This window comes from Phyllobates terribilis, unplaced genomic scaffold (assembly GCF_046119375.1).
Source record: "Phyllobates terribilis strain yellow unplaced genomic scaffold, ASM4611937v1 Scaffold_29__1_contigs__length_15306474, whole genome shotgun sequence".
NCBI lineage: Eukaryota > Metazoa > Chordata > Amphibia > Anura > Dendrobatidae > Phyllobates > Phyllobates terribilis.
Genome location: NW_027362789.1, coordinates 12,734,485 through 12,806,573, shown reverse-complemented (window position 1 = coordinate 12,806,573; position 72,089 = coordinate 12,734,485). Strand labels below are relative to the sequence as shown.

The following is a 72,089-nucleotide window of genomic DNA, read 5'->3' as shown; positions in this document are numbered from 1 at the left end:
GCCGTCTACACATCATAGGAGAGATCTCATGACTCCTTCTCTCCATCTACCTGATGATCCTGAGGAACATTGGGATCTTCTTGTTTACAGTCCTGTGGAAGAAGAGGACGGGGACATCTCTCTGGTGTTGTCCTCTTACTGGATAGATCTGGAGGAAACACATACAGGGACTGAATTCATTCTTTACATACAGATAATTATAGGCCGTGTGTATTTAGTCCTGTCTATTACCTGGTGATGTGAGGGGCTGGGGAACCTCCATCATGACGTTCTTGTATAGATCTTTGCGTCCTTCTAAATACTCCCACTCCTCCATGGAAAAATAGACGGCGACATCCTGACACCTTATAGGAACCTGACACACACAATGATACCGTCATCTCCCCGATCCCTTCATAATGTTACTGTATAATGTCCCATCATTCCCAGCAGTGTCACCTCTCCAGTCAGCAGCTCAATCATCTTGTAGGCGAGTTCTAGGATCTGGTCATTGATGTCCTCATGTATCAGGGGGTGAGGTGGAGGCCCCGTGATTAATCTCTGGTTATGGAGAGACACAGTAATAAATCTCACTCCAGACATTTCCAGAGTCCTCACCTCTCCAGTTCTGTCCATCTGTTATTCCCATAGATAAGAATGATGTAATGTGACGTCATCAGAATCTCATCAGAATCTCTCACCTCTCCAGTAAGCCGGAAGAGGATCTCTAGGGTGAGGTGTAATATCCTCTCCGCCATCTTGTCTCTGTCCATATCCATCTTTGATGGGTAAATCAGAAAAATTTTCTTATATAGAAGATCTTCACTGAGAGGATCCGATATTGTAGAGACCTGAAGGAGAAAAAGATAAGCTGATGGAACATTATAAAAATCCTGTGTAATAATACAACTATTGGAGATAGAGAGGAAACATATAAGGAGATTTATTATTTTACAGTATTTAGTTTTCTTCTTTATATCTAGTAATAAAACCTATATATTTTAGGACACATACAACAAGCAGTTTCTTCCTTGGAGTCTGCAGCTGAATACGTTTCTCATAGACGCACTGTCAGGGAAATATTGAGAAAATATTAACAATTTCTCCCAAACCCCTCTTAAACAGTGTATAATATTTCGTCAAACCCCATTAATGCGGATACAACATCATAGTATAGAGCAAGTATATATACAAATTGAAGAGAGGCGACACCTACTAGCCTCCTGGATGGTATTCAAAGGTAGGAATTCAAAAGTGTGGAGATATGGTGACACTGGTTACTTGGGTCTGCAGAAAAGAGCAGAGAGTGGCAGACTCAGAGTTATCAGCTGAGAGGGACTGTAGAGGCAGAGATAGACCGAATAGAGCTGGACGTAGCATACCTGTGACCCCTAGTTCCTGGTTATAAGGTGGTACTGCACGTAGTGGCTTAGAGGAACGCGGTGTCCACCGCTAGTTCCTGGTGCTGTGAGCGTTGTCAGGGGCAGGATGGTATCAGCTGACCAATTGCCACCAATCCCGCAGTGCTGTGTAGTGTGCACTTCGGAAGTGCACGTGTGACGTCACCGGAAGTGACGCGTTGCTCCCAGGAAGCTGTGCGTTCCGCAGGCTGGTGTAAATGCGTTCCAGTGAGCCGGAAGTTTGAGTGCCAGGGAGAGAGAATGTGGGTTCCACCAGTATAGAGCATAAGACCCAATGGGCATGAGGCAGAGCCTTTGTTGGAGTGGAGAAGGATCCAGGAGAGGGGACAAGAGTGTGCCAGAGAGGAATAATCTGCAATAAAGGATACAATATATGAGTAGGATATGGAGATCAAAACATGTATATTATTGACCTATTCAAATTGAACACCACATTTCCAAATGTCAAATACATTTCAACATAGGGTCACATAAGATCCCTGGGTGACAAGTTTCTCTATACCAATTGTTCAATGAGAACCAAACTCCAATTATAAAAAAACCTTATATAAAAAGCCAGTAGTTCATAGTCCCTATTAAGGCCTTTCGACTCTAAGAACTGTAATTCATGAATCCAGTAGGCTTATCTACGTTTCAGAAGGCTCACTCGGTCGCTTCCCCGACGTGGTGTCAAAACTTGTTCCAATAACTGGTATTTGAATTGAGAAATACTATGTCCTGCCGTGATAAACTGTTGGGGAATGGGTAACATTAGGTTTTTGCACCAAATTGTGGACTTGTGCTTTGAAATCCTATCCATTATGGGCTGTGCCGTCTCCCCCACATAGATTCGGCCGAATGCACATTTAATAAGATATACCACATATGAACTGTCACATGTAAAGTACCCTTTGATGTTGTATATTTTGCCAGTTTGTGGGTGATGAACAATGCTACCCCTGAGGACATTGTTGCATTGACGACATTGGAGACATGGGAATGTGCCCATTTTGGGATTCTTCAAAAAACATTGTTTAGGACCTAGGTACGCTGCGCCCAAATCGGCACATACCAGAGAGTCTCTAATATTGGTTGCTCTCTTAAAACACGGTAGGAAGGGTTGTTGGAACGCAGGGATCGTGGAATAACCGGTTTGTAAGATGTTCCTGTGTTTCCTAATGGTTTTATATAAGATGTAGGCGAAGGGGTGTAACGTGTGAACAAAGGGGATTCTGTCCTTCTGTCCTGTTTGGACGATCAGTTCTGGAATTCGACGCCTGGGGATGCAAGAAGCTAGGTGGATAGCCTCGTTCAGTGAATTTGGTCGACATTTCTTGTAACCTCTGATTGCGGATAGTTTCACTGGACACAATCCGTTTGACCCTCTGAAATCGTGATGTAGGTATAGATTTCTTCATCGACCTTGGATGATTGCTAGAAAAGTGTAATAGGCCATTGAGATCGGTGGGCTTGGAATAGTGGTCAGTTAGGTGGCCCTGTGTATCCTTGATCACCATGGTATCAAGGAAACTAACACGGCTTGAATCATATGTCATGGTGAAGCGTCTTGAAACCACAGACGTTTAATGTTGTGGGATTGATTGCATCAGATAAATGTCTTCTAATACATTTTTTTTAGCGACTCTGACGTGCATCCCACATATTATAGTTTACTCACTATACATTCTATTAAATGCACTGCTCAAAAAAATAAAGGGAACACTCAAATAACACATCCTAGATCTGAATGAATGAAATATTCTCATTGAATACTTTATTCTGTACAAAGTTGAATGTGCTGACAACAAAATCACACAAAAATCATCAATGGAAATCAAATTTATTAACCAATGGAGACCTGGATTTGGAGTCACCCCCAAAATTAAAAGTGGAAAAACACACTACAGGCTGATCCAACTTTGATGTAATGTCCTTAAAACAAGTCAAAATGAGGCTCAGTATTGTGTGTGGCCTCCACGTGCCTGTATGACCTTCCTACAACGCCTGGGAATTCTCCTGATGAGGTTCCGCAAACTCCTGGACAGTCGGTGTTGTAACGTGACGTTGGTGGATGGAGCAAGACATGACCCAGCTTTCGTCCTTCTCCATCACAGCAACATCCCTTTAAAAACATATAAAAACTCGATACTGAGACTCTTGATCACGTCTGCTAGAGCATGTATTCCCTCGCTATGGAAAAGTAACACTATCCCGACAATCTCACTATGGTTCTCCAAAATAAATGAGATTATGTTAAGGGAGGAGCTCACCTACACGATCAATAACTCCCATGATAAATTTTATAAAACATGGTCCTACTGGAGTTTAAATCTTCCGCTGATAACTTTCCCCTATGAGGTCAAGGTAAAGTCTATACTTCAGGAGCCTCTCTGACGTTACAATAACCCTCTTACCCATACATCCCTTCCCCCAATTCCCTTTGTCTTTGTGTATATTTGTGTTTTTGGTTTTAACTACTCGTTTTTTCTTTTATAACCCTTATTTGTTAACCAACATGAATATGTAATGACTTAATGTTTAAGTCAGAGTCACCACGCTGGTATATCCTAAAACACATTGAACCAATGTTCTACCAGCGATTCTACTTTGGATTGTGTTAACTTCTTTCATTTTGTTTTCAAATGTTTTGGAAATACTGGTTATTGTTATGGTTATGTGGTCATGTTTGACCTACTACTTGTTGCACAACTAGTACCCGGCGTTTGTATTTGTATTTCCTTTTCAAAACTTAATAAAGATAAATTTATAAAGGATAACCAAGTCACAATGCGTTTGATATTTGCTTCTTGAAAAAAAAACTAGGTGAAAGTTTTCCGCCTTTTTGGATACAAAACTCAAACAAAATATGTAAAAGAATTTACAAAGTCTGGAGGATGGATCTCAGACATCGAAAAAACTAAGTTTGAAAGAGATATCAAAGACGAGTCAAATTCAATTTACACATGGAAATGAAAAACCAAGAGCTACTGTTCTGAAATACAGGTCGCACAATAAATTCAAAGGAAATAGAGGAGAGCGGAGGTCAGCTTCACAAATCCTAATGTGTCCATGGGTTCCTCTAATTATAATTCTCTGAGGACTTATCTGATGTATCAGTGGGATCAACTAAAGACAGATGGAACAAAAATAAATTCTCAAGTATTCCCCACAATTCAGCACAAAACAACAGGCCGGAAGAAAGCTCAAATGTGACCGGACATGTGCGTTCCATGCTGGAGTGCATCACGGTCTCCTATCTGCGAATGCGCATGTCCGGAAGCATGCGTTCCACGCCGGATCGCATAATGGTTTTGGATTGCATTCCACCAACATAGAAAAGTCCTATCTCTGAGATCAGCGTCATGGGAGACTAAAAACAAGTATTTCACATCCTCCCATCATGCAATAGGCACGTAGATCTACTTTATCACTACATAAAATATGGGATGATGGCCCACAGTATATTCCTAAATGATCACATTAGACCCCCATTGCATAATTAGAGATACACAAGGATCATCACATTTGCTAGTTACTAAATAGTATATGTAGGATATAACTGATAAGAAATAATTCTGATATAGAAGCTCAGATATCTCGATGACGTACAATAATATGTGAACTCCAATCACTGGGAACTGAGTAGCAATGAATAGAGTATAAAATCCAAAATGTAATCTGGAATGGGGCTGTATTCACACAAAACAAGCATAGGAAATTGGCTCATTCAGTCCCTTAGGGTCTAGTCAATCCAGTCTGGAAATCCACTCATTTTCCTTTTTGAGGATATATCTATTGTGATCACCTCCTATCACATTGGGTTTAACCACATCAATGATACAAAAGGAGATGTCTCTGGTTTCACCTCGATGTACACTATTCATGTGTCTCGCTAATCGGGTGTCCTGACCATGGCATATGTCACCCAAATGCCCCCCACCCTCCTCCTAGACTCCCTCTTGGTCTTGCCTACATAATCTGTCCAAACACAAAAAATAAAACAAGAACCGGCAACTTTGTACGGGGAAGACAATTGGTCCAGGAATAGTGTACCGATGTCATACAATAAAGAAGTACGTTTTACGGACCGGTGAGTGCTACCCTTTCTTCTTATTTGCTTACATGTTACCTACATAATCTAGGGGGCAGGTGCATGTGGCCATATATACAAGTCCTGAGGTTTTACAGTTGGAATAACCCCTCTGAAAAAAGTTTTTACTCGTGGAGGAACTCGAGAAAGATTTACATGGTCTCATCCAATTACATGTACAACATTCTCCACATCTAAAGAAACCACAGATTCTTCTATCTAGCCAAGTCCCCTTGGGTGCAGTTTTTTGGTAGAAACTATGCACTAAACGGTCCCTAATTGACCAACCCTTTCTGAAAGTTATTGTGGGAGTAGATCACACAGCACCCTCCGAGCTGGGTCGGCCACAAGTATATCCCAGGTCACTCTGACTGTCATAAGTTTTTCTTACTCGTGCTACCCCATCTTTTTCTTGGTCTCTTGGTTAGGTATGGAGGAGTCTGTTTCTCCCATTTTTCTGCAAACGATGATGTGGAATCCAAAATGTACCATGAGTACCCTATAATCCCTTAATCTGGTGTTCAGGTCTATTGCCAGTATATTAAAATCTGTGACATTATGGCAGTACCTTCTCAACCATAAAAATTGACCCTTGGGTATTCCTCTTTTTATGGGGATGGGGTGGTGGCTATTCCACTTCAATAGTTTATTAGTGCTTGTAGGTTTATGGTAGATGAGTGTTCCTAGGGTCCCATCCCGTTCTATCTAGATTAGTACATCCAGGAAAGTCAACTGGTTATAATTAAACTCCGATGTAAATCTCAGGCCGACTCTATTGATGTTCAGTTCTCTGACAAATTCAAAAGATTGTTCACTCGTCCCTGACCAGATGATTAAAATGTAGTCTATATATTTGTACAATACCCCAATATATGAATGCCATCACTTATGATCATCCCTGAATATTGTGGATTCCTCCCACCAGCCAAGGAATAGGTTAGCATACAAGGGGGCACAAGGGCTCCCCATCGCAGTACCACTGAGCTGGTGGAAGTACTTCCTGTCAAAAATAAATAAGTTATGAGTAAAAGTTAATTTTAGAAGATCCTCCATGAAGTCATTATGTCTGCTACACTCTATTGATCTCGATTTCAATAAACGTCTTACTCCTCCGATACCATCATCATGCGGTATATTACTGTACAAAGCCTCGATATCTAGTGAGGCTTGCTCCCCTACATGCATGTATACATGCTCGAGGGTCTACATGTAGGGGAGCAGCCAAAGGGAAAACCAACTCCAGAGGGATTATTCCAACTGCAGGACCTCAGGCGGTACTGGGAGAACATTACACTGTGTGGGGGCATCATACATACTAAATAAGGGACATAATGGGGGCATTACACTGTGTGGGGGGCATCATACGTACTGCATAAGGGGCATAATAGGGACATTACAATGTGTGGGGCATCATACATACTGCATAAGGGGCATAATGGGGGCATTACACTGTGTGGGGGGCATCATACATACTGCACAAGGGGCATAATGGGGGCATTACACTGTGTGGGGGGCATCATACGTACTGCATAAGGGGCATAATGGGGGCATTACACTGTGTGGGGCATCATACATACTACATAAGGGGCATAATGGGGGCATTACACTGTGTGGGGGCATCATACATACTACATAAGGGGCATAATGCATTACAATGTGTGGGGCATCATACATACTGCACAGGGGGCATAATGGGGGCATTATACTGTGTGGGGGCATCATACATCCTGTATAAGGGGCATAATGGGGGCATTACACTGTGAGGGGGCATCATACATACTACATAAGGGGCATAATGCATTACAATGTGTGGGGCATCATACATACTGCACAAGGGGCATAATGGGGGCTTTACACTGTGAGGGGGCATCATGCATCATACATCCTGCATAAGGGGCATAATGGGGGCATTACACTGTGTGGGGGCATCATACATCCTGCATAAGGGGCATAATGGGGGCATTACACTGTGTGGGGGCATCATACATACTGCATAAGGGGCATAATGGGGGCATTACACTGTGTGGGGGCATCATACATACTGCATAAGGGGCATAATGGGGGCATTACACTGTGTGGGGTATCATACATCCTGCATACGGGGCATAATGGGGGCATTACACTGTGGGGGCATCATACATCCTGCATAAGGGGCATAATGGGGGCATTACACTGTGTGGGGGCATCATACATCCTGCATAAGGGGCATAATGGGGGCAGTACACTGTGTGGGGGGCATCATACATCCTGCATAAGGGGCATAATGGGGGCATTAAACTGTGTGGGGGCATCATACATCCTGTATAAGGGGCATAATGGGGGCATTACACTGTGTGGAGGCATCATACATCCTGCATAAGGGGCATAATGGGGGCATTACACTGTGGGGGGCATCATACATCCTGCATAAGGGGCATAATGGGGGCATTACACTGTGTGGGGGCATCATACATCCTGTATAAGGGGCATAATGGGGACATTACACTGCGTGGGGGCATCATACATCCTGCATAAGGGGCATAATGGGGGCATTACACTGTGTGGGGGCATCATACATCCTGCATAAGGGGAATAATGGGGGCATTACACTGTGTGGGGGCATCATACATCCTGTATAAGGGGCATAATGGGGGCATTACACTGTGTGGGGGCATCATACATTCTGTATAAGGGGCATAATGGGGGCATTACACTGTGTGGGGGCATCATACATCCTGTATAAGGGGCATAATGGGGGCATTACACTGTGTGGGGGCATCATACATCCTGCATAAGGGGCATAATGGGGGCATTACACTGTGTGGGGGCATCATACATCCTGTATAAGGGGCATAATGGGGGCATTACACTGTGTGGGGGCATCATACATCCTGTATAAGGGGCATAATGGGGGCATTACACTGTGTGGGGGCATCATACATTCTGTATAAGGGGCATAATGGGGGCATTACACTGTGTGGGGGCATCATACATCCTGTATAAGGGGCATAATGGGGGCATTACACTGTGTGGGGGCATCATACATCCTGCATAAGGGGCATAATGGGGGCATTACACTGTGTGGGGGCATCATACATCCTGTATAAGGGGCATAATGGGGGCATTACACTGTGTGGGGGCATCATACATTCTGTATAAGGGGCATAATGGGGGCATTACACTGTGTGGGGGCATCATACATACTACATAAGGGGCATAATGGGGGCATTACACTGTGTGGGGGCATCATACATCCTGCATAAGGGGCATAATGGGGGCATTACACTGTGTGGGGGCATCATACATCCTGTATAAGGGGTATAATGGGGGCATTACACTGGGGGGCAGTAAAGGGGTCCTGTACTATGAGAACAATACGTTTCCTCCCTTCCTGTCTCCATAGTTGGGTCGTATGTATCTATTACAGGAAACAGAACAAAAACCTTATGATTCTTATAAAGGGGCAACACAAGACCCCAAAAGAGTCTCCGTGCTGAAGGGGTTAATGCCCCCTGCGCCCAGTAATGGGGTCTCCACATACCTCCACCTGCAGAGCCGCCACCACATATATGGCTGCTCTGTGCGCACAGGAGCTGTGATGAGGTCACAGGAGGGGAGGAGTCAGGGGTCACATGATCAGGGGCCTCAGTGGATGCAGGACTCTGCTGTGCTGGTTGTCATGGTGCTGGATGAGCTGAAGTTTATGTGTGGGGTCAGGAGGGGTTTACAGTGTGGATGTAGCAGAGCCGCGTGTGTACGAGGTGTACGGAGCGGAGCCGCGTGTGTACGAGGTGTACGGAGCAGAGCCGCGTGTGTACGAGGTGTATGAAGCAGAGCCGCGTGTGTACGAGGTGTACGGAGCAGAGCCGCGTGTGTACGAGGCGTACGGAGCAGAGCCGCGGGTGTACGAGGTGTACGGAGCGGAGCCGCGCGTGTACGAGGGGTACGGAGCAGAGCCGCGCGTGTACGAGGCGTACGGAGCAGAGCCGCGGGTGTACGAGGCGTACGGAGCAGAGCCGCGCGTGTACGAGGCGTACGGTGCGGAGCCGCGCGTGTACGAGGCGTACGGAGCGGAGCCGCGCGTGTACGAGGCGTACGGAGCGGAGCCGCGCGTGTACGAGGCGTACGGAGCGGAGCCGCGCGTGTACGAGGCGTACGGAGCGGAGCCGCGCGTGTACGAGGCGTACGGAGCGGAGCCGCGGGTGTACGAGGCGTACGGAGCGGAGGCGCGCGTGTACGAGGCGTACGGAGCGGAGCCGCGCGTGTACGAGGCGTACGGAGCGGAGCCGCACGTGTACGAGGCGTACGGAGCGGAGCCGCACGTGTACGAGGCGTACGGAGCGGAGCCGCGCGTGTACGAGGCGTACGGAGCGGAGCCGCGCGTGTACGAGGCGTACGGAGCGGATCCGCGCGTGTACGAGGCGTACGGAGCGGAGCCGCGCGTGTACGTTGCGTACGGAGCGGAGCCGCGCGTGTACGTGGCGTACGGAGCGGAGCCGCGCGTGTACGAGGCGTACGGAGCGGAGCCGCGCGTGTACGAGGCGTACGGAGCGGAGCCGCGCGTGTACGTTGCGTACGGAGCGGAGCCGCGCGTGTACGAGGCGTACGGAGCGGAGCCGCGCGTGTACGAGGCGTACGGAGCGGAGCCGCGCGTGTACGAGGCGTACGGAGCGGAGCCGCGCGTGTACGAGGCGTACGGAGCGGAGCCGCGCGTGTACGAGGCGTACGGAGCAGAGCCGCTCGTGTACGTGGCGTACGGAGCGGAGCCGCGCGTGTACGAGGCGTACGGAGCGGAGCCGCACGTGTACGAGGCGTGCGGAGCCGCGCGTGTACGGGGCGTACGGAGCGGAGCCGCGCGTGCACGAGGCGTACGGAGCGCAGCCGCGCGTGCACGAGGCGTACGGAGCGCAGCCGCGTGTGTCCGAGGCGTGCGGAGCCGCGCGTGTACGAGGCGTACAGAGCGGAGCCGCGCGTGCACGAGGCGTACGGAGCGGAGCCGCGCGTGCACGAGGCGTACGGAGTGCAGTCGCGCGTGCACGAGGCGTACGGAGCGCAGCCGCGCGTGCACGAGGCGTACGGAGCGCAGCCGCGCGTGCACGAGGCGTACGGAGCGCAGCCGCACGTGTACGAGGTGTACGGAGCAGAGCCGCGTGTGTACGAGGCGTACGGAGCAGAGCTGCGCGTGTACGAGATGTACGGAGCCCAGCCGCGTGTGTACGAGGTGTACGGAGCGGAGCCGCGTATATGAGGTGTACGGGGCGGAGCAGCGCGTGTACGAAATGTACGGAGCAGAGCCGCGCGTGTACAAGGTTTACGGAGCGGAGCCACACGTGTATTAGGTTACGGAGCAGAGCCGCGCATGTGTACGAGGCGTATGGACTCCGGCGATGACACCGCACCTTTCCAGGGACATGACAGCTGATCAGTACAGCTGTCACGTGCCTCTAACAGCCACAGCTGCAGTTGCGATCCATCCATGGCTGTTAACATGTTACAGGGAATTTGTCACCCCTGGGACCTATCTGACCTCTAATATTGGGATCCAGGTGATAGAAGTATGAATCTATACTTACCTGTATGTCCCATATTAGAGGTCTACTTGCTGTGTAATAGCTTTTTATTAAATTAGTTTTGGCAAGCTTCACGCCTATTAGCTTCCTTTCCTTATCCCCCCTCCTCCCCTGCTCGTCACAGGGGCCTGTGACGTGCAGTTCCCGGCCGGATCCCGCGCCTGCGCAATTTGCCCTGTATGGACGGCGCTCTTCTTCCTGCCATCTGTGTAGCCAGGTGGAGCAGGAAACTTGTGCGCAGGCGCCGGTGAGTCACAATTGTGAAATTGCACTTTTTTTGCAATTTCACCACACTTTGAATTATTTTCCTGTTTTCCAGTACACAATATGGTAAAACCAATGGTGTTGCTCAAAAGTACAACTCGTCTTGCAAAAAACAAGCCCTCACATGGCCATTGACGGAACAATAAAACATTTATGGCTCTGGAGAGAAAGGGAGCAAAAAACGAAATGGAGAAGCCCAAAGTGGTAAAGGGGTTAATATCAAATAATTATAAAAAAAAAAAAATAGAAAAGCGTTAGAAAATATTTGTTTTTATTTCTTTCATATAGGAATCGAAGAAAACCAGCGTATGGATCTTTTCCAGCCTGGGTGCCGGGTTATCTGGGCCCATCCATCCAGTGTTGTTCATATGGTGCGAAATCCCTTCCCAGATCCCCTGAATTCCTACCTGGGATGTAAATTCCCTCAGGACCGACCCGCTGAATTCACGGCTTATCAATGAACATTTATATTTTGTTCATATTTATCCGGAACTTTGGAAAACCGTCTAAATGGTTAACATTTCTGATTAATTCTATCATTTATTTCAGTTAAATGTTCACACTCTGCATCTGAGGCTGAATGGTCCACAATGTACATTATATAATCATTGTCATAGATCATTTTATAGAGAAATTCATAAACATTTTGAAATATAATAAATAGATAGTGTGGAGACATGAAGGTCAGTGGGTGGTCTCATCTTTAGAAAACCATATGGACCACGGCTCACCCCACTGAACGCCCGCTCTCCTTTCCTGTGGACACTACTCAGACCAGACAGGGTGAGGGTAACACAGTGCGCCAATAACTTATTGCACCAACACCAGCCGGTCACATACAGTACAGCCCCAGCAAGTACATAAGATTGTGCAGATGACATAATCTCACCTTTCCGCTGGCTCTGAGCAGCTGTGACTTTGGAGCGTCCAGGGCCGACTATCCCAACTTCTGGCCGGCAACCAGGGAGGAGGTAGCGGCAAGCTTAGGAAGCTGAGTGAGTGCAGTGAGGTACATAGCCAGGTGACCTGATTGTCTCAACCTGGATTCTCCAGCGTCTTTGAGGGGTCAGTGATGATCAGTGGAGCAGATCTGTGTTCCTCCAGCTGGTCGGTGGCTTGCTGTAGAGTGTGTGGGAAAAGAGGCAGATCCTACTTTTCTAGGTCACACCTCATATTCAGGTATTTTCCCACTGGATTGGGAGAAAGTCCTCTCTCATTGTTCCAGTGTTCATAGTTTGTCCTTCAATATTTGCAGAACAACCTTGAACTCACTAATACAATAGGTAGACAGCAAAATTAACAATGATCAATCTGTCAGTTAGCATGTGCCTTTGTTCCACGATGACAGCAGGACAATAAGCTGTAGGGGGCGCTATAATCTGTACACAGCAGCCATTCAAGATTCCAACAATTATTTACATCTACAACTAGAGTCACCAACAATAGCTCATGTCCCTGTGCCGACTGACTAACTGCATTTGGCAGAATTAAGAAGAAATGCTGGGTCCTCACATAGATATATATATATAAATATTCAACTATATACAGTATATATAGATATGGACATAAAGTTCAAGTACAGTTGAAACCAGAAGTTTACATACACTATATAAAAAGACACATCTGCATGTTTTTCTCAATATCTGACATGAAATCAGAATAAACCTTTCCCGTTTTAGGTCAATTAGGATTACCATCATTTATAATATTTGCCAAATGCCAGAATAATGAGAGAGAATGTTTTAAGGAATTTTTATTATTTACTGCAAAGTCAAAAGATTCCATACAGTACATTTCATTAGTATTTGGTACCATTGCCCTTAAACTGAATGATTTATGTCAAGCGTTTGGAATATCCTTCCACAAGCTTCTCACAATAGTTGGTCGGAATTTGGGCCCATTCCTCCTAACAAAACTGATGTAACTGATCCTGGTTTGTAGGTCGCCTTGCTCGCACCTGCCTTTTCAGCTTTGCCCATAAATTTTAAATAGGATTGAGATCAGGGCTTTGTGATGGCCACTCCAAAACATTGACTTTGTTATTCTTAAGCCACTCTCTTACCATTTTGGCAGTATGCTTCGGGTCATTGTCCATTTGGAAGACCCATTTCCGCCCAAGCTTTAACTTCCTGGCTGATGTCTTGAGATGTTGCTTCAGTATTGCCACATAATCTTCTTTTCTCATGATACCATCTATTTTGTGAAGTGCACCAGTCCCTCCTGCAGCAAAAAAAATCTACAACATGATGCTGCCACCCCCGTTTTACAGTTGGGATGGTGTTCTTATGCTTCCAAGCTTCTCCCCTTTTCCTCCAAACGTAACGATGGTCATTAAGTCCAAAAAGTTCTATTTTAGTTTCATCAGACCACAGGACATGTCTCCAAAAATTAAATGAGTTGTCTAGTACTTTTTACTATGGCCCAAATGTATTTACCCTGTTAAGATAAGGGTTTTTGTAAATACTTTTCGTTGTCGTTCTGACCTGTGAGCGGCGCTATCGCTGGCCACTCTCAAGCATCACGTGACCCCCAACTGCAGCCGGCTCTTCCTTCTGCTGATGTCACGTCAAGTGAGGTGAGACATCAGTGACAAGGTCCCCGCAGTGGATGCCGGGCTGTGGGCAGGGTTACCCTGCGAGTCGCACCCAGCATCCACTGCACGCTTTCCCAATGAGGAGAGGGAAAGTGCGCGGTGGATGCTGGGTGTGACGCTCGGGGTAACCCCACCCACAGCCCATCACTCACTGTGGAACGCAGCACTGAGTCACGCCCGGCTGCAGCCAGAATTTGACGTGACATCAGTGGATGTCAGAGCCGGCTGCAGCCGGGGGTCACCAGAGCGGCCAAAAGGACAACGAAAGGTATTTACAAAAACCCTTATCTGAACAGGGTAAATACATTGGGGGATATTTGGGCCATAGTAAAAAGTACTGGACATCTTTAAGGTCTTTGCTACTGTGCAGATTTGCAAACATTAATCTGGCTCTTTTATGTTTCTTTTGCAGTAATGGCTTCTTCCTGGCAGAGTGGCCTTTCAGCCCATGTTGATACAGTACTCATTTCACTGTGGATATTGACACAATCTTACCAGCTTCCGTCATCATCTTCACAAGGTCTTTTGCTTTTGTCCTTGGGTTGATATGCACATGTCGGACCAAAGCAAGTTCATCTCTGGGACACAGAACCAGTCTCCTTCCTGAGCGGTATGATGGCTGGACATTCCCATCTTGTTTGTACTTGCGTATAATTGTTTGTACAGATGAACGAGGCACCTTGAGGTATCTTGAAATTGTACCCAAGGATGAGCCAGACTTGTGCAAGTCCACAATTCTCTTCCTGATATCTTGGCTTATTTCTTTAGACTTTCCCATGATGCTACACAAAGAAGCAGTGTGTTTCAGGTGTGCATTAAAATACAGCCACAGATGTGTCTCTAATTAACTTTGCAGTAAGTAATAAAAATGCCATAAAACATTCTCGCTTCCTCATTATTCTGGCATTTGACAAATATTATAAATTATGGTAATCCTAATTGACTTAAAACGGGAAAGGTTTATTCTGATTTCATATCAGATATTGAGAAAAACATGCATATGTGTCTTTTTATATAGTGTATAGAAACTTCTGGTTTCAACTGTACATAGAACTTTATTCACACAGATACAGTTGAAACCAGAAGTTGGGCCCCGCTTTATGTATAATTTGATCTCATTGTTTCCTTATTGTCTTAATTAATTCACTTAGACGGGCATTTTATAGGTAGCTTTTAGACGGGTAGCTACCTTCTGTCCTCGAATCATCATGATTTTATTATGTCTTGCTAATATCTTAGGCCTAATATATCAGGCCTTCTTGCCCCTTTTGGGGGCATGATTAATTTTTACATATTACTGACTTAGACATGTAAACATTAGTTTATCTTAGATCTCTTGCTATGAATTTTTATATATTTTTAATCATGATGTCCATTAGATACATATATACCCGCAATTATGTGCTCACTTGCCCTATATTGATTATTTTATATTGATATGCTGTTCTCCAGCACATGTCACTTTATCTTAGTATGCCTGTGCACTTGTCACTTTATCTTAGTATCCCTGTGCACTTGTCACTTTATCTTAGTATCCCTGTGCACTTGTCACTTTATTAAAATGCCTATTGATTTTCACATATGTGTTATTTGCTGTATTTTCAGCACTAGTCACTTTTTTGCCCCTATGGTAATGCCACTACATGGAGATAACTTTAAAGGGCATTATCATTTTTTCATTCTTATCCTATCCTACTCTTTCCTGGTGCCGGTCCATTCATATAACTTTAATTAGCATCTTCACTTTCACCACACTCATCATTGTATTCACTTTCCACCAGTAAGAGGCTAGGCAGCTTTATTTATTCTTTATTTTTCATATTTTCAAAGTGATTTATTACACATCATTATGTTTCTCATTAGATATAATCCCCTCAGTGTATCATTGTGCATCATTTTCCCTGCAACACGGCCCCCCTTAAATTATTCTAATATATTCATAACTCATCATTTCATAATATATAATTCATTATATACCTACAGTACAGACTAAAAGTTTGGACACACCTCATTTAAAGATTTTTCTGTATTTTCATGACTATGAAAATTGTACATTTACACTGAAGGCATCAAAACTATGAATTAACACATGTGGAATTATATACTTAACAAAAAAAGTGTGAAACAACTGAAAATATGTCTTATATTCTAGGTTCTTCTAAGTAGCCACCTTTTTGCTTTGATGACTGCTTTGCACACTCTTGGCATTCTCTTGATGAGCTTCCAGAGGTAGTCACCAGAAATGGTCTTCCAACAATCTTGAAGGAGTTCCCAGAGATGCTTAGCACTTATTGGCCCTTTTACCTTCACTCTGCGGTCCAGCTCACCCCAAACGATCTCGCTTGGGTTCAGGTCTGGTGACTGTGGAGGCCAGGTCATCTGGCGTAGCACCCCATCACTCTCCCTCTTGGTCAAATAGCCCTTACACAGCCTGGAGGTGTGTTTGGGGTCATTGTCCAGTTGAAAAATAAATGATGGTCCAACTAAACGCAAACCGGATGGAATAGCATGCCGTTGCAAAATGCTGTAGTAGCAATGCTGGTTCAGTATGCCTTCAATTTTGAATATATCCCCAACAGTGTCACCAGCAAAGCACCCCCACACCATCACACCTCCTCCATGCTTCACGGTGGGAACCAGGCATGTAGAGTCCATCCGTTCACCTTTTCTGCGTCGCACAAAGACACGGTGGTTGGAACCAAAGATCTCAAATTTGGACTCATCAGACCAAAGCACAGATTTCCACTGGTCTAATGTCCATTCCTTGTGTTCTTTAGCCCAAACAAGTCTCTACTGCTTGTTGCCTGTCCTTAGCAGTGGTTTCCTAGCAGCTATTTTACCATGAAGGCCTGCTGCACAAAGTCTCCTCTTAACAGTTGTTGTAGGGATGTGTCTGCTGCTAGAACTCTGTGTGGCATTGACCTGGTCTCTAATGTGAGCTGCTGCTAACCTGCGATTTCTCAGGCTGGTGACTCGAATAAACTTATCCTCAGAAGCAGAGGTGACTCTTGGTCTTCCTTTCCTGGGGCGGTCAACATGTGAGCCAGTTTTTTTGTAGCGCTTCATGGTTTTTGCAACTGCACTTGGGGACACTTTCAAAGTTTTCCCAATTTTTCGGGCTGACTGACCTTCATTTCTTAAAGTAATGATGGCCACTCGTTTTTCTTTACTTAGCTGATTTTTTCTTGCCATAATACAAATTCTAACAGTCTATTCAGTAGGACTATCTGCTGTGTATCCACCTGACTTCTGCACAACACAACTGATGGTCTCAACCCCATTTATAAGGCAAGAAATCCCACTTATTAAACCTGACAGGGCACACCTGTGAACTGAAAACCATTTCCGGTGACTACCTCTTGAAGCTCATCAAGAGAATGACAAGAGTGTGCAAAGCAGTCATCAAGGCAAAAGGTGGCTACTTTGAAGAACCTAGGATATAAGACATATTTTCAGTTGTTTCACACTTTTTTGTTAAGTATATAATTCCACATGTGTTAATTCATAGTTTTGATGCCTTCAGTGTGAATGTACAATTTTCAAAGTCATGAAAATACAAAAAAATCTTTAAATGAGAAGGTGTGTCCAAAATTTTGGTCTGTACTGTACATCGTTTCCTATTGAGTTCCCCTTTTTGTATTATTGCATCATTTCATCTACACAACCCTTAGTAATCCATTGATTTCAATCCGCATTTATCTGCGTCACAGAGACAGTGTGCATGCTCCGCTCTCGATGTCTCCGGGACTTCTGATGGCGCTCATCACATGACCCGCTTGCGTTCCACGCTTGCGGTCATTGGGCGCCGGAAGGAAGATTCTCATTCAAAGAAGCAGGTACAACAGCGTCATGCATCTATTAAGTCTCACATGAGTCGGGCACTCTGGGACTCCCATTGGCCACCTTTATATTTAAATATTTTAGTCACCCTTCACCCTGACACGCCCCTGGAAGAAGCTGGCAGCAAAACGCGCGTCGGGGTGAGAGGACGCAGCTGGTGACTTCTTCCACCGTCCAGGATTACTACGCTCAGCCTTACATACAAGTGTCACCTCTAGGTTACCCTCTGATTATACCTATAGGCATTTGCCATTCATATCCCTAGGCTCCCATACCAATGTTGCATCTATGCCTCACTTGTTCACTACACGAACACTGATCCTAATCACTTAGCATTATCCCTGTCAGGTCTATACTGTATGCATTTGCATTTGATATTTGTACTTTCTGGTTTGGAATTTTTTTTGCTATCTAAGGCCTCTTTCACACGTTCATGTTTCTAGTACGTGTGGTGACAGTTTCTACGCGTACTGGAGACACTGACATATGTAGACACATTCAAATCTCTGTGTCTGCGCACGTCAGTGTGTTTTTACGGATCATGTGCTCCACACGCTGACATGTCAATTTTCTTGCGGATACACGGTCCGCAAAACGTCCCACATGGATGACATCTGTGTGTTATCAGTGTGACACGTACCGGCGCCAGGGAATCAATGCTACAGTTTGCGCTGTTCCCAAGCGCCAGGTGCTGAACACTGCCCTCATCATGGTTACTGCCGGCACTGCGATCAGCACCAGCAGGCACAATGATGAGGGTAGTAGTGTCTGCTCCCCCAGTGTCCACCAGTGTAAAAATAAGATTAAAATAATAAAATTCATATAGTCACTTGACCAGAGATGTCCCCCGCTGTAATCGTGTGACTGCTGACGCTGAGGAGCCGAGGAGAATGAGCTCAGGAGCGGTGTCCTGTCACTCAATGAGTGCAGCTCCGGAGCCGCTCGCTGGAGCAAGTCATTCTACCAGGCTCCTCTGCTGAATGTCCCTCACTACCAGCGCCCCTATGACAATGACTCGCCCCCTGGGCCGTGGGGCACTCGGATCCGGGTAATAGGGGGAACGATGGGAGTAGTAGTGGCAACCCGGTTCCGTGGCTCAGGGTGGTCAGGCCTGTGGTAGTCCGTTATGTGCTGATGTTTATGTCCGACTACGCCACCCGTGGATTGCGGTTATTAGGAACCGCCGCTGCATGCAGACCGCTGGGGCTGATGAGGTGTGCAGCTAGGGTAGTGTGACTCCCCACGGGAAGAGTGCGGCCCCAGGGCAGTATAGTGGATGGTGGGAGTGATGGTAGTGAGAGTCCCAGTGCTGGTAGTGCTGGAGGAGCAAGGAGCACACAGACAACAGGTTGCAGTCCAGGGTCTTTACTAGAACAGGTAAACTGACCCACAAACAGTCCCGGCTAGGAGGGGACCTGGATGTCTGAGAGCAACGGGGAAATTGGCCCTGGTCAGGGTGAGGGTGTAGGCCTACCGTGCTTTCTGCGCACCTTCTGGCTATCTCCGCCTGATAGGGTAACAGCCCACGTTTCCGAGCTTTCCGTGTATTCTCGCCTGTATGGCCTGCGATGTGGGTTCCTTTCTGCTGCCAGCCTTGTACGGCTTTACTGGTCCCTTCGGTTGTGGCAGGGCCTCCAGGCTTCTTAGGCCAAGGAATATACAGTCCCTTGCGGACTGGTTCTCTGCTGGGGGATGTGGAATCCTTCCAGCCTCAGACACCAAAGTCTGGTAAAGTCAGTCTCTGATTTGCCAAGACAGGCCTGCTTCGCCTCTTGTCTCTGGCTGGTGGCTCTCCTACTGCCACACTTCCTCTTAGGTGCAATCAACTTTCTGTCCCTGCTCCACTCTGGGACACGTCTCAGTGCTGAGACAGGCCATCCAGTTCTCTCTAACCCTGCCCCCAGTACCAGCTTTTATAGGGGCAGCCTGCTCCCCCTACTGGCCTGAGACAGGAGGCATTGCATGCTAATGTTCTCCTGACTAGAGAACCTCCCCCTTGCTCTCAGACACAGCTTTAATTACACTTGTGGCATCCAGGCCAGGGTGACACATTCCCCCCTAGTGAAATGTAGTACTCCGGGACTAAACAATAAACAAGGACAATATGCATAACCATAAAACAATAACAGAGAGACGACGCACAGATTGAGTTCTTAAGGTCACAGTGACCGGGTGTCCATATAACCAGAACAAAGGGAGCCTTAACCAGGTGGGGGTCTGTCCTACCCCAAGTCCTTTACAGTCTTAGTTCATTCCTGGGTTAGGCTCCGAACGCAGTCCATACAAGGTCCCGGTTATAAAAAGTCCATAACCTTTGAGTCCTTACGGTAGCTGCAAGAAACTGAAACACAGAATTACCAAACATGCATGTAACTTGGCAAACAATTCAACATTTGGCAACAGGGTTATTTACAATCTTAGTACACTCTATATCTTCCAGCGAGCGGGTATCTGTCCCTTTGTGCTCCTGGTTGACCTACGTAGCCCACTGTCTGGTGGTGGACCAACCTGGCTTTCCCCACTAGCGTTAGGGGTACAGCTACCAGCTGGGTGTACAGGTAGGGCAGGCAGCTGTCTGCGGGTTCTTTGGCTTACCGCAGGCATGGCAGGCTCACTGTCAGCAGAGGGTTGACTCTCCTGGGCTGCTGGTACAGGCTCTTCTGCCTCTGGAACCGCTTGCTCCTCTTCACCTTCCGGCTCTGGTGTTGGTTGTTGCTGTGCCGGTTGCAGGAAATGCAGGACGGGTACCACTATGGCATCATTTATGCGAGTCCAGGACTGAGGGAACTCTCCGAGAACGGTGCTGATCTTTTCTTCCTTGTCCTCTGCGGGTTCAAGGTCACTCTGATCCTCTTCTGCACTATGGAGTTGCTCGGGGCATCTTTTGAGGTGGTCTCTGGAGACGACACTAGTGGTTTCTCCTCAATCCTTGGTGATTACGCACACCTTTGGGTTGTCGTGGTCAGACTGCAGTACGGTGTAGGGTTCCCTTTCCCACTGGTCGTCCAACTTATGTAGCCTTCTTTTTCGCTTTAGGACTTGCTCACCAGGTTCTAGGGGACCAGCAGGGGCGTGTTGATTGAAGAGTCTTTCTTGCTTCTCTCTCACCTGGGCCAGGCTCTTCTCCACACTCTCCTGTACCTTCTTGTACTGCAGTTGCCTTTCCGCATCCCAGTCCGCATGCGAGGAGGTGTCCTCAGGTATTAGGACTCCCATCTCCAGGTCTACGGGCAGCTTACCTGGTCTGGCTCGCATCAGGTAAGCCGGGGTGCAGTTTGTAGCATTCACCGGGATATTGTTGTATAGGTCTATCAGGTCCGGCAGTTTTTCTGGCCACAGGCTGCGTTCCTCCAGGGGCAACGTCTTCAGGAGATCAATGACTATATTGTTCATCTTCTCACACATCCCGTTGGTTTGTGGATGGTAAGGCGTTGTCCGAATTTTCTTACAGCCATGGAGGTTGCAGAACTCCTGGAAGATTTCAGCCTCGAACGCTGGACCCTGGTCTGTCAGAACCTGTTCCGGATACCCGTGTGGACCGCAGAAATATTGCTGGAAGGCTCTGGCCGCTGTTTGGGCTGTCAAGTCCTTTACCGGGACCACCACTAGAAAACGGGAATAGTGGTCCACGATTGTCAGGGCATAGATGTATCCTGACCGGCTTGGAGCCAATTTGACGTGGTCCAGAGCTACCAGCTCAAGAGGCTGCGTGGTGACGATGGGCCTCAAGGGTGTCTTCTGGCTGGTGCAGTCCTTCCTCCTTAGGTGACAAGGGCCACAGTCTCTGCACCATTTTTCTACAGCTCCTCTCATGCCGACCCAAAAGAACCTTCCTCTTAGTAGGAACTCCAGTTTCTTCCAACCGAAGTGTCCCGCTCTGTCATGGTAAGCCCCCAGGAGCATAGCTGCATCCCGCCTTGGGACCACGACTTGCCAGATCAGCTCGTGCGTCCGGTGGTTGACAATCCTTCTGCACAACTTGACTTCGTAGAGGAACAGCTTGCTCTTCTCCTTCCATAGCTGCTTGGCTTCCTCTGGGGCATCTGGATCTAGGTGGGCGTCTTCCCGGGTCAGCAGATCTTTCACCAGGCGGACTGCAGGGTCACTATCTTGGGTCTCGGCCCAGCTGTGGTGAGGTAGGGGATTCATCATCACAGTTGTTAGATCCTCCTCCTTCATGCGGTGAGAGTGTTGAGTGGCTCCATACCGGTGAAACGTGGGGAGTTCTACCTCCTCCAGCTCTTTTGGGTCTTCGTCACCTTCAGGTAAGTGAGGCATTCTTGATAGGGCGTCCGCGTTGGCGTTGGTTTTGCCTGCCCGGTACTTGATCACGAAGTCATAGTTGGAGAGACGGGCCATCCACCGCTGTTCCAGGGCACCCAGTCTTGCATTGTCCAGGTGTGTCAACGGGTTGTTGTCTGTGTTCACGGTGAACTTTGCGGAGGCCAGGTAATGCTTGAAGCGTTCCGTCACGGCCCACACCACCGCCAATAATTCTAGCTTGAAGGAGTTGTAATTCTCCGGGTTCCTCTCGGTGGGCCTCAGCCTCCGACTGGCGTATGCGATCACCCGTTCTCTGCCCTGTTGGTTTTGGGACAGTACGGCTCCCAGTCCCACATTACTGGCATCTGTGTGGAGAATGAAAGGCTGGCCGTAATCAGGGTAGGCCAGGATCTCATCCCCCGTGAGGGCCATCTTTAGCTGGCGGAAGGACTCCTCTTCCGGTTTATCCCACTTGAAGGGTGGCTTTTGACTTCGGGACTTAGACTGTCCGATCAGGAGGTCCTGCATAGGAGCTGCCATCTTAGTGAACCCGGGGATGAACCTTCGGTAGTAGCCTACCAACCCGAGAAACTGTCTCACCTCTTTGATGTTCGAGGGGCTTGGCCAGCTCTTGATTGCCGTGACCTTGTCAGGGTCGGGGGCCACTCCTTCCGCGCTTACCACGTGCCCTAGGTACTGGACCTTTGGTTTCAGCAGGTGACACTTCGATGGTTTCACCTTCAGGCCATAGCCTGCCAGGGCTTCGAACACCTCAGCCAGGTGCTTGAGATGGTCCTCGTAGGTCTTCGAATAGACGATCACGTCGTCCAGGTAAAGGAGGACCGTCTCGAAGTTTCGGTGCCCTAGACAGCATTCCATCAGCCGCTGGAAGGTCCCTGGTGCGTTGCAGAGCCCGAAAGGCATACAGTTGAATTCGCTCAGTCCCATCGGGGTGGTGAAGGCGGTCTTCTCCTTGTCAGCCTCTGCCACAGGAACCTGCCAGTACCCACTAGTAAGGTCCAAAGTAGAAAAGAAGTTAGCAGATTTTAGTGCGGCTAAAGACTCCTCTATTCTAGGCAGCGGATATGCGTCTTTGTGGGTGATACGGTTGATTTGTCTATAGTCCACGCACATTCTCATGGTGCCGTCTTTCTTTTTCACCAGAACCAAGGGGGCTGCCCAGGGGCTACAGCTATCTCTAATGACCCCAGCTTCTTTCATCTCTCTTAGCATGCCCTTGGCGTTCTGATAATGTGCAGGGGGTACAGGCCTGTGTCTCTCTTTTATTGGTGGGTGGCTCCCTGTGGGGATGTGGTGTTCTATCCCCTTTACTCTGCCGAAGTCTAGCGGGTGCTTACTAAAGACTCTCTCGTACTACCACCCGGTAGACTCCTTGTTTTTGGTGCACGGGAGTGGAGTCAGCACCCACGTGGAGTTTCTGGCACCAGTCCTCCTTTTGTTTCTGGGAGCCATTACCCTCCGCCTGTGGAGATGGAGGCAAGGGTTCCACGGCCCTGATAGCTTTGTGTTCGACAACAAACAGTTTGGCGAGTGTAGCGTACCTGGGTAAGTGTACCTCCCTCTCCCCAATGTTGAGGATGCGGACGGGCACCCTCCCATGACGGACATCAACCACCCCCCGGGCTGTCAAAATGGTGGGCCTGCTGTCTGAGTACACGGGTTCTACCATGGCTTGGTAGTCTCTACCTCTCAACCCGATTGCAGTCCGACACCAGATCATCATTTCACTTTTGGGAGGCATGGAAATGGGGAATGGGTCACTCAGTCTTACGCTACCGATCTCACCACCAGACAGTTCTACCTGCTGCCGTCTCATCAGGGCTTTTATCTCCTTGTTGAGGACTCTCTGTTGGCTGGAACTAGCATTCACCGCCACCTGTTGTAGAATTACAATTACCTCTGAAAGACAATTTTCAATTACGTTAGTACCCACAGTTATTTTAGGGTGACTTTCATGACGGTCAATGTCCACAATAATCACTCCCTGTGCCGGCAGTTCAACTTTACCAATTTTAATGGTCATCTCCTTGAACCCCATCTGCGGCACGGGTAAGCCATTACTGGCGATGATGCTCAAGTTACTGTCTGGATACCGTGTGATATCAGCATCAGTCCAATACTGCTTAAAAAGTACATAAGGGATTGTGGTTACTTGCGACCCAGTATCCAGCAAGGCGCTCATGGGGATACCGTCCAGCACCACGGGTAAAACCGGGCGCCCACCAACGTACTTATCACGCCAATTATAAGGGCCTGGTGATCTTATGCCTGGGGGTCGGCCCTCTGCCCCAGGTTGGACCCGTTTAAATTACAGTACCTGGAAATGTGTCCGGGCTGGTTGCATCGACGGCAAATGGGCTGTCCATCCTCTGCGTAGCGGTCTGTGGGCCTCCCTCGGAACGACGGGATCCTCCTCTGTCGATGCCACGGGACATCCTCCGGACTTGAAGCCAGCTCGATGGGTCTTGACGGGTCCACTTGCAACGCCTGGACGGTCCTGGTCAACGCCGCGACGCTCCTGGTTAGCTCCTGGACTTGGTGGTGCAGGCCTTTCGACGGGGCTTGGTTCAGGGCCTGTGCATCAGCCTCCACGGAGTCCATAGAGGAGGGCGCCTCCTCCTGGTGGTAGGTGATAGCAGGGCGCCGGGGGTTTATAGCGCCACTGGTTGCAGATTCACGGAGCACCCTTATGGCCCTGTCCTTAAATTGGGCAAAGGTCAGGTCGGGGTTCTGAAAGAACATGAGGCGCAGTTGGGCCCTGTGGGCGCTAGACAGCAGACCTTCTATGAATTGTTCTGTTAGCAGCTTATCGGTTTCCTGCACACTGCCAGGGTCAGTTTGTTGAATAGCCTTCAAGGCTTCCTGCAGATTTAGAGCATAGTCTCTGATGCTGTCCTGTGCCCGCTGCTTACATCCATAGAACCTCATTTTAATCTCAGCGGAGGTACGTGTATCAAAGGTACCCCGCAGCCGGGCCAGAATACCCTTCACAGTCCTTTTCTCCTCAGTGGGCCATGATTTTACCTCCCTTTGGGCTGCGCCAGTTAACTGCCCTGTCAATATGCTGACCTTCTGCTCCTCTGTCAGGGGGTAAACCTGGAACAAACTGTATAGCCTTTCCTTAAAGTCAGTTAGGGCATGGGGCTCCCCTGAGTACTTGGGCAACCAGGCCGCTCCAGGGATGTAGGGCAAGGAAAAGGGCATCACCGCTGCTGCAGCTGCGTTGGTGGTAGTGGGCCCCTCTGTGTCCGACATCTTACTCCCCCCTAGTTAAGCGTGGCCTACCTTCCGACGATCCTTTTCTGTAGGCCGCGGCTCCGCTGCTGCTGCTATGGACGAGGACCTGGCGTCGTGTCCTGATGACGTCAGCGTCGCTCTCTCTCCCTTCCAGGACCTTGCGCAGCCTCGGTGCGGTTTTGACGTCCACGCCCCTCTTCTTCCCGCGCAGCGTCCTGAAGATGGCGTCCGATGGCGGTAAGCAGCCGTGGATGGCGGGAAGACGGCAGAAGACGGCGGGAAACGGTCCAAGATGGCGTCCGATGGCGGGAATCGGCTCCGGATGGCGGGAAACGACTCCGGACGGCGGGAAACTTCGCCACAGGTAAGTTACAAAAGTCTTTTTCAGGCACGCAGTGCCCCGTGGTTGCGGGCACGAAATCCTGCCGACTACACCCAAGCTGACTCGCCCCCTGGGCCGTGGGGCACTCGGATCCGGGCAATAGGGGGAACGATGGGAGTAGTAGTGGCAACCCGGTTCCGTGGCTCAGGGTGGTCAGGCCTGTGGTAGTCCGTTATGTGCTGATGTTTATGTCCGACTACGCCACTCGTGGATTGCGGTTATTAGGAACCGCCGCTGCATGCAGACCGCTGGGGCTGATGAGGTGTGCAGCTAGGGTAGTGTGACTCCCCACGGGAAGAGTGCGGCCCCAGGGCAGTATAGTGGATGGTGGGAGTGATGGTAGTGAGAGTCCCAGTGCTGGTAGTGCTGGAGGAGCAAGGAGCACACAGACAACAGGTTGCAGTCCAGGGTCTTTACTAGAACAGGTAAACTGACCCACAAACAGTCCCAGCTAGGAGGGGACCTGGATGTCTGAGAGCAACGGGGAAATTGGCCCTGGTCAGGGTGAGGGTGTAGGCCTACCGTGCTTTCTTCGCTCCTTCTGGCTATCTCCTCCTGATAGGGTAACAGCCCACGTTTCCGAGCTTTCCATGTATTCTCGCCTGTATGGCCTGCGACGTGGGTTCCTTTCTGCTCCCAGCCTTGTATGGCTTTACTGGTCCCTTCGGTTGTGGCAGGGCCTCCAGGCTTCTTAGGCCAAGGAATATACAGTCCCTTGCGGACTGGTTCTCTGCTGGGGGATGTGGAATCCTTCCAGCCTCAGACACCAAAGTCTGGTAAAGTCAGTCTCTGATTTGCCAAGACAGGCCTGCTTCGCCTCTTGTCTCTGGCTGGTGGCTCTCCTACTGCCACACTTCCTCTTAGGTGCAATCAACTTTCTGTCCCTGTTCCACTCTGGGACACGTCTCAGTGCTGAGACAGGCCATCCAGTTCTCTCTAACCCTGCCCCCAGTACCAGCTTTTATAGGGGCAGCCTGCTCTCCCTACTGGCCTGAGACAGGAGGCATTGCATGCTAATGTTCCCCTGACTAGAGAACCTCCCCCTTGCTCTCAGACACAGCTTTAATTACACTTGTGGCATCCAGGCCAGGGTGACACAACAACTCCTCCTGGCAGGGGAGAAAGAAATGGTAAATGGCATGGCTAAAATTTGCCTCAACATCCATCCCTCTTTCTATTCTACTTGTACACACACGGCTCCGCTCCGTACACCTCGTACACGCGCGGCTCCGCTCTGTACACCTCGTACACGCGCGGCTCCGCTCCGTACGCCTAGCACAAGCGCGGCTCCGCTCCGTACGCCTCGCACACGCGCTGCTCCGCTCCGTACGTCTCGTACACGAGCTGCTCCGCACGCCTCGTACACACAATTTTGGGCAAAGTAGCAGTGTGTGGTACTCATTGTATTAGGCTCATTGTATTAGGCTGCATCTAGCCTGGAAAATAATTTTGGGCATAGTAGCAGTGTGTGGTACTCATTGTATTAGGCCATCTATACCAAGCTCCACCAGCTTTGAAATTAATAATAATTTTTAGCTGCATCTAGCCCGGAAAATAATTTTGTGCATAGTAGCAGTGTGTGGTACTCATTGTATTAGGCCATCTATACCAAGCTACACCTGCTTTGAAATTAATAATAATTTTTAGCTGCATCTAGCCCGGAAAATAATTTTGAGCCTGTAGCAGTGTGTGGTACTCATTCTATTAGGCCATCTATACCAAGCTCCACCACCTGTGTATGTAATAAAATAGTTTTACTGCTTCTAACCCAGCCAATCCTTTTGGGCTAGTACCACAGTTTGGCCACTCAGCTCTGCTCGGCTTCCATCCATCGTTTTTTGTGCAAACAACTACAGAGTCGTCAATTAGTTAACCACCAAAATGAGTGGCAAAAGGCCTGCTGCTGGTGGAAAGGGGAACAGGCGTGTTGGGAAGGAAAAAAAAGGTTGTGTCCGTGGGGTAGGATTTAAAGCAACAGTAACATCTGCAGAAGAAAGACCATCTTCCAGCCAAACTAAAATGTCTACTTCTTTTAGCGGACAATGTGATAAGATCCCTTTCTTACGGCCACGCCCATCGCTACAAATTCCAGATGAGGCACAAAAACAGCAGGTGCTTCAACGGATATCAAGTGCTCCTTTAAGTGGGCTCTCCTCCACCTCAACTTCAACATCACAAATACTCCAGTCCTCAGAGGTGTCACCCCAATCGCACTTGCTTCCTCACAGCTCCCAAGTCTCCAGCTGCCCATCTGAGTATGGGGTAGCACAGATGGTTGAGTCTGCAGAGCGGTTTACTCATACTATAGCCTGGGAATCAGAGGTCTGCTCCAGAGCTTCTGTGAATCCAGACGAGGAATAGATCTGCATTGATGCCCAGAATCTTTATGAGTCAGGTCCAGGCCCAGATGAAGAAGGTTCTGAGCATAATGTAGACCCTTGTTCCCAAACTGTAACTCCTGTTGGTGGAGACAATGATGAAGACAATGATGAGACTCAAATACCTGATTGGAGTGACAACTTGTGTTTTCGGTCAGGGCAGGAAGAGGTTGCCTCTGAGGATGACGGGTGTGAGAACACACAGAGTGATGATGACGAGGTTGGAGATTCCACTTACTGTCAACCCACAGTCAGCCAGTCAATGAGGTCAGCAGAGGAGGTGGAGGAGGATGCTAGTGGTGACGAGGTTAGGTTGCGCCTTCCTGGACAGAGACGTAGTACTGGAAGCACGTCAACAACTGCATCCTCAAACACAACTGTGCCTCTGACCACAAGTCGTGGTGGCTCTTCAGGTCACATGGGCTCTAAGCCTTGCATAGCCTGGGCATTTTTTCAGATCGATAAGGATGACCCAACTCGTGTTATCTGTAACATTTGTCACCAAAAGCTAAGTAGAGGCCAAAAAATCCATAGTTTGAGTACTTCATGCATGAACCGTCACATGGATATGAAGCATAAGTTGCAGTGGGAAGCTCACTGTGCTACAATGTGGCCTAGCCGGCCGGGCCAACCGCCGTCTGCCCCATCTTGTGCATCCGCGGCCTCTTCATCCTCTGTGACTGGGGGGACAGCAGTCACACATGTTTTTGGATGCAGACCTGCCATCTCTTTACCCGCAACAGCGCCAGTGTGATTGGCAGGTCATCATTTCATTTGGAATTGAAACACCAGCTGGTGTTGAGCGCTCTCCGACATCGAGAGCACCACCTTTGGACCAAGGCAACCTAACTTTTCCGCCTGCATCTTCCTCACAGACCGGCAGTTTGCCGGGGACACCCTACTCAACCCCGTCTAAGCACAACAGCCAGCCCTCGGTCCCTCAGATGTGGACAAGTAAAGGACCATTTCCTCCTAGCCATGAGAAAGCTAAGAGGTTGAATTTCACCATCTGTAAGCTCTTGGCTACACAAATGCTGCCGTTCCGTCTGGTGGACACAGAGGATTTTCGAGACCTTATGTCTGTCGCAGTGCCCCAGTACCAGATGCCCAATCGGCACTACTTCTCAAAGAAAGGTGTGCCTGCGCTCCACCAGCATGTCGCACACAACATCACTGCTTCTTTGAGAAACTCTGTGTGTGACAGGGTACATCTCACCACAGACACTTGGACGAATAGGCATGGACAGGGGCGTTACATGTCGCTGACTGGGCACTGGGTAACTATGGTGACACCAGGACAAGGGGCTGCTGTCCCCACAAGTTGTGCGTCAATCCTCTTTATCTCAAAGTTCCTCCACTGCTTCTGCCTCCTCAACCTCCTCTCGGTCCTCCACCTACACCCAAAGCCTGTCTGGTAATGCCATCCGCCTTCTAACTGCGCAGAAGGAATCCTGCACACCTCCTTACTATGCTGGCCGCAGGGCTCAACGTCATCAGGCGGTTTTTACTTTGAAATGTCTGGGAAATGTGAGTTACACAGCTGAGGAGTTGTGGTCAGCTCTGGAGAACCAGTTTCATGAATGGTTGTCTCCACTGGACCTGCAACCAGGGAAGGCCGTGTGCGACAATGCTGCAAACCTGGGTGCGGCCCTTCACCGGGGCAATGTCACACATGTGCCTTGTATGGCTCACGTGTTGAACCTGGTTGTCCAGCAATTTTTAGCCCACTATCCCGGACTAGATGGCCTTCTGCAGAGGGCACAGTCGCTGTGTGATCACTTCCGCCGTTCACATCCCGCAGCTCAGCGACTTACATCTCTACAGAAGTCGTTGGGCCTGCCACTTCACCGGCTGAAATGCGATGTGCTGACACGGTGGAATTCAACTCTGCACATGTTGCAGCGACTGTGGCAGCACCAACAAGCCCTGGTGCAATACGTTGTGATGTATAGCCTGGGCCAACGAGATCCAGAGGTGGGGCAAATCACACTGGAGGAGTGGTCTCAGATCAGAGACCTATGCACCCTTCTGCACAGTTTTGAAATGGCGATGAAGATGTTTAATGCTGACGAAGCCATTATCTGCATGACTATTCCGGTGATTTACATGCTGGAGCACATGTTAAACAGAATTCGGAGTCAGGTGGTGGGACAAGAGGAGGTGAAGGAAGTAGAGGAGGAGGAGTTGTATGCAGAAGGGCTAACATCTGCAAAGTTCAGACGGTCGGCAGCACCAAGGCGGCAGGCATGGGAGGGTGGGGGAGAGGGATTAACCAGGGTGCATGTTAGCAGCCAAACTGTTGAGGAAGGTGCAGGAGCCAAGGAAGAAGTGGAGGACGAACTGGCGATGGGCATGGAAGACTCATCAGATGAGGGAGACCTTGATCACATTTCTGTTGTGCGAGGTTGAGGGGAGAGGGCAGAGGAAGGAAGCATGATTCTTACCTCGCCACCAACACAACAGGGACTTAGTGGTCCTGGATGCGCAAGACACATGAGTGCCTTCTTGCTGCACTACCTGCAACATGACCCTCGGATTGTCAGAATTCAAAATAATCCTGACTACTGGGTTGTCACACTCTTAGATCCCCGGTACAAAAGTAAATTTGCAGAAATAATTCCTGCCATAGAAAGGGATTCACGCATGCAGGAGTATCAGCAGAGGCTGTTACAGAATCTTACATCTGCTTTTCCACAAAACACCAGTGGTGCACGCAGTGAATCTCACAGTTCTAACTTGCCAACCGTGGGACTGTCGAGTCTTCAGCACTCAAACCGTAACAGAAACACAGTATCTGCCGGTAACAGCAATTTTGTGCAATCATTTCACCACTTTTTTAGCCCATCCTTTGCAAGGCCACAGGAGACAAGAAGTCTGACACATAGTCAACGCCTAGAGACGATGGAAAAGGAGTATCTCCAAGTGAACATCGAAGCCATGACTGTGTCACTGGACCCTTGCTCATTTTGGGCTTCCAATCTGGAAAAATGGCCAGAGCTCACCACTCACACCTTGGAGATCTTGTCGTGCCCCGCAGCCAGCGTTCTCTCTGAACGTGTGTTCAGCGCTGCTGGTGGTGTGCTGACAGATAAGCGCACGCAGCTGTCCACTGAGAATGTAGACAGACTCACGTTCATAAAGATGAACAAATCATGGATCCGCAAGGACTTTTCTACCCCTGTGTCATCCTGGGGAGAGTAAAAGCTTGAGGATTTGGTAAAATCACCTCACCAACCGTTTTAAGCAATTCTGGGGCAATTGATGCCACTTAAGTGGTGTCTGTGCCACAATTTTTGGAAAAAATGGAGACTCCTTTTGGAGTCCCCTTGCTGTGTTTTACGTGACGTTGGCATCGTCAATTCCAGGTGGGTTGGGTCACCCCCCCCCTTTTAACTGTAAGAAACTACATACACTATGGCTTGGGGTAACACAGATGGTTGAGTCTGAAGACCTGTTTACTCAGAGGTCTGCTCCAAAGCTTCAGTGTCTGCTAGTCAGCGTAGAATTTTTAACTGCATCTAGCCTAGGCAATACTTTGGGCCTAGTAGCCCAGCTGCGAAGCAAGCTGCACTGCCTGTGTATCTAATAAGAATTTTTAAATGCATCTAGCCTAGGCAGACTGTGAAGACCCCCAACCAAACCCAGACGCTCAGCCCCCCTACCGCCCCCCTTTCCTTGACAATACAATAATGTAACTCTTACAACTGGATGGGTGAGGATCGTTCACAGCTTTATTAACTCTTTATACTCATTCCATTATAAAGGTATTTTATTTCTAAAATAATTCAGCTTGTTGCAGCATGCCCTGGGTCTCCACACCGGCAAGTTGGCCAACTAGTGTAACTCTCCAACATGTTCTTTCTATTTCCAGGCCACGGAGGATCCTGCGTACTCGTATGCAGGACTCTGACCCCCATCCATCACTCTTAACGCTTGTTCCACTCCGTCCTGGAGTCCTGACAGGAATATGTCCAGTCCAATATCCATTAAGTGAACACCGTCGGGCCGTATGAGGCCTGCTTTATCTCCTTCCAGTTGTCGGTGTTGTATCACTACACAGCCTCTGTCTCTTCTAAATTTTGCCATCCCAATATTTATTACCCGCCTTGTCCGTTCGATGGCCGTGATGTCTCGCGCACCTTGCCATACCGCTATCTGCACAATCTCTGACCATACTATAGTTAGTTTTGTGAAAAATTCTGTGAAGCGCTCAGTGTCTAGTTTCATTATTGCCATTAGTTATGCGCTCTTGTGATGACCTAGGTCATTTCCCCTGGCCTGTATAACTAAGATGACCGGACCTCTTGCCTCTTTCCCTACCTTGATTACCTCCATTAGTACCCGTGGCCATAGCAGGCCTCCAATACCTCTCCAGTTGAAATATGTGTTAAGAAACTAATTTCCTCCCGCCTGGGCGGACTTTCGCCCTTTTTCTGCCAAATATATATACGAGTGGCCTATCACCCACACTGTTGGCTTAGCATCACCTGTAAAAGAGACAAACCACGTTAGGATAACAAGTCCGATCTTATGTATCTCGCCAAACACGTGGATCGCCATCTCCCTATCCTCTGAACTTCCGTTTCTGACAGTCCTGCTCTTGCTGCTTCCGTGGCCGCGCCTATGCGGAATGAGTGTGTCCCATAATCTTTGGGGTGGTTCCCTGCCGATGTTATACATTTATTAAATATAGCTTGGAACTGGTATCTTGATAATGGCATTCCATCAATGTGTGATAGGAAGAAATTACTTTGTGATCTGATGGTTATATATGTTTTTACTATTGTTACCCAACTCAGTGTACCGTTTGTGGGTTGTAGAAGTACCCAAGTGCCCCTGCCCGCTGGAACTGTTTTCGATTGGCGTATGCGTAGAAGTATTGCATTATTGGCTATGACTACGTCCTGGTGTAATAAGCCTGCACTGGTGGTAATTTTGGATTGAGGGACTAATTCGCTTATGCATAGCGCCCCGAAGAAGGCGATCGCAAATGCAGTAGACAGTAGTGTTGCTTCAAATTGTGAGTGTCATGTTAATGGTGTTAGGGATATGATGTGAGAAATCAGTTTTAGAGACACGGAACGGGACGTCTACACTCGACTTGGCTGACCCCTTTTCCACCCTTTTATGGATTGTCTGATGATGAATCTCTTTGTCACATCTCCCCAATTCAGTAGTTGGAATTGAAATGCTACTCCGGTCAGACACCACTGCGCTGACGCCCCTGATATGCCCCTCATCATTAGCTGGTGGAGAAATTCTATGGTGACTTGTAATCTGGCTTGTTCACATTGGTCAACCCGTCTGCCTGCCACTAGTCGTGTCCACTCTTCCCATGCCTTACCGTATGCTTGCCACGTCGACGGGGCAACTGACGCTCTGATTAATGGCATCAACTATTCGCCACTAGATCCCATAGGGAGGGTGGGCAACTGTTGCCCGATGGGTGGGCGTTGGGGATAAGCTCTGTGAAAATCTGCCAATTGAATTGTGATAAAGCGTTAGCAGCAGCTTTAGACCCCTCAGCATCGTGACTAGCACGGACCCATACATTGTGTTTTAGGCACAGGAATGCTAGCCGGCGTACTAGGCCTAGCACTGGGAGAGACGATGATGCCATCTTATTAATGCAGTGCGCTAGGCTGGTGTTTTGTGTTATGAAGCATATATTTTTGTTAGCCAGGCGTGCGCCCCATATTTCTATTGCTACCACTATTGGGAAGAAAAATTATTTTCCGGGCTAGATGCAGCTAAAAATTATTAGTAATTTCAAAGCTGGTGGAGCTTGGTATAGATGGCCTAATACAATGAGTACCACACACTACTACTATGCCCAAAATTATTTTCCAGGCAAGATGCAGCTAAAAATTATTAGTAATTTGGAACTGGTGGGGCTTAGTATAGATGGCCTAATAGCATGAGTACCACACACTGCTACTATGCCCAAAATTATTTTACAAGCAAGATGCAGTTAAAAAATATTATTAATTTCAAAGCTGGTGGAGCTTGGTATAGATGGCCTAATACAATGAGTACCACACACTGCTACTATGCCCAAAATTATTTTCCAGGCAAGATGCAGCTTAAAATTATTATTAATTTCAAAACTGGTGGAGCATGGTATAGATGGCCTAATACAATGAGTACCACACACTGCTACTATGCCCAAAATTATTTTCCAGGCAAGATGCAGCTAAAAATTATTAGTAATTTGAAAGCTGGTGGAGCTTAGCATAGATGGCCTAATAGAATGAGTACCACACACTGCTAATATGCCCAAAATTATTTTACAGGCAAGATGCAGCTAAAAATTATTATTAATTTCAAAGCTGGTGGAGCTTGGTATAGATGGCCTAATACAATGAGTACCACACACTGCTACAGGCCCAAAAGGTTTTACTTGGCTAGGTGCAGTAAAAAATTTGTATTACATACACAGGTGGTGTAGCTTGCAACACAGATAGGCTACTCCACTGACTAACACACACTGCAAGAGGCTCAAAAGGATTTGCTTAGCTAGATTTAGCCAAATGCTGTGAAAAACACTTGCACAGCACTAAAACAGACCTGCCTGGTAAAAAGTGATAGGAACTGATGTAACCTAGCCCTCAAAAGGGCTGCAATTACAACTAGTCCTTACTCCCAACCTATCTGTCGATTTAAGAGCACAGACCTGCCTGCTAAAAGTGCTAGGAACTGCTGTAACCTAGCCCTCAAAAGGGCTGCAATTACAAACTAGTCCCTACTCCCTACACCTTTCTGTCTATTTAAGAGAAAATTTGCTTGCAATTCAGTTACACAATATAGCGCTAACAGCAGCAGCAGTGCCGTCTAACACTCAGCTGCAGCAGTGAGAAAATGGTGGCGACGGGGAAAATGGCTTGGTCTTATAGGGCAAGGACATGTGACATACACAGCCAATGACACATGCCCTTGTTTGTGTGAAAAAAAGCACTTTGCTCCGTGTGTGCGCTGCTGATAGGCTGACAGACTGCACCTCCCCACTGTAAATGCGGGAAAGAGAAAAAAAAATGGAGATCTTCATTATTTCTGCAGAGATCCATCCCCTGCCCCTCCCCCCGCCCCGCTGTACACTCAAACTGCGTATTAACATTGATTAACAGTATTACTGTGAAAAAATCCAGTTACGATTTTGGTGCACGAACAGTTATCGAACATAACCTCGAACAGCCGGATTTTTTTCAAATCGTTCGGGTTCGTCGAACGGCTCGAACACCGCCCAAAACAGCTCGAATTTGAGATTGGCGAACAGTTCGATTCGAACACCGCTGGGAGGAACAATTTAATGATCAAGACATTGGTGTTAAGATAAGAGAAGGTTGGGGAAAAACCTGTAAAGCAATAACTTATGAAATGTGGAGGGAAACCCAATTTAAGATCATTCATAAAGCAAGATCCGCCTTTGATCTCCCCAAAACGCCCCTTAAACCTGATAGAATTACTTATTGTCCTAAATGTAAAACTCTTTCTATGGTCTTGTTACATGGACTTTTGCTGTATCCAGAATTATGAATCTGGGGGGCTATTCTAGATTGCATTAAAGAAATGTGGAACTTTAAAACACAACTCCCTCTTGTTTGTTTAAGATCCCCCATTATTATTATATGTTTTGGTTCTATTGGCAAAGCGTATGTTACTAGGTTGTTGGTTGGAACCTTCAATCCCGACTTTACAGGATTTTATCTCACAATTAAATCTATTATATCTAGAAAGAATAGACGCAGAAAAAAATAAACTCACGAGCAAATACTTTGTTAAATGGAAAAGTTTTATTGGAAAACACTGTAATCAAGAAGAAATCACACATATTGTAACGCCGTTTGTTAACTCTGTTTGGTGTCACACTGAAACATTGAGAGGGTCCCTAGGAAAACTACAAGACCCAACAGATGATTCTGCAAATATTGTTTGATACATAAGAATCTATTGGGAAAAGTAATAGATATTAGAACACATAATGAGAAACCAACTTGCATAAAGGTGTGAAATGGTTAGACAAAGATTAATAATGAATAGCATGTAGATCAGGGAAAGGAAGGAGGATGAGAATAAGAACAAATTAGAAAGGAAGGATTGATCCATGTCACAACATATGGCTGAAAGCTCAAGAATCAACAGCAAGACCCATTTGGATTGATTTTTTCTTGTGTTTATGTTTGGATGTGTTTTGAATTATCTTTACAATAAAAACAATAAAATGTTTTAAAAAAATAATAATAATAAAACTATGGGAGGCCATGAAGGCCTATGGTAGAGGAACACTTATAAGAGATATTATTAGATACAAAGCTAAAACTAAATAATTCACACAAGATTTCCAAAATGGGGAGCAACAGGCTGAGGTGCAATACACCCTAAACCCATCAGCTGGTAATGGCCGGGAGTAAGAGGCAGCTCAGAGATTATTTCATGATCATCTTATCTCTAAGGCAGAAAACAAGCAGTTCTTTACAAAGAAAAATATTTTTAACAGGGGGAAAGTGTGGAGCATCTTCTTTATACCGTAGATAAATCACAGGAGGGTCCATCTTAGGTCACGGAAAATAGAGACACCACAACAGGAAACAATAATGTGCTAAATGCCTTTCATACTTACTATTCTAATATTTATGAATCAAGATTTAGAGGAAATGAGGATGAACTTGGATTGTTTCTTGAGGATAAAAAATTACCTAAGTTTAAAGAGGAAAGTAGCTCCCAGGAAATCCACTGACAATGTCTGATCTTGAGGATGCATTACAGTCCCTTGCTAATGATAAGGCACCCGGCTCTGATGGACTGTCATGAGTTTTTAAAAAAATATAAGGATCTCCTAATCCCTAAACTATGAGATACTTTTAATGAAGCATTAGAATAGGGTCACATACCAAAATCTACGAATGAGGCAATTGTAGTGATCCTTTTGAAACCAGGGAAAGACCTGCTGTCATATCGTCCCTTTTTTCTTCTATCGGTAGACACTAAAATTATTGCAAAGGCCCTGGCAAATAGATTGTTTTACATTATTACAGAGATTATTCATCAGGATCATAATTGCATGTGAAACAAGAGGAAAGAAGGAAAGAATGTATGCTATGCAAAGAATAATAACATGATTTTAGCAAGCAGCAAAAATGAAGTAACTATAAAAGTAATTATAGCGTGGATATCGATATGTCCTTTACAGCGGAAGCTGGTAAGATTGTGTCAATATCCACCATGAAACGAGTACTGTATCAACATGGGCTGAAAGGCCACTCTGCCAGGAAGACGCCATTACTCCAAAAGAAACATAAAAAAGGCAGATTAATGTTTGCAAATGCACACAGGAACACAGACCTTAATTTTTGGAGACATGTCCCGTGGTCTGATGAAACTAAAATTGAACTTTTTGGACATAATGACCATTGTTGCGTTTGGAAGAAAAAGGAAGAAGCTTGGATGCCTAAGAACACCATCCCAACTGTGAAACACGAGGGTGTCAGCATCATGTTGTTGGTTTGTTTTGCTGCAGGAGGGACTGGTGCACTTCATAAAATAGATGGCATCATGAGAAAAGAACATTATGTAGCAATACTGAAGCAACATCTGAAACATCAGCCAGGAAGTTAAAGCTTGGGCAGAAATGGGTCTTCCAAATGGACAATGACCGAAAGCATACTGCCAAAATGGTAACAAAGTGGCTTAAGGATAGCAAAGTCAATGTTTTGGAGTGGCCATCACAAAGCCCTGATCTCAATCCTATTGAAGATTTATGAGCAAAGCTGAAAAAGCAGGTATGAGCAAGGTGACCTATAAACCTGGATCACTTACACCAGTTTTGTCAGGAGGAATGGGCCCAAATTCCGACCAACTATTGTGAGAAGCTTGTGGAAGGATATCCCAAACGTTTGACCCAAGTCATTCAGTTTAAGGCTAAGTGCCCACAATGCAGAAATGCTGCAAATTTTTTCCGCATCTCCCTGGCAGGAAAAATGCATGTGAATTTTACATGCATTTTTCATGTCAGGTAGAAGCGTTTGTCAAGAGTTTTTGTATGCATTTCTGCATGCGGGTTATCAAGCGCTTTTCCAAGAGATTTTAGCATCACTTGGAAAGTGCTTGACAACTTGGTCACACTATATAAATCCATGCAACCGGTATGGATTTATATAGTGTGACCAAGTTAATAGTTAAAAAAAAGAATAAAAATGGTAAAAAATAAAAAACAAACATTATACTTACCTTCCGATGGCCCCCGGTCTTTCCTCCGATGCGTCCGGTATCTTGTACAGTTCGCAATGGTGTAAAAGGACCTGCGGTGACATCATTTAGTCATGTGACAGGTCACACGACCGCTGACGTCAGCGGTCGCGTGACCTGTCACATGACTAAATGACATCACCGCAGGTCCTTTTACACCATTGCGAGCCGTACAACTGACCGGACGCATTGTACAGGAGACCGGGGGCCATCGGAAGGTAAACATAATATTTATTTTTTATTTTAAATTCTTTTTTTAACAGGTACTATGGTACCTGGATTAGGAGGAGAGTCTCATCTTCTCCAGACCCGGGTACCATCCGCACATTGAATTGCTTAAGATCCGCATGTGCACATGTAGTGATGCGAGTAGTAAGCGATTCAATGCAAGTCAATGGCGGCAATTACGCTGCGTGTCCGCAAAATTAATGGATATGGTGTGTATTTTTCCGCAATGATAATGGGGACCATGGGGCACGTATTACCAAGCATTTTGTAAGCGTTTTCGCTGTGGAAATTCCGCTGCAAAAATGCTTGAAAAACGCATATTGGGCACGCAGCCTAAGGGCAATGTTACCAAATACTAATGAAATGTATGTAAACTTTTGACTTTGCAGTAAGTAATAAAAATGCCATAAAACATTCTCTCTCTCTCATTATTCTGGCATTTGGCAAATATTATAAATTATGGTAATCCTAATTGACCTAAAACCGGAAAGGTTTATTCTGATTTCATGTCAGATATTGAGAAAAACATCATATGTGTCTTTTTATATAGTGTATGGAAACTTCTGGTTTCTACTGTAGGTGATATCCAGAAGTCTATTGATCCTATTCTGAACATTATTGGAGAGTTTGGTGAATGGTCAGGCCTGTCCATTAATTGGGATAAGTCGGTTATTCTACCATGTGATGATATCCCTGATTCCAGCATATTAGAACATACACGAATACAAAGGGTTGAGAAATTCTAATACCTTGGTATAAGTATAACAATAAGATCTCCGGATTACATTGTACTGAATCTATATCTTCTTCTGGAAAAGTATAAAAAGAAAATCGATGTGTGGTGGAGATTACCATTATCAGCTGTAGGAAGAGGGAACTTATTAAAAATGATATTGATGCCCCAACTCTTATACATTCTGCATAATGCCCCTATTTGGATCCATAATTCCCATTTTCAGAAAATTCATAGCAAGTTTCATTCTCTTATATGGAAAAAGAAATCGTCTAGGATAAAATGTGAATATCTACAAAGTGACGAGGAATCTGGTGGATTGGCGATTCCTAACGCACTAATATATTATATTGCAACATTTGGGTGGGTGGCAAAGCGCTGCAAACCCAAATAGTATTAAGGGGTTAATTACCTCAGGAACACCGTGGAATATTCCTATTCATATAGTGGAACTGAATGACCTCGCACACAAGAAATCACTATACCCTACACTTGCTCTACTCTACAAGGTCTGGGATAGGGGTAGAGATATAATGGAAATAGGAGACTGCAATGAATCTACACCTATATGGTTTAATAATAAATATGCAGAGGTCTATAAATTAGAGGGATTCCGGAGTTGGGTGGATAAAGGAATATATACGATATAAAACATATTGTGTGAAGGGATACTTAAGTGCTTTGATCAATTTTGGTTGACAAATAAACAATTGTATAAATATCTATAGTTTCGTCATTCATTTAATGCACAATCAAGATGGACGCCCTTTTGGGTAGAAAATAATACTTTTGTTAAGTTGGTATTAGAGAAGGGAAATACTAAGGGTCGTATTTCTGATATTTACTGAGTCCTTCTTGATAATTATTTTAAAAAATTTCCTTCTGCAGCTAGACAAAAATGGCTGGAGATATAGGTTCAATTTCTGAGGATTAGTGTTGAGCGAGTAAGTTCTGTCCGAGTATTTACAGCTGCTCGGTGATATGGTTGAATCGCTCCCGTGTGCATGATTTGCGACTGTTTGACAGCTTTATTACATGTGAGGAATGTGTAAGAAATAGACATTCCTCCCATGTAACAAAACTGTCAAACAGTCGCAAATCATGCACACAGGAGCGATTCAACCATATCACCGAGTAGCTATAAATACTCGGAGCTCGGCCCGAGCATACTCGGCGAAAGGGTTAATAGAACATACTCGCTCAACACTACTGAGGATCAATGGAGAGCGGTATTAGAACTGGTTCCCCAATTATCTTTACATGAGGGTCAGAGATTCTCCCAGATCATATTAATACACAGGAAATATAAGACGCCTAGATTCCTATGTAACATAGGATACCGGACTGCTGCTGAATGTCCAAGATGTAACATGGATGCTGCGGGCCTATTACATCCGCTATGGGAATGCCGGGAGATAAGTAAATACTGGAAAGGAGTTCTGTCTATTATAAAGAGGGTATATAAAATAGATATTCAACCAGACCCCAAAAATGCCTATTAGGTATATTAGAGGATGATATGGAATTTGACCCAATTTCATTAGGATTTCACATATTTTATTTCAAGCTAGGAAACATATTGCATTCAAACGGATTAACCCCTCACCTCCAGAAATTAGTGAACTCAAAAATAGGATAAATAATATTATCAGATTAGAAAAAGGGGTATATATAAAACGAAACTCAATGAATACATTTGAGAAAATATGGGGCTTTTGGTTGGATACACCTGGAATGCCATCAAGGGGGTTATTGTTGGAGAGACAATTTGACTTATAGGGGAAGGGGGGTATTGGCGAAGTCTAATGTTTCATTGTAATGTTAAGGAATTCCAATACACATGTGGTATGGGTAATATAGCACACCTATATGTGTATAGGATTGTAATGTTTATTACAATATTATGGTTATATAAAAGATTTCAAGAATGTGAAATGTTAATTGTAAGATATAGTGACTGCAAGTTATCAGATGGTAATGGGCAAACTGAAAGGATATACAGGAGAGATGCATGTATGTCATCCTATGGTATGTTATTTGATTATTGTATGTACTGGTTTCTTGTTTTGTCAAAAAAAAAAAACTAGTGAAAAAAATCTCAGAAGTGAATTGGATTAAAAAAAAAAGATCACGAAAAAGGCTTCTCCCCTGTGTGAATTCTCTTGTGACTATCAAGAATCATTTTACGATTAAAACATTTCCCACATTCTAAACATGAAAAAGGCTTCTCCCTTGTGTGAGTTCTTTGGTGATTAACAAGATCTGATTACTGGTTAAATCATTTCCCACATTCTGAACAGAAAAAAGGCTTCTCCCCTGTGTGAATTCTCTGGTGCTTAATCAAAGCTGATTTAAGGGTAAAACATTTCCCATATTCTAAACATGAAAAAGGCTTCTCCCCTGTGTGGGTTCTCTTGTGACTATCAAGAATCATTTTACGATTAAAACATTTCCCACATTCTAAACATGAAAAAGGCTTCTCCCCTGTGTGAGTTCTTTGGTGATTAACAAGATTTGATTTCTGGTTAAATCATTTCCCACATTCTGAATATGAAAAAGGCTTCTCCCCTGTGTGTATTTTTTGGTGGCTATCAAGGTGCGTTTTCCGGTTAAAACATTTCCCACATTCTGAACAGGAAAAAGGCTTCTCCCCTGTGTGAGTTCTCTGGTGACGAACAAGATCTGATTTCTGGTTAAAACATTTCCCACATTCTGAACATGAAAAAGGCTTCTCCCCTGTGTGTATTTTTTGGTGGCTATCAAGATGCGCTTTCCGGTTAAAACATTTCCCACATTCTGAACAGGAAAAAGGCTTCTCCCCTGTGTGGGTTCTCTGGTGTTTATTAAGATGTATTTTCTGGTTAAAACATTTCCCACATTCTGAACATAAAAAAGGCTTCTCCCCTGTGTGAGTTTTCTGGTGACGAACAAGATCTGATTTCTGGTTACAACATTTCCCACATTCTGAACATGAAAAAGGCTTCTCCCCTGTGTGTATTTTTTGGTGGCTATCAAGATGCGCTTTCCGGTTAAAACATTTCCCACATTCTGAACATGAAAAAGGCTTCTCCCCTGTGTGAGTTCTCTGGTGACGAACAAGATCTGATTTCTGATTACAACATTTCCCACATTCTGAACATGAAAAAGGCTTCTCCCCTGTGTGAGTTCCCTGGTGATTAACAAGATTTGTTTTCTGGTAAAAACATTTCCCACATTCTGAACAGGAAAAAGGCTTCTCCCCTGTGTGGGTTCTCTGGTGTTTATTAAGATGTATTTTCTGGTTAAAACATTTCCCACATTCTGAACATAAAAAAGGCTTCTCCCCTGTGTGAGTTTTCTGGTGACGAACAAGATCTGATTTCTGGTTACAACATTTCCCACATTCTGAACATGAAAAAGGCTTCTCCCCTGTGTGTACTTTTTGGTGGCTATCAAGATGCGCTTTCCGGTTAAAACATTTCCCACATTCTGAACATGAAAAAGGCTTCTCCCCTGTGTGAGTTCTCTGGTGACGAACAAGATCTGATTTCCGCTTAAAACATTTCCCACATTCTGAACATGAATAAGGCTTCTCCCCTGTGTGACTTCTCTGGTGATTAACAAAAACTGATTTCTGGTTAAAACATTTTCCATATTTGGAATAAAAAAATCTATTGTCCGCTGTGTGTATTTTTTGATGTTTAAGAATAGACTTTTCGAGGGTAAAACTATTTCCATTTTCTGAATGTGGAAATGGCTTCTTTGCTTTAGGAGCAGTTTGTTTTGTAATGCTTATTTTATTTTGATTTTCCTTAGTAGTCGGTAATGAATCAGAAGACAGGACCTGTTTCATAGAAGAAGTAATGGCATTCACTTCAATTGTATCCTGTGGGATCTCAAGATCATCCAATTTAAAAATCTCTTGTCCCTCTGATCTCCCGGTACAGTCATCTGCCAAGAAAAAAAACAATTATTAATTTTGAATAAAATATCCTTGAAATTTATATTTTTTAACATTTCTACTTAAAATGTCTAAACAATCAGATCCCTGGGCTACATGCTAATCCAGGGAAATGAAGAGATATATGCGCAAGTTTAAAAATCTATTTTATTAGACACAAATCTAAAAAAATAGAGGATTTTAAATATTCCTCTATTTTTTAGATTTGTGTCTAATAAAATTGATTTTTAAACTTGCCCATATATCTCTTCATTTCCCTGGATTAGCATGTAGCCCAGGGATGTGTTTGTTTAGATTGATTTAGAAGTGGTATTTTTCAGTGGGATTCTTGTGATAATTGTACTTAAAATGTCTGTAGAAATGGGAAGTTATTGACAGAATGACAGTTCACAGTCTAATAGAAAACCTCATAGGATGAACCAGTAGAGCGTGGTGTCCAACTGTTTGTTCATTCTGCCTCCAAAATATGGAATAAGAAGCCATCAAAAAATGTTATGTAGGCAAAAATAATACCAATAAAAACTTCTACTCATCTCACAAAAAACAAGTCCCCACTCAAGTCAAACAGAGGATTCCACATTATTAGATTCTCAAAGGCTCTTTAGAATCAACATGGCTTCCATAAACCAATCCAGTCAAATCCCCCACTCGCTTCTGCGTCCAAACAACATTTAGCATCCATGTATTTGGCAATACTATAGTGAGAGGAACCCACTTAATTTAAGGTGTGTGTCTCCTGGAGCTCAATCTGGGCACTATGCGTTTGGTAAAAAATGGCCAATGTGCAATTTTTTCTCTCCAACATCCACTGAGTGCTAATTTTCAGAAAGTGACTGTGGAGTCAAAATAATCAAAACTCCTATAGATTAATTCACTGAGAGTTATAATTTCCAAAATGAAGTCACTTTATGGGGATTTCTACTGCTTTGGTTTTCTGACATTTTGTCATATTACGGCTTCTGCAAATGGTGTGTCCCATCTCCTCTGGGATCTTCTCCTGCGATGTCAGCTTCTGTCACCAGAAGCCGCCTTATTCATCCTGCAGGCGGTGCTGGTGATGGAGGAGACGTCAGAACCAGAAGCTCTGGGCGGTGCAGGCTCTGTCCAGCCATTAGGATTCGGGTGCCTGTGACCTGTTGAACCATCCTGTCTGGCAATATGGGTGTGTGAGCAGTCCAGCTGAAGTAATCTACTTCAGCCAATTGGAAAACACCACACCCTACTAAAGCTGGAAGCATATTGCCGGAAGCTGCCAGATACAGCCTTGTTCTCCTCTGGTTCAGTCCTCTGTGCTCAGCTCCCGGCTTGTGTATTTGTTTCCTGTTGTGATCCCGGCCCGTTTACTGACTACTCTTGTGTCTTCTGATTTTGTATTTTCTCTGACCTCCATGTTCTGACCCGGCTACCTGACTATTCTTCTTGCCATCTCACACCACAGAACATCAGGTAACACCATGGCCCAAGCCTAGGGGTCTCTGTGTAAGTCCAGATCCATGTAGAGGGGTTAAATGGTGGGATCTAGAAAATGGAGTAGATAGCGCCAAGCCTGTTCGTGGTAGCCATCTTTTTAGATGTCAGGTGACCATGAACAGTGCCCCCAATACATTGTGTCTGTAAACTATTCCAGCAAGATCTGCATTCAAACAGCTAAATGGCGCTCCTTCCCTTCTTAACCTGCCATGTGCCCAGACAGTAGTGTACAACCGTATATAGGGGATCGTCAGATTCAAGAGAAGTTGGAATATTATTTGTAAGGTCCATTGGTTTCCTATTATCATTTGTGAAGAATCTCAAAGTTATCACCACATAAAGTTATACACGTCAGATCTGAAAAATGAGACCTGATTAACAACACAAAACTGGCTGCGGGAAGGGGTTAAATCAGAGTATTTTGGGCACTAACTACTGTAGTCAAAAACTGTGACTATAGACAATAACACATCTACTGAAATGATCAAACTCAACAGTCTTCATCAGTAATAAATGAGTAACTAGTGGTGAAACCTCTCTGGGGTAATTAGAGTATGGGGCTCGGTGGCTCTTGGCAATCTAAACTATTATAAGGGACAATATTTTCTATCAGATGAGTTTCAAGAAGAAAAAAATAGACATTCAAAGAGAACTTTTTATAATAGTGCAGAACTGAGGCGTCTTAAATTTAGATCTCGGACGTTTTGAAAAAGCAATGGAGATCTTTTTTCAAAGACTACCAGGGTATTAGAGTCTCACATAAGTGAGGCCGGCCGATCCCACCACAACCTGTTAAAAAAAAAAAAAAAAAAAAGTATTCTATGTTAGATCCCCAACAACAACATATGTTTGGAGGGAGACCTCCAACACTAAACTGGAGTTTAGAGAAAGTATTATCGCCCCCATTTCAGGGTGAGATTGTGCAGTAATCTGAATTCCTTAGGATCGAAAACATAATGGAATTTATGACGTGGAGTGAATCCATGAAACCAGGGCTGGAGCCAACACATCTCCTGCAGGCGGGAATAAATGTATATTACAGCCATCAGCCACGCACAGCTTAGAGATATATCATGCACAGGTGTAATGTTTTCTGTATAGTTTATCACAATCCTGTTTGAAGTTAGATTTAAAATAAATTTTAAAGTTTAGATAAAGACGGATTTTGGTAAGAACTTACCTGTAAAATCCTTTTCAGCGAAGGAAGGGAGACACAGACATTACTAGTGGGTAGGCGGAGCCCACACAGGATAGAACACCTCAGATTACAAAAAAGTGTTGACCGGCCCCTCCAGCTTGGGCTCCTCCTACTCCAGCTCTCCAATCCGTACACAAGCTAAGGAAGAGCAATTAACACCAGCGGAGCAACACAACCCCTTCTGAAAAACTTAGAAAAAAGCAAGAAGACAGGTTATGCATATAACAGAAAAAAACACACAGTCCCAGGTACTACTCACTGGACCTGACCACTGCGATGAGCTGGCAATGCTGGAACAGAGCCTTAGAGCGCCGACCCCAGCCCAGATAACCGCCATCAGAGAAGGGTCACGCCGCATCTGAAAACACAACAACACACTTCTGCCATGGGAGGGAGCTGTGTCTCCCTTCCTTCCTTCGCTGAAAAGGATTTTACAGGTAAGTTCTTACCAAAATCAGTCTTTCAGCAGCAGAAAGGAAGGAAGGGAGACACAGACATTACTAGTGGGACGTCTCAAAGCAGTCCAGAAATTAAGGGTGGGAAAAAAACAACAGAGGCAGATTCCCAACAACTTAGATAAATGCGCAACCAGCGCTAAACACAAGTTAAGGAGATAACCTAAACTACAGCCGCCTGCAGGACCCTACGTCCTAAGGCCGCATCCGCGGAAGCACTGACGTAAACCTTATAAAACTTTGTAAAAGTGTGGATGGAGCGCCAGGTAGCCGCCCGGCAGAGTTGAGCTGCCGAGGCCCCTTGATGAAAAGCCCACGATGAACTCACAGCTCTCGTGGAGTGAGCTCGAATCTTAATTGGGCAAGGCTCGCCCTTAAATCGGTAAGCTTCTAAAATGGCCGACCGAATCCATCGAGCTATAGTGTCCTTGGAAGCTCGTTGACCACGACGACGACCTGCTGGAATCACAAAAAGTGAGTCCGACTTCCGAAAACCTTGAGTAATAGACAAATAGAACTTTAAAGCCCGCACCAAATCCAATGTGTGCAAGGCCCGTTCCTTCGCATTCCTCGGCTCTGGACAGAGCGAGGGCAACACAATATCCAGGTTAACATGAAATTGTGACACCACCTTAGGTAGAAAGTCGCCCCGTGTGCGAAGCACTACACGATCCGGGTGAAACTCCAGAAAAGGAGGCGAGCAAGAAAGAGCCGCCAACTCAGAAACCCTTCTCAAAGAGGTGACCGCCACCAGGAAGGCAACCTTCCAGGAAAGCAATGAAAGGCTAACAGAGTCCATAGGCTCAAAAGGCCCATGTTGAAGAGCCTCCAAGACAAGATTGAGCCGCCAAGGAGTCACAAGTGCCTTCCGCGGCGGAAACTGACGGATTACCCCGCGAAAAAAGGAACGTACGTCCCTACGCGAGGCGATAGCCTTCCGAAACAGCAAGGATAGAGCGGAAACCTGACCCTTCAGGGTGCTAACTGCCAAACCCTTGTCCAGCCCATACTGCAAAAAGGCCAACAAATTGGGAATGGAAAAAATCCTCGGGTTCCTTGAAGAACCGGAACACCACGAGAAGAAGGCTTCCCAAGTCTTGTGATAAATCCTAGTGGTAGCAGTACCTCTGGCCGCTCGCAGAGTGGCAATGACTTCGGCTGAAAATCCTTGACGGGTCAAGATTTCGGTCTCAAGAGCCACGCCGTCAAACGCAGAGACTTCAGGTCCGGATGACGAATGGGCCCCTGGGTTAACAGGTCCGGGCGAAGTGGAAGTGGAAGCGGAGGCACTGCCAGAAGCGACACCAGCGTTGAGAACCACGTCCTCCTTGGCCAATCTGGGGCCACCAACATAGCCGAGACTCTCTCCAGTTTGATCCGACGTAACACCAGAGGAAGTAAGGATATCGGCGGAAACACATAGATCAGCTCGAATTGGTCCCACGGAGCCACTAGAGCATCCACCGCCACAGCCTCCGGGTCCTTGTACCTGGACATGAACGTCGGTAACCTGGCGTTGAACCTGGATGCCATCAAATCCACTTGGGGAGTTCCCCAACGGGAGCACAGTAGTGCAAAAACTTCCGGATGAAGACTCCATTCTCTGGGATCCACCTTCTCGTGACTGAGGAAGTCCGCCGTGATATTCTGGACTCCTGGGATGTGAATTGCGGAGATGGCTGGAACCCTGGCTTCGGCCCATACCATGATCCGAGAGACCTCCATCATGAGCCTGGAGCTCCTCGTCCCACCTTGATGGTTGATATACGCGGCCGCCGTCGCGTTGTCTGTCTGCACTCGGACTGGCAGACCGCTTAAAGGGACCGTCCAGTGTTGGAGGCAAAGGAAAAATCGCCCTCAACTCCAGGAGGTTGATCGGCAGGACAGACTCTTCTGACGACCATACTCCCTGAACCCAGAGATCGTTCCAGACCCCCCCCCCAGCCCGTCAGACTGGCATCGGTGGTTATGACCGACCACCGCGGAAGGAGGAAGGACTTCCCCTGGGATAACGCTTCTGGATGTAACCACCATCCTAGAGACTCTCGCACCCTGTGGGAGATGATGACAATGCGATCCAGCGAAGCTTGCGATCGATCCCAACGGGTCAGAATGAGCATTTGGAGACCCCTGGAATGAAATTGAGCAAACGGGACCGCTTCCATTGACGCCACCATCAAACCCAGAAGGCGCATACACCTTCGAAGGGACATTGCTGTCGAAGACTTCATAACCTGTACATGTTGACGAAGACTTGCTTGCTTGTCCGGAGGCAAGGACACCACTGCCCGTACCGTGTCGAAGTGCATCCCCAAAAACAGGATTGACTGCGACGGTTCCAAAGATGACTTCTTCCAATTGACTAGCCATCCGAAGTCCTCCAGGAGCTGAAGGGATAGATTGCGAGCCCTCACCGGCTCCTCCTCTGTGGACGCCACAATCAAAAGGTCGTCTAAGTAGGGAAGAATTGTCACCCCCTGCCTTCGAAGGATCGCCATGAGAGGCGCCAGAATTTTTGTAAAAACTCTGGGCGCTGATGCCAACCCGAATGGCAGGGCCACAAACTGGTAATGGTCCTGACCTATGGCAAAACGTAGGAAGCGCTGGTGAGCCCTTCTGATGGGAATATGCAAATAAGCGTCACGAATGTCGATTGACACTAAAAAAATTGTTCTGCGACAGAGCCGCCACAACTGAGCGAAGCGACCCCATGCGGAATTTCCGGGTCCGGACATGCAGATTCAATTTTTTGAGATCCAGAATGGGGCGAAATTTGCCCTCCTTTTTGGGGACCACAAAGAGGTTGGAGTAAAACCCCCTTCCCCAATCCTCCGGCGGAACCGGCACCACCACACCATTCTGCAGAAGGGAATCGACCTCCCGCCGTAGAGCGGTAGCTAGCTCGGGCTCTGACGGAATGCGAGATTGGCAAAATCTGTCCGGGGGTCGAGAAAGAAACTCTATGAAATAGCCTGCCGACACAACCCGCGTCATCCAGGCGTCTGAAACGTGGGACGCCCAAGTCGGCTCGAACTGGAGCAGGCGACCCCCCACTCGAGTGAAACCCTGGCGTCAGTCCGCCTTAGTGGGCTTTTTGTCAGCTTCCCGTTTGTCTTGATGGAAGTTCTGTTTCCAGGGAGTGCGGGATTTCTGAGAGATCTTTTTTCCCGAAAACGAGGGACGACCCGATCCCCAAGAGGGCTGACCGAACCGACCCCTGGGCCGAAAGGGCCGCCGACTACTACCGGCACTAGACTTGCCAGACGCAGAAGCCACAGCTCTACGCTGCGGTAAAGCCGTTTCTTTTGCCTTGGCCTTCGCAATCAGTTCCGTGAGGTCAGACCCAAACAGCTGACCACCCTTGTAAGCTAAACACCGCAAACCTTGCTTGGAAACCGCGTCTCCGGTCCACTGCTTAAGCCACAGTGCTCTTCTGACTGTGACAGCCGAGGATTGCGCCCTGGACAGCAGTGACGTAGTATCCAGAACTGCATCTCTGCCATATCGCGCTGCCTCTTCCAACAACTTGAAAAGCCCTTCTACCTCGGATAGCGGGGATCCATCTTGCCACGCCGTCCGTAGGCGGTCCAACCACCTCAGGGAAGCTTCACCAGCACACATGGCTCCTAAAGCCGCTCTAAATCCATGACCCGCGGCCTCGTAGATGGATTTAGCCGCCATCTCCGTTTTTCTGTCCAGCGGATCCTGCAGACTCGCCTTCCCTTTAACAGGAAGTAATGAAGATTTGCTAAGCTGGGATAAAGGGATATCCACTTCAGGAGAAGGAATCCAATTAGCAATCGACTCCGTAGAACACGGATACAGTGCCTCAAAAAACCGTGTCCCCTGAAAACGCTTATCTGGACACAAGCGTTCCTTCTCCACTGCCCCATCAAGTTCATCCAGAGATGGTAACGTTGACCGCGACCTATGCGACTCCTGAAAAAGCCGGGCCGACTTACCAGGGCGTCTAGCTACCTCCTCCGGTAACTGTAACGCCTCCCTCATAGCTCCAATAAAAGCATCCACACGGCCCAAAAGAGAGGCAGAGCGCCCCTGCCGATCCTCTTTATCCGAATCGGACATCTCCCCAGCAGAGCTTGAAGGGGAACCCTCCACATCAGAGATCTCCGAGTCGCTGCGCGGGGAGGACAGTACCGGCCTGTGGCGCTTCCTGCCATGAGAAGACAGTTGGGATCTAGCTGACACCCAATGACCTAGAAGGTCAGACAGGCTATCAATAGAACGAGTGAGAGCCTCCATTTTAACATCACCGAGTCCCCCGACCTGCGCTGCACTTGACGCCGTCGAGGACTCCTGCTAGTCAGATACGCGAGACTGATCCTGTAGCGGACCTGGGAGACGGACCGCGCCTCCTGGACCCTGATCTGACATGCCCTCACACAGTATATAGCAGGCTTAAGCCTGTCAGTAACTAGGACAGTGTGGCTTCTAAAAGGAAAGAAACGAACGCTGAAGGGTTAAGGCTCTTACAGGGAGAGCTACCCCAGCTGTCCCCCAATTAAGGGTTAACCGCCTACCAGGGGGTTAATGCAGCAGACTCCCCACAACCTCTGCTAAATGAAAGAGGTGTGCGAGTCCCAGACAAAAAAACCTCTATATGAGGTAGCAGCTGCAGGGGGTGAGGAGGTTAAGCTTCTGCCCTGACAGGCAGAAGCGACTCACCCAGCTGGCCGCAGTGCAGTGTTTCTTCGGTTCTGACGGGAGGAGAGGAGAGTGAGGAGCCGGAGGAGGCCGTCAGCAATGGCCGCCGCGCAGTGAAAAGAGAAGCCAGAAGGGGAGGGACAGGAGAAAGCGCGCGCTCAGAGCGCTACCTGCCCGCGAAAAGACCGGGAAGGCGCGAAGCCACGCCCCCCGCCGGCATTCAAAAAGGCGCGCGACTTCTCCGCTCTCCGCTCCTGCCCCGCTTCACATGTCCTGCAGGGATCCACCTGCGGACGAAAAACACACAGTCACCAACGATACATGTAACAGCGGCCGCCGCAGAAGCCGCTGAAGCACTCAAACACATTTACAAATGCTGAGTACTCACCCAGCTGAGCGCCACAGGGACCCCCAGGGATTTGTGGCGCTGTGGCCCTTAGCTTCCCCCCAGGAGGGAGCGTGCAGGGACCCCAATGGCGCGGTTTGCGTCTCCTCCGGGAAGCGTCCCTCATCCCCCAGGGCCGGCAGGGTTCCGCAGGGACCACCATAAAGGGTATGCAGATCCGCCAGGGGAGGGGTGGGGGTCCAGCAGCGCTGAGACCCCTGAGACCTCTAGACCACGGGGGGTCCAAGTCTCTGTCCGATAAAAATAAAAAAAAATTCTGAGGAGCTGCTCCAGCAGCGACTATCCTCTGCGACCTCAAATTTTAGACTGGAGAGCTGGAGTAGGAGGAGCCCAAGCTGGAGGGGCCGGTCAACACTTTTTTGTAATCTGAGGTGTTCTATCCTGTGTGGGCTCCGCCTACCCGCTAGTAATGTCTGTGTCTCCCTTCCTTCCATTCTGCTGCTGAAAAGGAAACTCTGCTGTTATTGCATCATTACCCTCCGCTTTCTCTTACAGGCCCATCATAATATTTTTCTTCAAGTGATTTTCTCACTTGTCAGCACATTCTACATACGCTGACATTTGGCTTTATAGTTTACAGATCTGGGCAGGTAACGGTCAGCGTCTTCTAATCCCAGGGAGTAGGTGGATCCTCCAGGTTGTAAGTGCTACAGAAAAGGTCTTTTACAATTCACAAAGTCATTTGAACATTTTCAGATAGAGGAGAATGTTATGCTCCAGCGGCAAAATGGTGATCACACGATTGTGATACAGCCGGACTACCGAACTGATAAAGCAGCCACAGCCGGTGACTGAGAAGAATCTGTGACTTCTCTGCATTTAGTGGTTACTACTCACCTGGGTAGTCATATGTAGGAATCTCCTCTTTACACCACTCATCACCCCTCACATATGTCTCTGTAGTATTAATATGGGTCAGATCTTCACCCTGAAACAAATATTGTAAAAGTCACAGACTGATGGAGAAGTCCCATCTATGATCAGCTCTAATCCTGCCATCTCCACCGCTCTCATTACACGAGTATAAAACATATAATACTGGTGGATAAAACAAGACTGAGCACAAGACCTTCACAGCCGTCTACACACCATAGGGGAGATCTCATGACACCATCTCTCCATCTACCTGATGATCCTGAGGAACATTGGGATCTTCTTGTTTACAGTCCTGTGGAAGAAGAGGACGGGGACATCTCTCTGGTGTTGTCCTCTTACTGGATAGATCTGGAGGAAACACATACAGGGACTGAATTCATTCTTTACATACAGATAATTATAGGCCGTGTGTATTTAGTCCTGTCTATTACCTGGTGATGTGAGGGGCTGGGGAACCTCCATCATGACGTCCTTGTACAAATCTTTGTGTCCTTCTAAATACTCCCACTCCTCCATGGAGAAATAGACAGTGACATCCTGACACCTTATAGGAACCTGACACATACAATGATGGCGTCATCCCCCAATCCTTAATAGTGTTACTGTATAAAGTCCCAGCATTCCCAGCAGTGTCACCTCTCCAGTCAGCAGCTCAATCATCTTGTAGGTGAGTTCTAGGATCTTCTGGTCATTGATGTCCTCATGTATCAGGGGGTGAGATGGATGCCCTGTGATTGGGCTCAGGGGTCTTCCCCATCTCTCAGACACAGGGTCCTGACAGCGCTCACTAGAGGTCTTCACTACTGTGTAATCCTGGTTATGGAGAGACATTAATAAATCTCCCTCCAGACATTTCCAGAGTCCTCACCTCTCCTGTTCTGTCCATCTGTTATTCCCATAGATAAGAATGATGTAATGTGAAGTCATCAGAATCTCTCACCTCTCCAGTAAGCCGGAAGAGGATCTCTAGGGTGAGGTGTAATATCCTCTCCGCCATCTTGTCTCCGTCCATATCCATCCTTGATGGGTAACTCTGGAAAATTCTCTTCTATAAAAGACCTGAATGAGAAGAAGATGAGCCGATGTAACATCATAAAAATCCTGTGTAATAATACAATTACTGGAGATAATAAGGGGAAACATATGAGGAGATTTATTATTTTACAGTATTTAGTTTTCTTCTTTACATCTAGTAATAAAACCTATATATTTTAGGCCACAGACAACAAGCAGTTTCTTCCTCGGAGTCTGCAGCTGAACACGTTTCTCATAGACTCATCTTCCATAACGCTAATTCTTGTCTCATTTACCGACACTGGAATCAGCATTAGTAATACTGCAGGAGATATTCATTACACGTGACATGAGAAATAACTACTTCATGATGAGGATGACATTAGACTTTCCTATATTGCAAGAAAAACACCAGAAATAAAGCAGATATTAAAATGTATCAAAAGAAAATTGATACCAACAATTCTTGTAAAAAGAAAAAAACATGCAAAAAGACATTTTCTTATTTTTAATATGTTAAACATTTAAGAAAAACAAAAAACCTCTTTTGGGCATCAGAACATAGATGTACACCGCAGGGATGGCATGGGTGCGGCTGCAATAAAATCCCTGGCAGTTTAACCACTTGCTGCTGACAGAAACAAACATGGCATCTAAGAAGGTTTGGTAGAGTTTTGCTGAATGTCCCTCCTCCCCCAAGGTCTTGATAATATGGGGCCGCCTAGTTACTACGATATATAAATGCCTAATAATGGTGTTTGGGCCTGTAATGTACAAAAGTCTATTAGGTCGGGCCAGAGGCAGCGTCCAATAAGTTACTTTTTAAAGCCCCCAGACACATCAGACTAAAGCTGCATGAAAGTTGGTTGACTATATAATGTATTTGGGGGCCTTCGGACAGATGATGTCAGGGCAGAGAAGGATCTGGGATCCTGAATTACAGAGGCTAATCTGTTTGTTCTTCCTGTAGATAATCCTCCACTAGAGGAGTCTGGAGGTGACTCTCTCATACAGACCACAGGAAAGCTGGACTATTTGTGTGATTGAGGGAGTCAGGAGAGATAGCCGTCTGCCAAATGACCGCTCAGCCACCACTTATCTCATGTGTACGGGCCGTTAGTATTACACTGACAGGCAGTGATGATACACAGCACTACAGTAGTACAGTGCATCACCGGAGCAATCAGAGGCTTGTATGTTGTATGATCGCACTAATGAGAGTGGTTTAAAAAAAGTTTAAAAAAAAGTTTAACATGAAAAAAAAATAAATCAGTTTTAGCAACAAGAAACATCCGTCACTATAGGAACAACAGACTCACTGCACAATATTGGTTGAGTCACATCCATAACAACTTTACTATACTCTACTATCCTATAGACATCCTATACACAGAGGAGTAGACTGAAATCACAGATCCCAATATAAAACATAAATATAACCATATATACATAACCCGGACCAGATGGTATGGAGATGAATGAGGGAGACCAAAGTCCAAAAATAAACTTTACTTTACAAGAACTTGATATACATCAGATAGCAGGCACAACACTTCATGGATGCTTCTTCTGTATTATGCAGAGTCAAGAACCGGTTACACGTGTCGGTACTTAACTTTTGTTACAAGCTACAACAGTCCAGCAAATCATTATAAGTAGGCCAAACATCCCCTGTGGGGACCATACGGGTAACCTTTGCGAGTACCGTTTATAAGACGCAATATATACAGGGTGGGCCATTTATATGGATACACTTGAATTAAATGGGAACGGTTGGTGATATCAACTTCCTGTTTGTGGCACATTAGTATATGGGAGGGGGGGGAAACTTTTCCAGATGGGAGGTGACCATGGCGGCCATTTTGAAGTCAGTCATTTTGGATCCAACTTTATTTTTTTTAATGGGAAGAGGGTCATGTGATACAACAAACTTATTGAGAATTTCATAAGAAAAACAATGGTGAGCTTGGTTTTAATGTAACTTTATTCTTTCATGAGTTTTTTACAAGTTTATGACCACTTATAAAAGGTGTTCAAAGTGCTGCCCATTGTGTTGGATTGTCAATGCAACCCTCTTCCACTGATCGCAACACCACAGAAGAAATGCTAGCACAGGCTTCCAGTATCCGTTGTTTCAGATGCTGCACATCTCGTATCTTGATGGTATGGTGTGGTATATGGGGTACAAAGTTAGTGGGGCCATTCTTCATCAGTGGAAACCTCAATGCCACTGGATATCTGAAATTGCTACATGATGATGTGTTGCTCTCTTTATGCACTGAAGATGGCACATTCCCTGAGTTTTTCCAACAAGATGGTGCAACACCACATTATGGGTGTCAGGTTCGAGCATTCCTACATGAACAGTTTCCTGGAAATAGGATTGGCTGTCGTGGGCCAGTTGAATGGCCACCAAGGTCTCGCGATCTGACCCCCTTAGACTTTTATCTTTGGGGTCATCTAAAGGCAATTGTCTATGCTGTGAAGATACGAGATGTGCAGCATCTGATACAACGGATACTGGAAGCCTGTGCTAGCATTTCTTCTGTGGTGTTGCTATCAGTGTGTCAAGAGAGGGAGAAGAGGGTTGCATTGACAGTCCAACACAATGGGCAGCACTTTGAACACATTTTATAAGTTATAATAATAAAGTTACGTGAAAACCAAGCACACCATTGTTTTTCTTATGAAATTCTGAATAAGTCTGATGTGTCACATGACCCTCTTCCGATTGAAAAAAATAAAGTTGGATCCAAAATGGTCGACTTCAAAATGGCCGCCATGGTCACCACCCATCTGGAAAAGTTTTCCCTCTCCCATATACTAGTGTGCCACAAACAGGAAGTTGATATCACCAACCATTCCCATTTAATTTAGGTGTATCCATAAATGGCCCACTGTGTGTGTGTGTGTATATATATATATATATATATATATATATATATATATATATATATATATATATATATATATATATATATATATATATATATTACACACAGTACAGACCAAAAGTTTGGACACACCTTCTCATTTAAAGATTTTTCTGTATTTTCATGACTATGAAAATTGTACATTCACACTGAAGGCATCAAAACTGTGAATTACCACATGTGGAATTATATACTTAACAAAAAAGTGTGAAACAACTGAAAATATGTCTTATATTCTAGGTTCTTCAAAGTAGTCACCTTTTGCTTTGATGACTGCTTTGCACATTCTTGGCATTCTCTTGATGAGCTTCAAGAGGTAGTCACCGGAAATGGTTTTCACTTCACAGGTGTGCCCTGTCAGGTTTAATAAGTGGGATTTCTTGCCTTATAAATGGGTCTGGGACCATCAGCTGTGTTGTGCAGAAGTCTGGTGGATACACAGCTGATAGTCCTACTGAATAGACTGTTAGAATTTGTATTATGGCAAGAAAAAAGCAGCTAAGTAAAGAAAAATGAGTGGCCATCATTACTTTAAGAAATGAAGGTCAGTCATTCCGAAAAATTGGGCAAACTTTGAAAGTGTCCCCAAGTGCAGTTGCAAAAACCATCAAGCGCTACAAAGAAACTGGCTCACATGAGCACAGCTCCAGAAAAGGAAGACCAAGAGTCACCTCTGCTTCGGAGGATAAGTTTATCCAAGTCACCAGCCTCAAAAATCGCAGGTTAACAGCAGCTCAGATTAGAGACCAGGTCAAAGCCACACAGAGTTCTAGCAGCAGACACATCTCTTCAACAACTGTTAAGAGGAGACTTTGTGCAGCAGGCCTTCATGGTAAAATAGCTGCTAGGAAACCACTGCTAAGGACAGGCAACAAGCAGAAGAGACTTGTTTGGGCTAAAGAACACAAGGAATGGACATTAGACCAGTGGAAATCTGTGCTTTCGTCTGATGAGTCCAAATTTGAGATCTTTGGTTCCAACCACCGTGTCTTTGTGCGACGCAGAAAAGGTGAACAGATGGACTCTACATGCCTGGTTCCCACCGTAAAGCATGGAGGAGGAGGTGTGATGGTGTGGGGTGCTTTGCTGGTGACACTGTTGGGGATTTATTCAAAACTGAAGGCATACTGAACCAGCATGGCTACCATAGAATCTTGCAGCGGCATGCTATTCCATCCGGTTTGCGTTTAGTTGGACCATTGTTTATTTTTCAACAGGACAATGACCCCAAACACACCTCCAGGCTGTGTAAGGGCTATTTGACCAAGAAGGAGAGTGATGGGGTGCTACGCCAGATGACCTGGCCTCCACAGTCACCACACCTGAACCCAATTGAGATGGTTTGGGGTAAGCTGGACCGCAGAGTGAAGGCAAAAGGGCCAACAAGTGCTAAGCATGTCTGGGAGCTCCTTCAAGATTGTTGGAAGACCATTTCCGGTGACTACCTCTTGAAGCTCATCAAGAGAATGCCAAGAGTGTGAAAAGCAGTCATCAAAGCAAAAGGTGGCTACTTTGAAGAACCTAGAATATAAGACATATTTTCAGTTGTTTCACACTTTTTTGTTAAGTATATAATTCCACATGTGTTAATTCATAGTTTTGATGCCTTCAGTGTGAATGTACAATTTTCATAGTCATGAAAACACAGAAAAATCTTTACATGGGGTGTGTCCAGACTTTCAAACTTTTGGTCTGTACCAATATATATATATATATATATATATATATATATATATATATATACACACATACACACACACACACACACACACACACACACACACACACACACACACACAGTGGCTGGTGGGGTCTGTGGGGGGAGCAGCAGCGTAGCGGGGCACAGGAGGCAGGAGCCACCCACTGCAGACTACACTGTCCCCGCTGCTAAAGAAAATGAATATCTGCCGCTCCCCACGCCCAATTAATAGCCTTAATAGCGCTCACAGTGTTGCCGCAGCACGGCTACTGCTGCGGCTCGGCGGTCACGTGTGCCCACTATTAAAGAGCATGAATATTCACTACTCGCCGCTCCCATAGGCGTGGGGAGTAGAGAATATTCATGCTCTTTAATGGCAGGCACGTGTGATGATCGAACCGCTGAAGGAGCCGCGCTGCGGCTACACTGTGATTGCTATTAAGGAGAGTGAATAGTCAAGTCAATAGCCCCAGCGTGGGGAGCAGCGACTATTCCGGCAGCTCGTTTCCCCGTGTAAGGGCATACCAGGATGGGGATTGGGAAGCCATGCATACCAGGATGGGAATGAGGGGAGTCATGCATAGCAGGATGGGGATAGGGATTGGGGTGCAATGCATACCAGGATGGAGGGGTACCATGCATACCAAGATGGAGGGGTGCCATGCATACCAAGATGGGCATGAGGAGTGCCATGCCTACCAGGATGGGGATGGGGGGTGCCATGCATTGCATATCAGGATGGGGATTGGGATGCCGTGCATATCAGGATGGGGATTGGGATGCCGTGCATACCAGGATGGGGGATTGGGATGCCGTGCATACCAGGATGGGGGATTGGGATGCCGTGCATACCAGGATGGGGGATTGGGATGCCGTGCATACCAGGATGGGGGATTGGGATGCCGTGCATACCAGGATGGGGGATTGGGGTGCCGTGCATACCAGGATGGGGGATTGGGGTGCCGTGCATACCAGGATGGGGGATTGGGGTGCCGTGCATACCAGGATGGGGGATTGGGGTGCCGTGCATACCAGGATGGGGGATTGGGGTGCCGTGCATACCAGGATGAGGTGAGACATGCATATCAGGATGAGGGATTAGAGGGGCCATGCATAACAGGAAGAGGGATAAGGGGTGCCATGCATACAAGGATGGGGAAGAGGGGTGCCATGCATACCAGGATGGGGAAGAGGGGTGCCATGCATGCCAGGATGGGGAAGAGGGGTGCCATGCATGCCAGCATGGGGAAGAGGGGTGCCATGCATGCCAGCATGGGGAAGAGGGGTGCCATGCATGCCAGCATGGGGAAGAGGGGTGCCATGCATGCCAGCATGGGGAAGAGGGGTGCCATGCATGCCAGCATGGGGAAGAGGGGTGCCATGCATGCCAGCATGGGGAAGAGGGGTGCCATGCATGCCAGGATGGGGAAGAGGGGTGCCATGCATGTCAGGATGGGGAAGAGGGGTGCCATGCATGCCAGGACAGGGATGAGGGGTGCCATGCATGCCAGGACAGGGATGAGGGGTGCCATGCATGCCAGGATGGGGATGAAGGGTGCCATGCATGCCAGAATGGGGATGAAGGGTGCCATGCATGCCAGGGTGGGGATGAGGGGTGCCATGCATGCCAGGGTGGGGATGAGGGGTGCCATGCATACCAGGATGGGGATTGTTGGGGTTTCGTGCAGGATGGGGGATTGGGGTGCAATGCATACCAGGATGGAGGATTGCCATGCATAGCAGGAGGGGGGATGAGGGCCACGTATAACAGGAAGGAGGGGGCCATATATACCAGGATGGGGGTTATGAACAGAATTGGGGGACATTACCCCTATAACAGTGTCAGCAGCAGACCCCATCTCCCTTAACGGTGCATCATGACCACATTTTTTGCTTAATTTTTTTTTCTATTTTCCCTTTCTATAGGTGCGTCCTATGGTCCGGTGTGTCTTATAGTGCGAAAAATATGGTACCTCACTGGCTGAGGTGTATCTGTACGACTCCTCACTGGTACTCTCAAAGTACATTCAATGAGGGCTACATGCTCCTTGCTGTGGCATTTCATCTTCAGTTCTTCGTAGGAGAACTCATGTCCCAGTTTGGCGACACTGTAGCTTCCTCTCCAGACAATTGTTTGCTTAAATCCTGTTAGTCTAAGATAAGGAATCGTCCTTATCATTTCCCTTCCGCTGACATCCCCACTATCATCATGGGTGACTTCAACATCCCCATTGACACTTCCCTCTCAGCTGCCTCTAAGCGTCTATATCTCACTTCCTTTTTCGGCCTCGCTCAATGGTCCTCCAAAGACACACACAAAGATGTCCACACTTTGTACCTCATCTTCACCCGCCTCCGTTCCCTATCTAACCTCTCTAACTCACCTCTCCTTCTTTCTGACCACAACCTACTTACATTCTCTTCCCTCTCCTCTCCAGGTGCAGAATCCCCACTCCACAAACCTGCACACCCTCACAGAAATCTTAAACACCTTGATCTACATTCACTTTCTGAGTCTCTTCTCCCTCTTGCAAACATAAGTTCCTTACACAATGCAGATGCTGCCGCTTTATATAACACCACTATATCTGCATCTCTCAAATCGGCTTCCCCTCTCAGACATACCAAAGCTCACAAAATTAAAAGGCAACCCTGGGACACTAGCCTGACTAAAGAACTGAGGTGGGCTTCCAGAGTTGCTGAGTGGAGATGGAAAAGATCCCACTCCAAAGAGCACTTCATCACAATCAAACAGTCCCTCAATACTTTCAAGTCCACACTCACTACAACGAAGCAAACATACTTCTCATCTGTCATAGCTTCCCTTTCTCACAACCTTAAACAGCTATTCAACACTTTCAATTCTCTCCTCCATCCCCCAGCACATCCTCCTCTCCAATCAACTTAGCTGAAGACTTTGCCTCATTCTTCAAGCAGAAGATTGATAACATCAGAGAATGCTTTGGCCGACAACCCCCACAGCCCCTGCTCATATCTACTCAGCCCTCCTCCTCCAAAACCAGCTTCTCCGCCATCACGGAAGATCAACTTTCCACTCTACTCTTAAGATCACATCTCACCACAATGACTGCTCATTCTCCCTAGTCCCGCAAGCTAGCTGCCCCTGGGGTAACCTTGGACTTTCTCGCTATTCCCCAGCCTCTCCCCTCTGTCAATCCCTTCACTGGTACCCCATTACCCAGAGACTCCAGGACAAAGCCCTACCCATGACATACAAAGCCATCCACAACCTGTCTCCTCCATACATCTGTGACCTAGTTTCCCGGTACTTTTCTACACACAACCTCCGATCCTCACAAGATCTCCTTCTCTACTCCACTCTCTGCTATGCTCTCGCCTTGAAATCCGGATTCACCAGGTAGACCAAAAATTTGTATTTCTCACTTAATTATCCCTATCTGACTCATCACCAGGAAATTGTTCTCCTTTATGCCCATGTAGCTCAGAATGAGGCTCCAACACAATATAATGGAACCCACAAAGTATGATGGCCCCCATAGCCCCTCATAAAGTATTATGGCTACAATAGCCTGCTAAACAAAATGAGGACACGCACTCAATATGGAGGCCATTAAAGTCCATCAAAGCGCCCAACACAGTTTAATGGCCCCCACCAGCCGCCCACTCTGTATGAGAGCCCCAACAGCCCTTCAATTAATATGGTGCCCCCATAATTCCTGATATTAAGAAAAAAAACACACACACTCTACTCAACCAACCCCGTTCCCGGGTGCACTCCTCCGGTCTGTGCAGTGTGAGTACTGAGGCTCCATACTACAGGTGTAATGTAGTGACATCATTGTGCCTGCAGTGCACAGAGACTCAGATTCACAGGCGAAGGCTGAATGATGGATCAGGGAGCTTTCGACTTCCTGATTCATTATCCTATTCAATAGTATTACCATCACGAGAATGTGGATATAGCTGAAATTTTGATGATTGGGAAGAAGAGGGTGCCCGTTGCTGACCCGCACCGAGCCCTCTCAATTCATAGGCCTTATAGTGGCCACATGGGCTGCCACTATGGATGATATGCCCCTGCCTATCCAACTATTGTGTGGTAAATATTTCATAGGTTCTGGGTTCATTAGTATCTGCACCAAGAATGGTGCTGAGTTTTTAATAATTGCCGTGGAGTAGTCGGTGAGATGGGTGGTAAAAAATTGTGTGTCTAATGGGTAGTACTGCGGGCAACCCTCTGCCCCCCAAATTAAAATATATGCACTAAAAACTCGACTAACAACATATATATACTTAAAACTAGCAAAACTACAAGCTGAATGGCTTACGCTATCCTGTACCTAAACAAAACGGTTACACCTAAGAGACGACAATGGCATCCCCACACACGGTGGCTGTCCCTCATAAGCCCTAGATAACCCTGATATATATATCAAAAGATACACGGATACATTAAATAGGACCACGTATGTCTCAAGGTATATGTAAAGGAAAGGGTATGGTACTCTTCAGAGAATCTTTAAATAATCCGCCATCAACGCATTTCCCCAACAGGTTCATCAGGAGGCTTGATACAGGGATGATAATTCATGATGTTCAGCATAGTGTGCCTAATAGCCAGGTAGGTGTCCATGTATAAATATCCCACTTCATCCAAAACCCCTCCCAGACTAGGAGGCTCATTCCCATTCCTAGAGGTGAATTGTCATAAGATATATAGAATAGAGTCTGTCTACAATAATGTACTGCACTTGCGCTTCTTCTCACACGCAAGAGGTCCGATAATGTCCATCTCCTAGTGTGCATGTCCGGAAGTGACGTGCTATAAAGTTTAACGGCAGATAAAGTGATTGCTGCCACGCTACTCATACCCTTCACTGCGCATGACCGTAGTTATGCATTCCACGCCGGAGAGCATCTAGGGTCATTGTCTGCGATTGTGCATGTCCGGACGTGTGCATTCTACGCCGGAGAGCATGCTGAATCTGGATTGCATTCCTCCCATATAGAAAAGTCCTGTCTCTGAGATCAGCGTCATGGGAGACTAAAAACAAGTATTGCACATCCTCCCATCATGCAATAGGCATGTAGATCCACTTTATCACTGCATAAAATATGGGATGATGGCCCACAGTATATTCCTAAATGGCCAAATTTGACCCCTATTACATAATTGGAGATATACAATGATCACCGCACTTGTTAATTACTAAATAGTATATGTGTGATATAACTGATAAGAACTAATTCGGATATAGGAGCTCAGATATCTTGATGAAGTACAACAATATGTGAACCCCATTCACAGGGAACTGAGTAGAAATGGGTAGAGTATAAAATCCAAAAATGTAATCCAGAATGGGGCTGTATTCACACAAAACAGGCATAGGAAATTTGCTCATCAAGTCCCTTAGGGGCCAGTGAATCCAGTATGGAAATCCACTCTCTTTCCTTTTTGATATATCTATTGTGATCACCTCCTCTGACACTGGGTTTAACCACCGCAACGAAACAAAAGGAGATGTTTCACCTCAATGTGCACTGTTCATGTGTCTCACTAATTGGGGCATCCTGACCATGGCATAAATTACCCAAATGCCCCCTTCCCCACCCTCATCCTAGACTCCCTCTTGGTCGTGCATACATAATCTAGGGGGCAGGTGCATGTGGCCACATATACAAGTCCTGAGGTTTTACAGTTGGAATAATCCCTCTGGAAAAAGATTTTACCTGTAGAGGAACTCAAGAAAGATTGTACAGTACAAGGTCTCATAGAAAGATTGTACAGTACATGGTATCATCCAATTACATGTACAACTTTATCCACATCTAAAGAAACCACAGATTCTTCTATCTAGCCATGTCCCCTTGGGTGCAGGTTTTTATAGAAACCATGCACTAAACGGTCCCTAATTGACCAACCCTTTCTGAAAGTTATTGTGGGAGTAATCCCACAGCACCGTCAGGTCCCGGTTGGTCAGGGTTTTCTGAGGATATTAAAGATATGGTTACTCTGATTGTGATAAATTCCTATTACTCCTGTTATCCCATCTTTTCTTGGTCTCTTGGTTAGGTATGGAGGAGTGTCTGTCTCTCCCAATTTTCTGCAAACAAACGTGTGGAATCCAAAATGTACTGTGGGTACCTTTTCCATGAATATGGTGTTCATGTCTATTGCCTGTATATAAAAATCTGTAACATTAGAGCTGTCTCTTCTCAACCGTAAAAATTGGCCCTTGGATATTGCTTTTTTTAAGGAGGATGGGGTGGTGGGTATCCCACTTCAATAGTTTATTAGTGCTTGTAGGTTTATGGTAGATGAGTGTCCCTAGGGTCCCATCTCGTACTTTCTTGATTGGTACATCCAGGAAAGGCAACTGGTAATATTTAAACTCTTTTATAAATCTCAGGCCCACTGTATAGATATTGAGTTCCCAGACAAATTCAAGAAATTGCTCACTCGTCTCTGACCAGATGATAAAAATGTCGTCAATATATCAAATATCATACCCCAATATATGGCTGCCACCACTTATGATCATCCCTGAATATTGTGGTTTCCTCCCACCAGCCCAGGAACAGGTTATCATACGAGGGGGCACAGCGGCTCCCCATCACAGTACCCCTGAGCTGGTGGAAGTACTTCCTGTCAAAAAGAAAGAAGTTATGTGTAAGAGTGAATTTTAGAAGATCCTCCATGAAGTCATTATGTCTGCTACACTCTATTGATCTCGATTTCAAGAAATGTCTTACTCCTGATACCATCATCATGCGGAATATTACTGTACAAAGCCTCGATATCTAGTAAGGCCTGCTCCCCTACATGCAGATATACATGCTCGAGGGTCTACATGTAGGGGAGCAGGCAGAGGGAAAACCAACTCCAGAGGGATTATTCCAACTACAGGACCTCAGGCGATACTATGGGAACATTATACTGTGTGCGGGCATCATACATCCTGCATAAGGGGCATAATGGGGGCATTATACTGTGTGGGGGCATCATACATCCTGCATAAGGGGCAAAATGGGGGCATTACACTATGTGGGGGCATCATACATCCTGCATAAGGGGCATAATAGGGGCATTACACTGTGTGGGGGCATCATACATCCTGTATAAGGGGCATAATGGGGGCATTACACTGTGTAGGGGCATCATACATCCTGCATAAGGGGCATAATGGGGGCATTACACTGTGTGGGGACATCATACATCCTGCATAAGGGGCATAATGGGGGCATTACACTGTGTGAGGGCATCATACATCCTGCATAAGGGGCATAATGGGGGCATTACACTGTGGGGGCATCATACATCCTGTATAAGGGGCATAATGGGGGCATTACACTATGTGGGGGCATCATACATCCTGCATAAGGGGCATAATGGGGGCATTACACTGTGTGGGGGCATCATACATCCTGCATAAGGGGCATAATGGGGGCATTACACTGTGGGGTCATCATATATCCTGCATAAGGGGCATAATGGGGGCATTACACTGTGGGGCCAGTAAAGGGGCCCTGTACTATGAGAACAATACGTTTCCCCACTTCCTGTCTCCAGAGTTGGGTCGTATGTATCTATTACAGGAAACAGAACAAAAACCTTATGATAAATATAAAGGGGCAACACAAGACCCCAAAAGAGTCTCCGTGCTGAAGGGGTTAATGCCCCCTGCGCCCAGTAATGGGGGTCTCCACATACCTCCACCTGCAGAGCCGCCACCACATATATGGCTGCTCTGTGCGCACAGGAGCTGTGATGAGGTCACAGGAGGGGAGGAGTCAGGGGTCACATGATCAGGGGCCTCAGTGGATGCAGGACTCTGCTGTGCTGGTTGTCATGGTGCTGGATGAGCTGAAGTTTATGTGTGGGGTCAGGAGGGGTTAACAGTGTGGATGTAGCAGAGCCGCGTGTGTACGAGGTGTACGGAGCAGAGCCGCATGTGTACGAGGTGTACGGAGCGGAGCCGCGCGTGTACGAGGTGTACGGAGCAGAGCCGTGTGTGTACGAGGTGTACGGAGCGGAGCCGCGTGTGTACGAGGTGTACGGAGCAGAGCCGCGTGTGTACGATGTGTACGGAGCGGAGCCGCGTGTGTACGAGGCGTACGGAGCGGAGCCGTGTGTGTACGAGGTGTACGGAGCGGAGCCGCGTGTGTACGAGGTGTGCGGAGCGGAGCCGCGCGTGTACGAGGTGTGCTGAGCGGAGCCGCGCGTGTACGAGGTGTGCGGAGCAGAGCCGCGCGTGTACGAGGTGTGCGGAGCAGAGCCGCGCGTGTACGAGGTGTGTGGAGCAGAGCCACGCGTGTACAAGGTGTACGGAGCAGAGCCTCGCGTGCGGAGCAGAGCCTCGCGTGTACGAGGTGTACGGAGCAGAGCCCCGTGTGTACGAGGTGTACGGAGCGAAGCCGCATGTGTACGAGGTGTGCGGAGCAGAGCCGCGCGTGTACGAGGTGTGCGGAGCAGAGCCGCGCGTGTACGAGGTGTGTGGAGCAGAGCCACGCATGTACAAGGTGTACGGAGCAGAGCCTCGCGTGTACGAGGTGTACGGAGCAGAGCCCCGTGTGTACGAGGTGTACGGAGCGAAGCCGCGTGTGTACGAGGTGTACGGAGCCGCGTGTGTACGAGGTGTACGGAGCGGAGCCGTGTGTGTACGAGGTGTACGGAGCGGAGCCGCGTGTGTACAAGTTGTATAATACTCACCTTATTGCCTATTCTCCGATGCTCATGTCACCTGTAAAGGAGAAAAAATTATAAACCACCATAATACTCGCCTGTCGGGCGTAATCCACCATTCACTGATGTGACTGCTCTACACAACAGCCGGCTACACACTACCTGTCATTTATTTATTGACACACTGAGACTGCGTGTGTCAATGTGTAGCCGGCTGTCATGTAGAGTGACTGCTGATGTGGATTACGCCGACAGGTGATTATTATAATTTTTTTATTTGTTCTTGTTTACAGGGGACAAGGGCATCAGTCATTAGGTGTTATACTTACCTAACTCTGTTTTTTATTTTTAAATAAATGTGTAAAATGGTGTGGACTTTTATTTCAAATAAAGGAATGTATTCAGGCTGTGTGTTTATTTCCAAACTTTCTATTGGGTTACTAATGGGGGCTTCTAATAGAAATGGAAATAGAAGTGCCGTGAGAAAGTTCACCGGAGTTGATCAGCTGATGAACCCCGGTGATTTCAGTTACGACACCACCACTGCGGTGTCAGTGTGTAGCCAGCTGTCTTGTAGAGCAGTCACCGATGTGACTGCTGATGTGGATTACACCAGACAGGTGAGTATTATGGCAGTTTGTAATTTTTTCTCTTTTACAGGGGACAGTGCATCGAAGATTAGGCGTTAAAGGTGAATATTATAATGCTTTTTTTTTTAGAATAATAGTAATAATAATAATTTTTATTTATATAGCACCAACATATTCCGCAGCACTTTACAATTAAGCGGGGACATGTACAGACAATAAATTCAATACAAGCTAAGACAGTTTAAACAGTTACATTAGGAGTGAGGTCCCTGCTCGCAAGCTTACATTCTACAAGGGAATAGGAGGGACACAATAGGTGGAAAGTGCTTGTTATTTCAGGTCTGGCAATTATAATAAATAGAGATTTTCGTATAAAACTGCATGATCCGGTCATCAGCCTGTATGTTTAAGTGCAATAATCAAGTATCGAGTGCAGTTATCGTGTGCATGGAGGGTGTGGAAACAGATTAATGGTAGGGAGGAGACAGATGAATGGTCTTTTTTTTCTCTTTTCCAGGGGACAAGGACATCGGGGATTAAGTATTAGGTGAGTATAACTGTGTTTTTTCTTTCAATATTTATTTATTTTAATTTTTTCTTTCTGTACTTGGAGCAGAGGTGCCGGCTGAAGCCTATTCCCATCAGCGGCCCTTTCTCTCGCTGTAGCGAGATACCTTGCCTACAACAGGCATAGGCTGATGGGAGTAGTAAACTCTAATCAGCCGACGCCTGTGACCAGCGGTAAGCTTTTTATCGACGGTCACAGCTGTGGGCCTAAGCTATCAGAACCTGCAGTTCTCTGACCCGTGGTAATGATTTTACTGCCAGTCAGAGTCCATGTTTCCCACACAGTCACGCAGATGACAGCATGGGAAACCACAGATGTTCGGGCATCTCCATTTATATGAATGAGGTTCAGGTTCAGATACCGTTCGGGTACCCAAACCACCAAACCAAAGTTTTTTTTAGATGTTCAGCAGGACCTGCCGAACCCGAACATCCACGGCATCGCTCATCACTACTCGTCAGTTAAAGGTGCACAAATCTCTCCTGTAATGTGTTCAACCTCAAGAATTTATTTTTCCTTTCAGTTACAGTAAGCAGAGTGTAGCGTCGGCGTCCCTGCCTCCTGCTAGGCAGGGACGCTGTTCCCCTCACCTCTCCGCTCCGTGCCCGGCGTCTTCCTCCCGCTCTGCTGTCAGCGCGTGCTCCTCCCCGGTCACTGTGCTTAGGGCGCGCGCGCTTCCCCTCTCTTAAAGGGGCCGCGCGCGCCGTCCTAAGGAGTCCCTGGCCAATGGCCGGGGGATCTCTCCATATATAAGGCACCTCCTCCAAAATGGAGGTGCCCGAGCAATGTTGTAGCACAGTTCATCACTCTGCTTCAGCCCTCAGGTCCGTTTCCAGTTACCTGCCAGTTTCCTGTCTGCTACCTGCCTGCTAGCCTACCTGGAGGCTCCGCCATCACGTGCTGTGACCACCTGCCTGTCCAGAGACTCTTGCCCGCTCACCTGGGAGCGCTCACCTGCTACCTGTCTGCTAGCCTACCTGGAGGCTCCGCCGTCACGTGCTGTGACCACCTGCCTGTCCAGAGACTCTTGCCCGCTCACCTGGGAGCGCTCACCTGCTACCTGTCTGCTAGCCTACCTGGAGGCTCCGCCGTCACGTGCTGTGACCACCTGCCTGTCCAGAGACTCTTGCCCGCTCACCTGGGAGCGCTCACCTGCTACCTGTCTGCTAGCCTACCTGGAGGCTCCGCCGTCACGTGCTGTGACCACCTGCCTGTCCAGAGACTCTTGCTCGCTCACCTGGGAACGCTCACCTGCTACCTGCCTGCTAGCCTACCTGGAGGCTCCGCCGTCACGTGCTGTGACCACCTGCCTGTCCAGAGACTCTTGCTCGCTCACCTGGGAGCGTCCACCTGCTACCAGCCTGCTAGCCTACCTGGAGGCTCTGCCGTCACTTGCCGTGACCACCCGCCTGTCAAGTGACTGTTCCGGTCACTTGCCGTGACCTCCTGCCCGTTTACCCAGAGACTGTCCCGGTCACTTGCCGTGACCTCCTGCCCGCTTACCCAGAGACTCTCCCGGTCACTTGCCGTGACCACCTGCCCGTTCACCCAGAGACTGTCCCTGTCACTTGCTGTGACTACCTGCCCGTCTTCCCTGGGCGCCACCCGCTTCCTTACAAGGACCGCCCCCTTGTATAGTAGCTCAGAGGTTCCGCCTCCCAGACCCGTCACACAGAGGAACATGTGCGGGCTGGATCTTATGGATATATAAGGCCAGACAGGAGATAGGTAAAGATAAATCATTCCATTACTCTCATCAGTGTAAGCAATCAGCAATCATTCCATTACTCTCATCAGTGTCTTAGGGGCCTCAAATAGGCTATGTGCGCATGATGCGGATTTGAAGCAGAAATTTCCTCAGCGTTTTTGCCTCTCCCTGGCAGAAAAAATGCATGCAGATTTTACATGCGTTTTTGCATGCATTTTTTTAAGCGTTTTTGTACATCGATGAATGCTTTTTGGAGCTAAATAAAGTTATTTGGTGGGACATTGCTTAAACCCTTGGATTACCATAAGAATTGGGGTGAGTATATTGGTTCATTTAAATTATTAAAGAATGGGTCTGTTGTATTTCAAATAAAGTGTTTATACTGTGTCTGTGTGTTTTTTTAACTCTTTACTTTAATTTAATTAAGTGTGGTCATGAAAAGGTCTGATTGACACCTTGACACGACCAAACAAAAGAGCTAGGTGTCAGCTAGTCCCATTCACCCAATCTTCATTAGCATTTCTATTCATGTAATTTATGAGGTTGCTGTGAGCTGCTAATTTTAGCCTGGGAAGGTGCCATTAGGCAGATATGGTCCTTGGCCATAATTAACATCTCACAGCTGGTTCGTTAGCCACTATGTCCCTTCGATCAGCACTCAGCAGTGCTTTGGACACAACATGTTGTTGTTGCGTCCAAAATGCCGCACTTTTGTTGTCGGTGCATGTGAATCCACCGCATATAATGACACTTCAATCGGTTAAAATCTGCAGCGGAGACTGGCGTGTCCAACTACAGAAATTGACATGCTGTGCTGAGTTTGGGTACGTGGCTACTGTCAGGAGCCGCTGCAGGTTTGGAGCTGAGTGTTTATATAGCATCGAACCCACAGTGTCCAGATGTTACAGTATAGTGGATGGGATCTCTGGAAATCCCATGTCCACTACCAGAATGACAATATTTGTGGACTACGTTGCGGCAGATGGGCTTTGGTGACAAATTTATAAAATGGGTGCAATTGCTTTATTCGGCCACATTTGCCAAAATAAGAGCGAATGACTCTATGTCTAATCAATTTTTCTTGCACAGAGCTAGAAGACAAGAGTTCCCCCTGTCTACCTTATTATTTGCAATAGCAATTGAACCTTTAGTGGCAGTAATTAATAAAACGTCTGAGATAAATGGATTTAAATATGGGACCAAGGAAGAGAATGTGGCGTTGTATGCCGATAATTTACTTTTATTCCTAGGGGATGCTCGGGAGTCTATGCAGAGCACAAAGGCAAATATTTCTAGTTGATTTATTCCTTCTAAAGACCATACTAAGCATTAGGGGGCACTCAATAAAGGTGGAACAATGGCCATTCCAGCAAACAGAAGAGGGTTCTTTAGTCAGTCAGACTGTGGATTGCCCTACCACAAACAGTAGTAATGGCAGACACTATAACAACTTTTAAAAAGGGCTGGATGATTTCCTCAGTACACATAACATTGTGTGTTATAGATAATTTAGTGACAACAAATGTAGAATTGAAGCAGAAAGGTTGAACCTGATGGACCTAGGTCTATTTTCATCCTATGTAAGTATGAAACATCCCCATGTTTCAGTATGGCGACCTCCACACGAAGATATTTAGGACCTATGTGAGAAAATTCACCAAAATGAGGATGAAAACCATAATTTAAATAAAACGGCAAGAGTCCAGTAGACTGATTGATCCGAATGTTAAAGGTGAACTCAGCAAGAAGCAAGAATGAAGACCAGTCCTCCTGCTGAGCCGCAACAAAGCACCTTAAAATGTGTTCTAAAGATTGACTGGCTCTTACTTTCTGACCTTTGGTTTCAGGGTGGTAGGCACAGGAAAATGTCAAGTTAATCCCCAGTTTTTTACAAAAAGCTCTCCAGAATTTGGAGACAAATTTCACTCCCTTAGCAGATAAAATGTTAAGAGGAATTCCATGCAATCTCTATGACAAATAAACAAGGCGTCTCAGCATTAGGTAACCCTGACAAAGGAACAAAATTAGCCTGCTTTCTAAATTGTCAACAACCACCCAAATAATAGTCTTACCACCAGACAGAGGCAAATCCGTGATGAAATCCATGGACAGATGAGTCCACTAATTTTCTGCAATTGGCAATGGAGCAAATACTCCGGCTGGGAGATTATCACAGGCTTTATCTCGTGCACAAACTTCACAAGAGGATACAAAATCTTTAGTATCGTTATTCATAGGCGGCCGCTAAAAAAGCCTAGTAATTAGTTTCCACAAATCTTTGACCCCAGGATGACCACTCAAGGTGGAATCATGAAACTCCTGCAACAAACGCAATCTTAGGTACACAACTACTAATAATTTGAACCTAGGAGTGGCGGAAGGAGCCAACAATTTAACTTTTTACGGATCTCAGCTTTCAACTCTGAGGATACCAAAGAAACCACAATGGCCTTAGGGAGAATGGAGGTTCTGGAACAGAAACTGAAGTTAAACTCTGTAATAGCGCGTCAGCCTTCATATTCTTGAACCCCGGCCTGAACGTGATAGAGAAATTAAATCTAGAGAAAAATAAGGACCCTCAGGCCTATCTAGGAGTTAGCCATTTAGGTGGTTCAATATACACTAAATTCTTATGGTAAGTGACTTGATGAACTGCCCCCTCCAGAAAATGTCTACATTCCTTAACCCCATTCTGACATTGTC

General features: G+C 46.6%; 3 protein-coding genes across 3 annotated transcripts in view; all 3 read right to left on the bottom strand.

Annotated features, from left to right (window-relative positions):
- The window catches only part of LOC141178633 (uncharacterized), a 14,367-nt gene extending 5,289 nt beyond the window's left edge, over positions 1–9,078 (bottom strand). The window contains exons 1-8 of the mRNA XM_073660521.1: positions 8,990–9,078; positions 1,362–1,752; positions 1,196–1,266; positions 994–1,047; positions 681–830; positions 439–540; positions 232–355; positions 51–148 (exon numbers count right to left, since the gene is read on the bottom strand). Of these exons, the coding sequence (XP_073516622.1) occupies positions 51–148; positions 232–355; positions 439–540; positions 681–758 (402 nt within the window). The 5' untranslated portion in view covers positions 759–830; positions 994–1,047; positions 1,196–1,266; positions 1,362–1,752; positions 8,990–9,078. The remainder of the gene's footprint in view (positions 1–50; positions 149–231; positions 356–438; positions 541–680; positions 831–993; positions 1,048–1,195; positions 1,267–1,361; positions 1,753–8,989) is intronic.
- Positions 9,079–40,305: 31,227 nt separating this feature from the next.
- On the bottom strand, positions 40,306–52,589 carry LOC141178713 (uncharacterized). Its single transcript, XM_073660590.1, has 3 exons — positions 52,575–52,589; positions 52,171–52,261; positions 40,306–43,129 (listed from the first exon to the last, which is right to left on the bottom strand). The coding sequence occupies exons 1-3, from the start codon at positions 52,587–52,589 to the stop codon at positions 41,730–41,732; spliced, it is 1,506 nt and encodes a 501-aa protein (XP_073516691.1). The 3' UTR covers positions 40,306–41,729.
- A 34-nt stretch (positions 52,590–52,623) lies between these two features.
- Positions 52,624–65,607, bottom strand: LOC141178712 (gastrula zinc finger protein XlCGF66.1-like). The gene is made up of 4 exons (XM_073660589.1): positions 65,549–65,607; positions 53,150–53,268; positions 52,846–53,022; positions 52,624–52,764 (listed from the first exon to the last, which is right to left on the bottom strand). The coding sequence occupies exons 2-4, from the start codon at positions 53,225–53,227 to the stop codon at positions 52,624–52,626; spliced, it is 396 nt and encodes a 131-aa protein (XP_073516690.1). The 5' UTR covers positions 53,228–53,268; positions 65,549–65,607.
- Positions 65,608–72,089: the final 6,482 nt, after the last annotated feature.

Bases quoted from the DNA above. Each gene is read 5' to 3' on its own strand.
- LOC141178712 (XM_073660589.1), bottom strand. From the start codon at position 53,227: ATGGATATGGACGGAGACAAGATGGCGGAGAGGATATTACACCTCACC. The intron at 53,023-53,149 runs GTGAGAGATTCT...CTCCATAACCAG, and splicing joins TCTTCCGGCTTACTGGAGAG to GATTACACAGTAGTGAAGAC. The intron at 52,765-52,845 runs GTGACACTGCTG...TGTATGTGTCAG, and splicing joins TTGAGCTGCTGACTGGAGAG to GTTCCTATAAGGTGTCAGGA.
- LOC141178713 (XM_073660590.1), bottom strand. The intron at 43,130-52,170 runs GTGAGTAGTAAC...TTTTCTTGGCAG, and splicing joins TCCTACATATGACTACCCAG to ATGACTGTACCGGGAGATCA.